This window comes from Channa argus, chromosome 13 (genome assembly GCF_033026475.1).
Source record: "Channa argus isolate prfri chromosome 13, Channa argus male v1.0, whole genome shotgun sequence".
Taxonomy (NCBI): domain Eukaryota; kingdom Metazoa; phylum Chordata; class Actinopteri; order Anabantiformes; family Channidae; genus Channa; species Channa argus.
Genome location: NC_090209.1, coordinates 4,193,771 through 4,265,859, shown reverse-complemented (window position 1 = coordinate 4,265,859; position 72,089 = coordinate 4,193,771). Strand labels below are relative to the sequence as shown.

Genomic DNA, 72,089 nt, shown 5'->3' with positions numbered 1-72,089 from the left:
CATCCTATCACTTGGACTGCAGAGGCAAGAAACACAAACTGCTTTTACGCAATATTTAAACAGCATATGTCATTATATGTATGCAAATCAAGTTTTGGATCAGACAAAAATCTCCTCTTTGTGGTTTTGTAATCTGTTCTGTGGTGATTTCATGTTTCAAAATGCATTCACACAGGATCGATCGTTTTCCCAAAATACTTAAGCCCATCAGAGAAGGTAAATCACACCAGCAGAGGTCCAGCTGAGACACTGTCTGAAGCTGGAGATGTCGCCTGTGAAAGTGCTGGCCGTCTTACAATTTTCACATGTCATACAGCCATGCAATTTTCCCCCTGCACAGTTGTGACAGGGACAGAAGTCAGTCATTCCATCTAATTTTCTCTGGGTTGAAATAGAATAGAATTCTTGATCCAAAATTGTTATTGCCTGGGGGAAAAAAAAAAAAGCTGTAGAGGCGGCAGATGATCCTGGCTCTGGTGGCTCGAAGTTTGATTTGCAAGTGTAAGAGGGAAGTTTTTGGAAGAGAGACTTCCTGGGATGACACAAACATTAAGTTACCCACTGTCTTTCTGACCCAGGAGGGGGACGGGTAAGGAGGTACGAGGAGGGGGGGGGGGTGGAGATGTAATAAAGTGATCTTCTCTGCATCTTCTCTGTGTCTTAATCACGGACGTTGGAACCTAAGGACACGAGGAGCAAATCTAACAGTGCACAAGCTTTACGAACTACGTTAATAAAGACGACATTTGTTTGTGTGTGTGTTACTAGGCGACGTATCCCAAAATCGAATGGCATTTATTTGCCGCAAAGACGTTTCTTGTGACACCATACTCACACTTAAATAAATAAATTAATTAAACTGAATTGTATAAAAGAATAAAAAACACCAAATGTCCTCTGTGTTGCCGCCCTCAGGCCAAACTTTGGTTTGTATCGACATCTTTCTGTTATTATTCAGTGGAATTTAAAATACTCCCGACTGTAGCAACGTAATGGAGTTTCTTATCTGTCTGAAATCCTGTTATTTTCAGTATGAAAATTACCTGGGATTCTCACTTTGAGGTGAGACAATCACCTTTGTCTGCATACAGTGGGTGAAGTGTTTTAGCAGTAACAAAGAAGGAGGCATGACTTGGATTGTGATAAATAAGATTATCATAAGACAAGATTTAAAAGACGACAGCCTGCCGCTGCTCTCGCTGTTGCTGGGACTTAAGACTTTCATTATTGATTATTATAGCTCTTAGTATTTAAAACAGTGTTACGAGACAACTAAAGCCCAAAGTGCACCCAGGGTTCTTAGTACTTTGTATTCTGTTATTAAAAAATGAAAAAAAAATAAAAATAAAAATCTAAACAGATAACGTGTAAACGTCCAAATGCTCTGTTCACTTTGTTTGTGCAAAAACCTAAACATATGATGTTCACATAACAACCACACCGATTAGAAAGCAGAGGTGCAAATGTTTTTGCACGAAAGAAAATGGGCTATAATATAATACTTTGTCTGCAGGGAGTTGGGTGGAGTGAATGGGAGCTTTTTATGCACGTTTGGCACAAAGAGATGAGCCATGACCTGACCTCCCTCATTTTACAGTCATCCAGAACCATGTAACTTGAATATTTCGTTTTATTATGGTCTATTTTTTGTCCTTGTCCCAACCATTTTTTTTAAATTTTTTGCAGGAAACAATCATATGTTTGAATGGCTGAGGCACAAACACTACACATCTTTGTGGAGTTTGCAGTTTTGTCCCACAGTCCAAAGACATGCAGGTCAGGTTAACTGGTGATTAATCTGCCCGTAGGTGTGAATGGTTGTCTGTGTGTATGTCTCTGTGTTGGACATAAGACAGCTGGGACAATCCTGAACAGGATAAGCTGTTTGATGGATTTCCAGGCTTCAGTGAGTGCTGCCGGCTGAAGGAGAACAGCAGACAGCTATTCCAGGAGCAAACGGTCAGAACCTTTGAAGTGTGCACCAGGCTACTGAAGACGTTCTCTCAGTGTGTAGCAGTGAGCCTGCTGTCCTTTGTGGTTGTGTCCCTGGGAGGTGGCATCGAGGCAAACAGTCTGAACTAACTGACTGCGAAGCCCAAATCTGATATTGGACTGAAACTGGACAGTCTGGAGGCTGTGGCAGAGGTGAGGATGGTGGACAAGATCACAGCCTTTGTGGACAATCTGTCTCATCCACCCTGTGATGAACTGTAGCAGATGGGAAACTCAAGCAGCCACAGATTAATTTCACCAAATAAGTAAGATGAAGTACTTCAGGTGGTATTTTGTTCCCATGGCCATAAGACTGTACAACAAGATCTGTGGACCATATATACTACTACTGTATACTGTATATATTGTAATGTTATATTTGCATTTCTGTATCTTTATCAATCTAATTGTGGATTTTTGTTTAACTGTTGTTTCTTTTAGGGTTTGTGACACAGTCAGCCATCGTAAGGCTGCTTGGGAGCATCTAGTCCACCTAGTCTTGGCAATACAGTGTGTTGTGCTTGTTAGACTCCTGTTTGCAGCTTTTTAGCTGATTCAACACAGTGAATCCCAGTGTTGGTTGGCCTATCAGTAAGCGAAGCCACTGTTATTGGGTGTCTGGATTAGCCAAAGACCCTGTTATTAATAAAGCCAGAGCAACTTTTCCAGTTGTTGTAACTTGGAAGTACTTATAAATGGTCTGTGGTGAGCAAAGGTGTTGTGAAAACGGTAAGCTAACGCTGCTTTGTATACACTTTATACATACGCGGTCCCAGGTCTTTAAAGACTAAAGATTAAAAACTACTTTATTAATTCCTAAGGGAAATTGCTTTGCCTTATTATAGCTGCACTCTGCTGTGAAGAGAGAAAACAAAAGAAAATGAAAGAACACCTGAAAGGGAACCGAAGAGAACAATGGCTTTAATTTTGAAGGAGTATCTTCTCCATGTTGTATTATTCCTTAATATACAGTAGAATTTAAACTTCTTGGGGCCTTTATGTCTTAAATACACCAAATATTTTCACTGTGTAAAAGGTCTGGACTGCTGACAGGCCAGTTTAGCACTCGGAGTCATTACGACTGCTCTTATAACATTTGAATAATGTGGTTCGGCTTGGTGTTGCTGAAATAACCAAGGCCCTCACTGAAAAAGTCATCATCTTGATGGCAAACTATGTCGCTCCACAACGTGTGCAATTGCTTACATTGACGCTACGTGCAAGTTTTGGTGTATGACGAGATTTTTAATGCAAGTCATTTATAACCATAAATGTGCACACAGGTAAGACAGTGATAAGGCACCTTATGTATAAATGTATGTGTAGACTAGACTAGGTGGGGAGCAGCTGAACTGATGGAGTTATACAAATGTGGCTCTGCAGCAAATGCAGTATCTGAACAAATATCAGGCACAGCAGAGAAAAAGTCACGCAGTAAAATAAAAACATGCAAAGAAACTATTTAGACAAACTACTAAAAAACTGGATCATTGGGTATGTTACAATTTCAATTAGACCAAATTGTCCCATTGATCAGAATATCATTGTCTGTTACAAAGAGAGTAGATTTGTGGGTGTTGTGCGTCTTTTTGCAGTGTGTTTACTTGTTTCTCTGTGGCAATATGTTGGCTCTGCCAATTACTGCCAGTTTGCCACTATGAAACAGCTCTGCACAGTCACATGTGGATCCTGAGGTAACGTTCTTATTTTTAGCCATCAGAGCTGTATTGGTTTCAAACCTGACCCACAACAAGAATAATTATTTTAGAATTCCTTCAAGGTAAGAAGAAAAATGAGGAAAAAAAAAAAGAAGGTATTTCCCAATTCCCAAGTGTATAGATGGTTTAACAGCTCACAGTAGCTCAGAGTGAAAGCTTTGAATGTATAAAGCCCCCTTTTTCAATCCCTGCTCTCTAGGCCAACTTTAAATGACTGTTACTTGGTGTGAAAAAACACAGCCTGTCTTGGTCTTGAGAATGAGGATGTGTCATTAGGCAGGTTTTGAAAAAACGTTTTCGAAAAAAAGGTTTGCATCTGGTTTAACTCTCGTGGTTGTGTAATGTGAGATCCTCCCCCCTAACACGTAATCAAATTCCCAGAAAATGCAGTAGAGTTTAATTTGTTGCTGTAAGGTATCTGTTTGCCTTGGGTGGTCTCCAGTGCACTGTGGTAATAATGACATCTTAAAATTATAATCTTCAGTACCATGAAAAGCACACACTCTGATTACGTTGACACGGTGATGGGACCTGCTACCAAAAGATTTCATTTGAGGTGATGTCAATCCGAACTATAACCGCTTGGCTGCAAAAGTGTGGACAGGTGGTAAAGATTCTCATGGCTACATTCTTGTGCATGTATGGTGGCTATTTTTTTTAAAAATAATAATAACTATAATTAATATCTAGTTATTAATAATAACTAGATCTGTCCTATATAGATCAGCTTTTGTAGCAGCTCAGCCCATAAAAATCTCCGATAATTATACAGATCTAAAGATATTCTTGGTGCTTTCACACAACATTAACAGACTGACCTCATTTGAGGATATGGGTTAGAGCACTTCCTGCCTACCGAAGCTTTATAAAGGATTGGAAATGATCTTGGGAATCACACTCTTTTTCATGGTGACATATGTCTTCATGTCTCAGCTGTGTCTATTGGACTTGTGCATCTCCTTGAACAAACAGTGCGGCTAATATCTCCACGGGGCAGATTGGACACTGCATGAAAAGAATTACACATACTGAATATTTTAATAAGTATTTACATGCTTGGAGGAAAATGAAACATTTTTTTCTTGGAACTAGAAACTTTGATGTTCAAACATCAGTCATCCATCACTGTGAAGTTGTAAAGTCTGCGATAAATGTTCATTACATTTGTACACAAATGTTGAAACAAGTCTCAGCTACTGTATCTGCTCATGTTATATCACAGGACAGCGGCGACATCCTGCACACACTTATGTCTGACGAGATAATATTTTTGGTGCATGAAAACCATTTCTTCTTTGTCAGTTTCCAGTGCTAGACTGAGGAACGGCTGGTAGCCTCATTTACTTTCAGCGTGTCCGTCTCTATTATTATACATCACATTAAGTGTGATGTTTTTCAGAGCCTTTGAAGAAAGACAACCTAGATTTGTTTTTCGATGCAATCTCTGAGAAAGTAGATTTCAACGGGTCCTTCTGAGAACCAGCCACACATTAACAGCACAAACATATTTGAAAAGACTAAACAGGTTGTTCTAGTTTATTGGCCTCGTTATTTCTGTCTACATTTTGTTCACTTGGTGGATTTTACTAAATAAATGGGGGTGATTTATTTGTGAAAGTATGTGCCTACTGACACACCATTGCTTGTATCATTAGCATTTCTCTGCTGTCCCATGATGGAGTGTTTCTGTTGCAGTATCATGCTGAATATGAGTTTGCGAATGTATTAATGAGGGGTATTCATACACACTGACAACTTTAAAACTCTCTGGTGGATGTAGTACTGTGGTGGACAGGGGGACGGCATGGGCACTTTGACACACAGCAGGCTATATCGCACTGTATGCGCTGACAGCAATCAATCATTGCCAGCACTGTTACCCCTGATGACCCTCGTCCACTGGCGTGTTTATACCACCAAGTGGTTTTTACCGTTTTGGCTTATGGTTGCGTGAGCAATCGATGTCTGAGACACATCAGAGTTTTGGCAAAATGCACTGATACCTAAACAATTATCAACAGTAGCAACCTTCCCACTACTTGCATCAGATGTGTTCAGTCAATAAAAAGCTAGAAGATACCATCTTAGATGATGAGTAGATGAGTAGGGGTGGGACACACTCACAATCACACACAGAAGGGGGAGCTGCTATGCAGCACGCCAACACTCACTGGGAGCAACTAAGTTGGGATTCAGTGTCTTGCTCAAGGACACTTCCACATGTGACTGGAGGAGGTGGGAATTGAACCAACACCTGTGGGATTGGTGGACAACCGCTCTACCTTCCTGCACCACAGTCGCATCAGTTGTTCAAATAAAAGGTTTGGATCCACTTTGGATTTTAAACTGATGAAACAAAGGAGGTCGCTAAAAACTATGTAGACAGCAAGAACTGTCCTGGCAAACTAAAGAACAATGGCAGCACGACCAACATGCATGTCCACCTTTCACCCCATCACCTTAATTTGTTTGAGAAAACAGCCAACAATAATTGTGCAACCGTTACACTGTTACACAGTTATAAATCTTCCTTCTTCATCAACAAGGGCGATAGAGTTGGTCTCACAGCGTAGTGGAAAATTAAATGCTACAAACACTGTGGAACTAAGGTATAAAATCCATTCAAGTTTAAGGCAGTTGAAACTCATTTATGTCAGTAATTGGGTATCTTGCAGCTTCTGATTGGCACTTGATCCACATATGTAGCATGGGGTAGGGTAAGGATAGTTGGAAAATAAGTCGGGCAGGGGTCCTTGAGGACTAAGAGTAAAAACCACTGGTCTAAACATTAGTTTGTGGCATTATGTTCACTACAACTGCTGGACATCTGTTGGTCAGTTTTGGTGCTGGTACAAACAACTTACTGTACCTAGTTGTACTCTGGAGAGTTGCATTTGGTTATATGATTAAGAGTTGACAAAGTCAACTTAAATCTTACCAAAAGTGTTTCTAGTGCCAAAACTAAACCAATTGTGTAGCTCAGTTGGTGAGGAATCGTCCATGGACCACAGGGTCAGTGATTCGATCCCCGGTCCCGGCTATATGTCGAAGTGTCCCTGGGCAAGAACCCCTGAACCCCTAACAGCCCATCCCCCTCCCCAGCTGTGCAGTGCCGGTCCAAGCCCGGTAGAAATTGGGGAGGGTTGCGTCAGGAAGGGGATCCGGTGTAAAAAAAAAAAAAAAAAAAACTGTGCCAAATCAACATGCGGACAATGATCCGCTGTGACCCTGAACTTACGGGATAAGCCGAAAGGACAAAAAAAAAAAAAACCTAGTGAGTCTGGTAGCATGTGAAGCAGGTCCCTACAAGCCCATATCTGTGGTTTTGAAAAGAACAGATAATGATCATTAAATTACATTATTACATCTGAAAGTGGTCGATGCTGCATAATATGAACTTTATGACTTTTACTCACACAACACAATTTAGGTTGTTTCTTGTAAAACAGGTAGCAACTTTAATTTAAGGCCCAATTGTAGTTTAAATTCTCTACGTGACACCAACAATTATATGACGCCAATGATCTACACTATGTGACATTACTAGAACCTCCCCTAGTAAACAGTGATGATTAGTATTATTCTAAGGAAAATACTAGAAATTGATAGAGCAGAAGGCTTTTTTATTCATCCTTTCACTCGGAGACTTCTGCCCGCATTCTCAAACAGTTCTCTCACCTTGTCAAAAGACAAAAGACTCATGCTTTTATGCATAGCGCATTATGGGCTCTGCAATTGTAATATGTTACATCAGATAAAATCATTTGATGCATAGAAACATTGAGCACTCGAGTCCCGTTTTGCCATACGGTTGGGTCGAGTCCATTTAAAAACCGCTCTCGGTCAAACAGGAGGCTGTTTACGTGAAAATGAATTCAACCAGGTAATGGGAAAATAAATAACGGAAAGAGCTAATAGAGACTCCGCTCCTCTGTTGGCGCGACGGTGTAGAATTAAGACCGACATTAAAATGGGCATTTCAACAGATTGTCCGTGCATTAACACTGGAAATGGAAAAGAAATGAAAATGACAATATTTAACTTTACGGGTAGAAACAACACATGAATAATTATTACATTGAAATGTGCGAATGCCTGCAATGCTCACAGAAGAACATCGTGCAGAATCCTAGGATATGTAAAAAAAATAGCTGTGACAGCTATAAGTTCGGTGATAAACTTGCTGTAACTCATCTGCATATGAGAAAGTCTTGTTTATTCCTGCATGCAGAAGTGTCCCTGTGCTCATTTTACATCACAATGCAACTGAGTGAATGAAACATTGGTTTTCTCTTCACCTGCTTATTGTTGTGTTCATTTTGTCCGCAGCTCTATCAGGGTTTCCTTCACATGCCGCCGTTCAAAATGGCTCTTTTTACTGAGACGAATCAGTTGTTTAATGTTGCCCTGAGCCATACGGAGACTTGTATTCTTTTGAGTCATGTCCCCCCAGTCAGTAATTAACCTCACAACAATAACAGGATCTTCTAATGAAAAACAAGTCGGTGGTTATTCACTGCTTTATCTTGCAGCAAAATCCCCTCTGTAGCACCCCCCGACATCTCCTGGCATATTTGTGGCTAGGTGGAGGTGGGCAGCTTTTTAAGTGTGATAGATGGAGTTTAGTTTCAGGCTGCTGCTGTTGCAGCTTCTTTCTGTGACCCAGCCGTCCCCAGAGAGCCCCGGGATGAGCCTGAGCCACAATATAGTTCTGCTGAAAAGCCCTTTGTTGTTGTTCAATCTGTATTCAAGGTAAGAGCAAACAGACCACCTTAACTCTAGTATTTTTTTTTTTTTTTACTTGTCGGATTTGTGGCATTTACACATTTGTATTATCTGGATTACCATTAGATTTCATTAGCCAAACTTTTTTAAGAGGCATAGCTGTTCATAGATACTTATTTATTTAATGTAAGCGCCATAATAATGTACAGGTGGCGGTGATTTTCCAAGGCTCTGGAACTTGACTGGAGGGATCGAGCCATTCCTCCAAAAATGTATTGCCTCATTTGGTGTTTGGATGATGGTGGTGGAGGCAACTTTCTAATGGTTCACAGTCACTTTAAAGTTGTTAAACTGGATTAAACGTGATGATTGCAAGGCCATAAAATATCATTCAGTGACTCTTTATGTCCTGTATGGCTGCATCTAAAGTGACTTTCCGCTAATGTATCAACCATCTTTTTTCGTCTTTGCTGCACAGTACAATTATACAAATGCACCGAAGACAATGGATTTCTTGAATTATGAGGTTGATTTTGTTGCTGATGCAAACTTCCCTTCTCTCAGATCAGACTAATACTCTTGTAAATAAACACGTAGAGACGTCATAATAGGCAAAGCTACAGCTTTGTTACATTTGGGTGCAAACACTACGAGGTTAGGATTCGGCGGCGAAATGATAAAGTTATGCTTTGGGAAAGGTCGTGGTTTGCTTTAAAATAAAATAGCAACATTGTCTAAGGTAACAATATTGACTGTAGGTTTGAAACACTCAATGAACTGCTGTCTCTCATTTCCAAGTCCTGTTTACTACAGCTTCTAGAAGTTGCCAGTCCACCACACTGATGTATCACTGATAACAAACCTGCTGGCCTACTTGTCAGTGACCTACTGATTTATAAGTGTGCGTATGGTAATGACTGGTTTGGGATTTCTAAACATACTAGAGTGGTGGCTGTGGCTCAGGAGGTAGAGTTGTCATCCACCAATTGTGAGATTGAGGGTTTGATACCCTACTCAGTGTCCTTGGGCAAGACACTGAACCCCAATTGCTTCTGGTGGGACAGGCAAGTTCCTTTCATGGCAGCTCTGTCACCATTAGTGTGTGTGAATCGCAAGCAACTTTGTAAAGTGCTTTGGGTACAGAGAAAAGCACAATGTAAGTGCTAATTAGTTACACTGGATGCCCCCTAACCTGTGTGCTGCTTGTCCAGTTATGTTGTTCTTTTAAAATGATCCAATTAATGATAGAGCTAATTGGCTTTAATGTTACCACGCAATGCAACGCAAATACAGTCTTCTACATGGATAAACTGACTCTCACTTTGAAAGGAATAATAAAAACAGTTACTATTAGCTAATGCGCACTAACTTCATCTGTAACAATCTGCCAGTGATAGTCCATGTCCCAAATGACAAAATCCCTGGTCCTCAGCTTAAATTGCAGTTTAACCAGGTGTGGTTGACTTGTTATGTGTAAAAGGAAAGCAGCATTTTTTTTTCAGAAATTACCCTGCATTACTACAATATCCATAAATTTAGCATCATTACTCTTGTGGACATTACATCTGATATCAAAATCAACGGCATATTGGAAACTCAAAGACTATTACTGATCAAACCGGCATAATACAGTACAGTGTGTACTAAAAACACAACCTATAATATCGAAATATGTAGAGAAATACAACCCTCCCTAAGCGCATTAATGAAATGATACACCAGTAGTTTTAGGTGGTTTGTATGAGGTGAGCTGCTTCACATTCCTATAAATGTTAATAAGATATAAGCTACATAACAGATTTATCTTTAGATGCATCATTAATCTCACTAAACTTCATTTAAATCCAAACCGTCAGTGCTGTTATTCTTCTTTCTGGTCTGACCTCTTTCCAAAATTCTTTAAAAGTTTTACTTCGCACTGCTTACCTGGCAAGCAAATCAGCCCTCACCGTCTTCTCATTCAATTTAATGAAGTTGAGATCATATTTAAATTTTGCACTGGTTCATATTTGAAGTCCCCCCCCCCCCCAAAAAAAGGATCCTTGGTTAACTTTCCTCAACCCACAGCATAAAGACCTCTCATGTTCATTTATTTCAGACTTTAATATTACATACTTTGGTTTTACATTTATAAATGAGCTCATCTGCCGGGTAATTCACAATAGTGTCATCCACATAGTGCTTGTTATGCATTTTTCCACCACTCTCTCTCCAAGGGGTCATTGAAAGGCAGATCAGTTTTCCTGCAATGCTTAAAATTTTTACCGTTAGCTGATAATTCAGCTACAACATTGAACACGAAACATTTCATTTTCACGCAATACTATTTGACTACATTTGTGGGGTAAAAACTGAGGTATAACCTGTATCCTACTTTTAAAAACTAATTGTATTCATAAACCCCAAATTTAGGGGCTCAGAAGTATTTGAACAAATGAACTTGATTATGAATTAAATGATCAGTTTTATTACTTGATTGCGCATCTTTTGCAGTCAATGATTGGCTGAAGTGTGAAACCCAAGCTCAAAAGAAGCTGGGTTTCTTCTCCGGTGATGCTTTTTACTGCAGCTGTCTTTAGTTCCTGCTTGTACCAGGAGTGATTTGCCAGTTTTGTGATTTGGAAGTCAAATACATGCTCAATTGGATTCGGGTCAGGCTGATCCATACCTTATTCATCCATGGCAACTCTTGAAGGCTTTTACATGTTTTTATTTTTTAATTTTTTGTTGTGGGCAGCACCGCAGTGGAGCCAGTGATTTACATGTTGGTGCAAACCCTGTAGTTACTCGCTTTTCTTAATAGTGGACTTTCACACAGAAACACCCACCTGCTGGGGGGGAGGGGTGTTTTTGATGGTATTCATTTTTGTGAAGGGGTTTTCTTTTTTCTTTTCCATCACAATTGTTATTCATGACCGTCCAGGTCATTTGATGTTCCTGAGCTCATCAGTGCCTTCATTCACACATTGAAGTGGAAAGATCTGCAGTGGACACTCAATCACCCGACCTGAATTACTTTCAACATCCATTTTACTTGCTAAAGGTAAAATAAGCAGGAACAAAAGACGTGGCCCGGGGCTAAATCGGAAAGAAATCTGGCATCTAATGACGCTGTGGCTTCCAGACCTCAGGCAGCGATAGTTGCAAATATTTTGCAGTCAAAGTATAAAAACGGACAGGTATTAAGGTGGGATTATAATAGCGTGTTACTATGTGTAAAAAAATGAATCCATTATTTTCAACCAAAGCCTAAAAGAGGACAGTCAACACATATTGATTGTTTAATTATAAATCTATTGTGGTGCTGGCACAGAGCCAAGATTATTAAATGTGTGTCACTGTCTAAATGTATATGGATCTATCTGCAGCTATAAAGGGAAACAAATTAGCACTTAAAGAAGTTTCTCACACCATTTTGTGTCTGTTCCTGCCGTTTTACCCTTTTTTCAACTTCACTGCTTCTAAATTTATTGCACTTGGTTTTTGTAGGGCCCAAAATCATAAATCATAAAAATATAGGCTAAACTCATAGTGTTCCCACCTCTAATATAGTACATGTTTTAGTAGGATGGTTTTCAATTAATACATGGACACCTGCCAATTAAAGGTCCTAAAAAATACTTCTTTTTTTTTTTTCAGAGTCAGCTTCATAATGTGAGGAGGGAACACAGAGTTTTCTCACATTATTTTTGGGTTTTTACCATCTTTGCTGTTTTGTTTGAGCTCTTCTCACCGTGAGTCGTCATGTGGGCGGGAATCTGTAGGAAAAGGGTGATGTCATGTTCCTCCCTGCATCAAACAATATAAGCAAAAATGAATTCACACGTCTTTCTGAGTTAGTGATTAATAACGCTAATATACGTTTCATGCTGGTAATCATGATGCCTGACTCCCTTAATGCTGATTTACTTAAAGACTTAACACAGTATTATTTGCTCCTGCTTTTCTAACCATGTTGCAAACACACACCGACATCTTCAGCTACAAGTGCCCTACATGCAGGACTTGTGTGTGGTTAGATGCCCACAATCCAGATTTTCTTCTTCAGTCATAGAGCTCTATCTAATTGAACCACCTACAATCAGGCTAAACTTAATTGTGCTGCAATATTATGCATCCCGCTGCATATCTTTTTGATGGTATTCTCCTCTGAGCTGGTCGAGTGGCCTAATTGAAAGTATTCAATGGACGATTTGTTGGCAGGATAACATTAGCTTACTGGCACACATCAAAGTTATACTTGCCAGTTGGAGCTGAGTGAAGAGTTGAAACTAAAAACTGAAGTGAAAACACAGTGCAGCACCTACTGAGGTGTTAATAAAAGAAATTCGGCAGCAGGGCCAAGGTGAACTACACCCACAGAGAGCTCACTGTTGGTTTATTTTACTGGAATTTGTGAACACGTGAACTCCTGAATGAGGATTTGCAGTGGAATTCAGTAACAAAGATGAACAGATTGCTGTGATTTAATAACCATTTTACTGCTCAGCCACAAGTCAAATGCTCACATTGTCAGTTGCTTAAACTTGGAATGAATTTTAACCAACTGACTTCCATCCTGTCTTGTTTTACCTCCTATTTTAACCATTTATTTATCTGTGTATTTGTACGGAGTCCTGGTGGCTCAATGGGTAAAGCATCGGTTTGGGATTCAGATGGCTCGGGGGGATCGAGCCCCTCTCCACCAGGTGTTGCCCCACCCTGCCACCAAGGGCCACCTTGGTGCTGGTCCCGAGCCCAGACAAAAGGGGGGGGGTTGCAGCAGGAGGGGCATCCGGCATAAAAACTCAACCGTGCGGAACCGTTGCTCTTATTAATCTTTGTGTTTGTGCATTTAATGGGAGAACTCGGATACTAGAGTGGTTAGAGAAATCGCAGGAAAGACAGAATTTGTTAAGAGCGAAGGCAACGTGAAGGGAGCCTCAACAGTTTTTTTTAATGCATTTCTTTTAAATTTAATTACTTAATTATTCTTCACATTTACTTTTAGATTTAAAAACCATTTTGTATCTCTATAAAACGGAAAACTCTTACAATTATATGTAACAAATGCAAACAAATGTGCTTACATGCTTGAAATAAACCTCTAACAAAGTGCTTAGACCACAAACCTTCTGCTCACTGCCGCATTATATGAATGACTGAAAGTAAACAGTGATTGCACAGGGTTGGTCATTGAATGACTTAAGAGACACAGTTACGTGGAGCTCTATAAATAAGAAGTAGTAAAAGTAATTGAAAGAATGTAGACACCGCATGTGAGGGATATCTCCTGATTACATGCAACATTACTATGAATCTAAACCTACACAATACAGCATTCGTACCCCTTGACTTTTTTTATCTTTTGTCACACTACAACCACAAATGTAAACGTATTTTATTGCAATTTTATGTCACAGACCAACACAAGTGGCTCATAATTGTGAAGTGAAAGGTAAATGATACATGGTCGTCAAAGGTTTTTACAAATAAATATCTGAAAGGTGTGGCCCCCTTGAGCCCCCTTTAGTCTGAGTCCACTAACTGAAATCCAGTGGAACCAATTTTCTTCAGAAGTCACCTAATTAGTAACTAGAGTCCACCTGTGTGTGCTTTAACCTCAGTATAAATGCAGCTGTTCTGTGAAGCCTTCAGAGGTTTGTTAGAGAACATTAGTGAACAAACAGCAACATGAAGTCCAAGGAACACAGCAGACAGGTCAGGGATAAGGTTGTGGAGAAGTTTAAAGCCGGGTTAGGTTATGAAAAAATATCCCAGGCTTTGAACATGGTCACTGATCAGCACTGTACAAGCCATCATCCAAAAATGGAAATGCACAACTGCGAACCAAGACATCGACGTCCACCTAAACTCACAGGCCGAGCAAGGAGAGCATCAATTAGAGAAGCAGCCAAGAGGCCCATGGTTACTCTGGAGGAGCTGCAGAGATCCACAGCTCAGGTTGGAGAATCTGTCCACAGGACAACTATTAGTCGTGCACTTCACAAATCTGGCCTTTATGGAAGATGTGGGAAGAAGAAAGCCATTGTTGAAAGAAAGACAAAAGAAGTCCCCACAAGCAAACACGTGGAAGAAGGGGCTCCGGTCAGATGAGACTAAAATGTAACTTTTTGGCCTAAATGCAAAATCTTATGTGAATATAAATGCATGTCACACTTTTCAGATATTTATCTGTGAAAGTTTTTGAAAACATTTATCATTTTCCTTTCACTTCACAATTATTCACCACTTTGTGTTGGTCTATCACATAAAATCCTGATTAAGTCCATTTACATTTGTTGTCTGCAAGGCACTGTATATGTACAAATATACAAATTATACTGAGAGTAAAAAAATTATTTTTTATTAAAATCTATAATCTTAATTGTTAAGCAACAAAAATATTAAATTTAAGGTAAAGTGAGGGGATGAACTAATTCTTTGGACCATGAATGTTTGTACAAACCTCTGTGCCAAACATGAGGTAGTTGAGATATTTGATTAGAAGTGTGCAAACAAAGAATCACCGCATCCTGGTGATGCTGAATGAAAGGTCACTGAGTCACAATAGAAAATGTGAGTCATCCTCGGGGCACCATGATTACGTGGACCAAGTGTCGAATCATCCAATAGTTACTGAGACATTTCAGTTAGTAGAAAAAAGCTCCAAAACGTATCCTGATGCGACGAAGTGGTGTCAAAGGCTTTTGTGACCTAAACTATTTGAAAATCGCAGCAGTACAGAGATGTTCCCTTTTGGAAGGTTAATGAACGAGGCTAAGCGTGTTATTCTACATTTAACTTCTTCTACAAATAAAGACAAATTGACATTTGAGCACTGTAGAGCTGCAGCATTGATGTTAATTTGCAGATTATTTTTTGATGAGTGTATTAATTGCTGGTTCATAAATATGGAAGATGTGTTGTTTGGTGCAATTAACCGTCAAAAAAATCCATAAATATTCACTGTGTGAATATGAAAATGAAGAATGACCACTTCCTGGTGGCGCTAGATGAAAGGTCATGGAGTCACCAAGGGAAACATGACTCATCCTCAGGGAAGCATAATTCTGTGAACAAATTGTCTTGGCAAACATTCCAATATTTGATGAGACAGGCCGTGGTAGATTTTAAGGAAAGATCGGGGGTCCGTGATACCGCCACCATTTAGAGCTCTAACATTAGCAAGGCTAAAATAGTTAAATGGTTCCATTAAATCCATCCATTATTAATCAGTGCAAATATTTGGTGAGATTTAATGTGTCTGTCCTGTTCTTAAGACTAGATCATTGTGCAATTCAAACTGTCTTCCAACAGCTTGGATGTGTCAATTTTGTCAAGGTCTTGGGAATATAAGTGACATAAATTTAGTCTTTGGTAATGATATTCATTGAAATATTTGGAGGCCTTCCACTGTCTTTCATATGGTAAGTTATTTGGTCCATTGTTCCATAGTGGATATGGAAATAGCATTTCTGAAGTAATATTCTCTGCATATTAGGGGGGCTCTGATTAAAGTAGGTAACTGATGGAAACTTACAAGCCTAGACTCCCACACATTTTAGGCAGTGGAGACAGAGACTTGGTGATACACGAGTTAAAGTTTTAATTTCCAATTCAGCAATTCATAAATGAAAGATAAACAAATCTTTAAATAAACCAGTGGATGTTGGCTCTGGGACACCAATTTGTTTTTAAAGCACTTATAAGTCCTGATTGCTGCACTGACGCCACGCATACAGTACACACACACACACACACACACGCACGCAAGCTCACAGAGGAATCAGTGCACACAAAGACTTGTTTTCATCATTCAGATGATTCATACGCTGCCACAGTGGAATTGTGCCTTTATTGTCTTGGCTGATCAACTTGACAGACAGTAATGAAATGAATGACAGAAGATATCCCAGCTTATTGTTCAGCCTCCACGCATAGAGCCATCCAGTCCCTGTCCAGGGTATGTGAAGGAAATAAATTAATACAGCAACAGCTTAATTTATCTTAAGTCTCAAACTCAACTTATCAGACCTTCAATGCATCTGTACTTTGAGCTGCATTTTCGCTTTTCGCCGCTCCTAAATACTCTGTGCACTTCTTCGTGTCTCACCATTATACCTCTCACAACCCCTGACACGTGGCCCCTTCACTGTACTCAATCTTGTTTTGTGCTTTTTAGGCTTCTCGTCTTAATCCCCATGACATAGCTTACTTGACATTCCCTCATAATGCATTGCACTACAGCTGTCAAAACTAAGGACCCTAATATCCCGTTCCATCACTCACAAACTCAGCTGGGCTTTCAAATCTAGTTGAGTGGGGCATCCAGCGTGACCCTGTGGTCTACTGCTACAGTAGGCCCACGTCTAATAAGGTATTCACGGCCAATTAATCTACTAAGAAATGTTTTCATTAATCAATTTGCTCAGCCTGTAAAATGTGGTTGTGGGGGAACATAATAATAAAAGTAGAATTACTGCCTGCATCGACCATTGTAGCTGCATTTTACACCAACCAGGCATAATATTATAACCACCTGTTACTTTGGGTTTATTATTGAGGTCAAAGTGGGTATGGGGTCGTGCTGGGGTGCATTACAGGAAGGGGTGGTTCCAATGTTTTCACCACCCTATTTAAAATGAATAAGACAGCCAAAACATTAGAACCATTTCTTCTTATAATGCACAATTGCACAGACAGTTTAAATCTAAAAACGGAGAAATTCTAACCTTGTAAAAGCGGCAGTGGCTCAGTAGGTGTAGTGGCCGCCTACCGGCGATAGGTTCGGAGGCTCGCGACCCGCTCTTCCTGACCACATGTCTAAGTGTCCCTGGGCAAGACGCTGAACCCCCAACAGCCCATCGCCAGCCGTGCAGTGCCGTTACCGAACCCGGTTGAAATTGGAGGAGGGTCGTGTCAGGAAGGGCAACCGGCATAAAATCTGTGCCAAATCAAAATGCGGACCCTGAACTCACAGGAGAGAGACTGCATTAAATTCCATAGGTGCTCATAATGTTATGCCTGAGCAGTGTACATGTGTGTCTATTCAGGTTCCTAATCAATTCATATATGAGTCTAAGTGGATGTTTGTGCCAGGCAAAAGGAAATCCCCTCAATGCGTTGCAGTGATGTTGCATTCAAAAGCACACGACACGGGTTGTGAGGTCACAGTGACCTTAACCTTTGACCAGTCGCCAACAAAATCAAATCAGTCCATCCTTGAATTCAAGGAGGGTTACAAACTATAAAACAAGGGACCCATTTATTCCTATGACAGTTGCTCAGCGGCGCATGAGCCAAATAAAGTTTTTTTTTTCGTCTCGCTTCTGCTTTTTTTGGGACCAGTTGCAGTTGCACCTCTAAGCTGCCCATATGTCTGGGGATATTATTAAATAATCCGAAAGCTTCTCCAGAATTTCCAAATGATAGTGGACCAAGTTAGATCAAATTGGGATAATAAAATGAAGCAATTTGCAGCATTTGTGACAATCAATAAAACGTTGACTTGCTTTATGAGCAGTGTTTGAAAGTGCATGAAGAATGAAGAAAGACATTGCTGAGATGTAACTTCTAGAAGAATCGGATGGACGTGAAATCAAAGTAATTTGATCACATTTAAAGAATTTCAACGAGGACATAGCTGACGTGTATTGTTCACAAGGTTGGGACAGGTGCAAGTTCACAGTGATAAGACAATAAGAATATCCATGAGACCAAGCATCTTTTCCAAAGTGTGAAGAAAAGCCCTTATGGACGTCCTGGGAAATCACATTAACATGAACAGGGCAACTCCGAAACATAGTGTTCCAGCTATAGCTGTTCCCAGCACAGAAGCATAACAAGTTTTCTAAAGCTTGAAGGTCAGTCTTGAAACGTCTTCTGTCCAACCAACTGTCCAAAATGCAAAGATATTACATTTTTACAATTTGAAACAGAGAAAAGCTGCAAATATTTATACTGGAGAATCTACAACCTGATAATTGAACAATTAATCTTCTAATTGATTATTCATTCAGCTTTAAGACACACGGGACATAATTCATTGTTCAAATCTGACCAGTCTTTGCTGCTTGACGTGTGTCCCCTTTCAAATTGTGTCTGGTCATTCCTCAATGTGGCCTATCGAGTAAAGACAGACAACAGCAGCAAAAATAATTCCAATTTCCCAAAAAAGGCCAAAATGTGGGCAAAACCGCTAGATCACTTTAGTTTTTGTTGCTCTCTCCTAATGAATAAAAGCTGGATCAGACAGAGCAGCTGTGAATTATGAAGAATGGCTGTAGCTGCTGTGGATCTTTCAAGCTGTCTAGGTTGACTCTCCTGACATTTAGACTAACATACAGAGACAGAGAGCAAACACAATCTTTCACTGTAGCACTAGTGCATAAAGTGGGCACAAACTATTTGTAGAAGGCATCTACCACCCACAAAACCCTGCACCCTGTACACTTGAAGGTACTTTATTAAGGGAGCAGAGGGTGTTAAGATCAGAACGTGGTTGTGAAATCACACATATTAAAACAAATGGCCAAATCATGTGATTGAAGTGTGACTGTATTCACAAAGCGTCTTTTAAACTGTTACTTTCCAACTGTGTGGTTATCGCTCTACATCTCATTAGTGGGTTTTCTTCGCATCTGTGACGTGACCACATTTGACGTATTTGTCCGGTGTATACGTGCAGCCGCGTCCAATAAACTCAAGGATGTTATTGATACAAGTTAAGTCGTTTCATTTTGCTGTAAAATTGCTGGGGAGACAGAGACACCCTATGGTCTCTTTCTGCTGTTGCTGCAGCTTGAAAAGAATCAGTGAATATCACATATTCCGTACACATTCTGTACACTTGCCATCCTTCTAATTACCATATTTTGACATTTTAATGCAGGACACTCACTGTCAGATTCAAAGCTTCCACTGAAGTTCTCAGTGGAAAATTTTTTTTTAGAATTTCACAGACTTATTAACAGGTACACTGCTGTAATTGTAAGGAAATGCTTTAGGTTTTGGCAGAATGCATCCCACAATATTGGACAACTGCGTGATACATTCAGTTTAATGCAGGTATAAAAGCTGTCAGAGTGCTCCAAAAAATTTCCAACATCTGTGTTTATTAGAGAGGGAACAGGGGAGTGAGGGGAAAGATAGGACGAACTGAAATGAACAGATAAGGACAGTGAGAAAGAAAGAGAGAAAAGACAGAGATGGAGAGTAAACAAGGTCATCGGGGAAATAAGTCCAGTCATTTCCATGCGCGTTCCTCTGAGCCAGGGTTTAACAAGCTGTGCATAAAGACAAGCCTTGTGTGGGTGGAGTTCCTCTTAATCATAGCTATGAATGTTCAGCAGGAAACCTGCCGGGACGAGAAACTTGTTAATTGAGATCTTGATCCTCCAGAGGTGACTGCTATAACTTCAAGCTTTCCGTTTCCTTTTTTTAGCCCCCCCCCACCCCACCCCACCCCAAACATTTTAGTAGCTCATGCAGGCCACAGTTGAGGGCACAATTTAATGAGGTTTGCGCATTGTTGATATTTTTAGGAGCCACCAAGCATCCAGTGTATGCAGAGGATCATCTGGAAACACAGATCGCCAGACATCACGTACAAAGATTTCACGTGAATTCAGGGATTTACTTTACGAACCACTGCAACATCAAAGTCCATTTAAATAAACAGAATTCCGCGTTCAGCTTGATTAGGTCATGAACAAACTTATTGGCACTGTTTGCAATTTCTTGGTTTCCTGCATAAATTGGTCATGAAATATTACTAAGCTGTCGTCTAATCAATGAGTAAAATCGGGAGTTGTTCATTTGCATATAGTTGGGAAAGGTTACAGAGTAATCTAAAAAAAACTTAATTAGTCTATAATTAAACATATTGTCAATAAAGAAAGACAATTTGGTGCTGTGGCTACTCCCCATAGAAGTGGGCACTAAGTCAAGATCTCTCCGCAGGCACAAGACAGAATGTACGATGAAGTAAAAAGAAACCAAAGAGTAAAGCTTTGGTTCTTCAAGGACTCACTTATAGGATTCATTGTAGTTGGTTAAGATCTCTGTTCATGACTTAACCATCCGCCGCTAAATATGGGACAGGCATGGTCGTCGCTGCAGGACAAAAACAACACTGCAGCATGGCCGAAGACTTCCTGAATTTAGCAAAGGATCCTGTTTAATAACGTCAGGGTGGCTGTCTGCAAGCTGACATTCAGAGGAAGCTATGCTATGTGGTGCAGCAGGACAATGAGTCTAAACACTGGAGTAAATCTACTAAAGCAGGGCTTCAGAGACACAAAACCCACAATTTGGACCGGTCAGAGACCAGACCTAAACCCAATAGAGATGCTGAGGAATGAGGAAGACAGCTGTCCACACCAGACTGAAGCCGTTCGGTAAGGACATTTCCTGTTTAATGGGTGTGTTCAATAAACCTGAAAGGTCGCGGCTTATTGAATTTTCTCAAATTTTAAATATTGTGTGTATAGACTTGAAGATCAATATATGCAGAAACCTGGGAATTTGCTAACATCAATATAATTGTGTTACACACAATAAGGGTATTATTTCATATTTCACTTGTACAAATAAAGACTGTAGGGCTGAAGCTAACAGTTATGTTGATTAATCTGCAAATTGTTTTCTCGATGAATCTATGAATTGTTGGTCAATTAAAATGGGAGATGTTAACTGTCCAAAATCCATTAATAAAATAGGCCTGTCATCATTGACCAAATAAGCAAATATTAACATCTGACAGGGAGGAATCAATTAATGACACTTTAATTAATAATGATTATTAAACAATCACCTTTTGGTTTTTCCACTAATTTGGCTCATTTTTGCCACTGTAATGTGTAGTGTACATTAAATGTTTTCCTATCAAAGGAGACTCTAATCTGCCAGCCGCTTCACTCATCACAGGACTTGATCTTGTCAAGTAGGTGAATAATGAGCCACAATCAACATCCTGTGAATTAACCGTCAGTTAAACTGCTGTAGTTTTTTTTTTTTTTAGTTTAACAGAAGCCTTTTGTAGCCGTAGGGCAACACTTACAGGTAATCTTATTGTTTTTAGCCTGTAAAATCAGATACATGTTGATAGTAATACTAAATATTTTAGGCTGCAAAGTAACACTATTATTCTCCACTGCCTTTGAAAGCAACTTCCTGATTTCAAAATGGCACCGCACACTGACATGTCAATAATCTATAGATGTATATAATACTATGCCAGGTTAGGGACATTTTACCTGTAGATCTTTCTGTATTTATACTTTTCATACTTTAGGCACATTAGGATGGTTTTGTACTTTTGTAAGCAGGATTTGCTTTGTGTGTATAACAATACACTGACTGGAAAGTCTGTATGTTCTGTGAAATTTCTGCTGAGTCACTTTAAATTCTTTTGTTGTTTTCCCATCATGTGAAACTCTTTGGATTCGGTCTCTCTGGGTTTGCAGGAGATGCTTGCAACCACTGGGGTACGTGCATCTGAAAAGAAGCCTGTTGACGGCTTTTTTCAATTAAACTTAACTTACTGACTTCTCATGGAAAGAGTTTTCTCCTGAACAGAGTCTGCAAACCTCTACAACTGTAAACATTTTACGAAGAGTCTGTGGACTTTTGTTTGCTTCACTTTCCCTATTGATGACACCTTCAATTTAGCTTAGACAGGTCTGTGATTGAAGCGTCTCCTCCTGGATTTGCTAAATCCTGTCTGATCAAACACCGTAATCAGATCAAGATGGGACAATGTTCAAAGACATCTCCATGCACTGTTTGTTAGCTCAATTCATGACTGCATTTCTGTGTTGTATCAGATCAAGACATTTTAACCTCTCATGTTTCTTTAAGAAAAATGAAGACGTTAATAGTTCAGTGATAAAGGGTCTTAATTTAATCAAATTTGACTTGATTTGACATCAAAGCTCACAAACATTTGACAACAGCACAAATATCTTTCATTTTAAAGTAACAAATTCACTGACCCTGTTAATTTTGTCAGACCTTTACCATAGTCAAATATACTTCAAGTTGGAAAATGAAATGTGCAGAATCCGTTAGAAATTAAATGCACGAGCGTTAAATGAGGATCCAACTAACATTAAGATTCGAAATCATGTGCATAACTTTATTGAGCAAATGTTTATTGTTGCTCTCCTTGCGAATTTGTTTGCCAACACTAAAGACATACATGATCCGGGTACACAGAAGCTGCAACCTAAGCTCTTCACTCAAACGCTTTATTTGGCAAAAGTCCGGTGGATGTGAAACGAGAGCTGCATGAAAAAGTCTGTGTCGAAGCAGCTGTCAGTGTCTATTTCACTGCTCAGCTTTCATCTGCCTCCAGGTTAATGTTGTTACCAAACTTGGCATAGAGCTGGACCTTCAGATCACCCAAAACTTGCTGTATTGCTGACACTTGTTCCTCAAGGCCTCTGACCTCCTGCTCCAGTCCTTCCTGATCACAGAACATGGAAATCCACATTACAAGGCAGTCATGACAATTCCCCCATGGGTCATAAGCAAATACAGGCTTCATTTCCATAAAGCAGTAATAAGTTACTTCCCTGTTGACTCTGAATGTATAACAAGCCAAACTAATTGGGATATATGAACTTAAAATGTACATAAATGTGTACTTGATTATAATAAACAGATATGAGTGAGATATTTCCAACGCATTATCATTCAGGGTGTCAGGCACCGTATACCACATTAATTAGTACAGGCCTGTGAGGTGGGCTTTGTTGTGTGATGAAGAAGCAGCAGACACAAGGACAAACAGAAAAATCCTCAAGTGACAGAAGGGATGACATGGTCTAATCTTAAACCCCGACTCGCCTGCCCTCTCCAGCATCTATGGAGCAACAACACTGCCAAGCTCTTCTCTCAAAGGTGCATCAAGGAGGATCTCAAGCCACCTTTATGGAAACTGCCATCTGGCTAAATAGCGTGTTCTGACCCAGAGGCCTGAGCCAGCTTCGGAAAGAGCTGCCTTATTCTGATCAACTGCTTTGGAGTTTAATGCACTGTTCCCATTCTGTGGACCAACTAAACACTTAAAAAAATGTTTAAATATGATAATTTGTTCTCGTGCAGGAGGGTCAAATTGTTGTTTGGATTGTGCTGTTGTTACTGTGAGGCAGCCAGAAAGCAAATAAGCACATTTCATTTAAGAAAATGTCACAATGTAAAAACTATTTCCCTAAAGATACATATGTGAAAAATTCCACAAGGCACCGTAGGGAATGTGGCCTTAAAATGAAGTCAGCAATGGCAATCTGGAAATTTTGGAATAATAAAATAATAAATTGTGATTTTGGGCCCTCATAAAAAATAAAAATAAAAAAAATAAATAAAAAAAGACACCTATAGCTCACAAGCGAAAAAATCTGTTTTCCAATAGCGGGTAAACAGATCGATTTTCGAACTGCAAACAAGCAATTTAAACTGCGATGAATAAATGCTTTGAAATGATTGGGATTGTGAACTATTAGAGAGGTATCCCAGCTGGCTTTATGGAAAACATACAACACACAAGTTTCACTTTGGTGTTCTGTGTTTTTATGCAGCGCAGCTACGACAACTGGCTACAATGAGGGGATATTATATCTGCAGTGGAAAACAAAGTGCCTGGTACCAAAACCAAGTAGAGTTGAGCTGGTAACACGTAGTGTAAAACAATTAGGAAACTGGTCAAAAGTGCATTGGTCATCTGAATCTAATTTGGCTTTAGGTTGTATTCACACTAGGCGTGGTTGCCTTGTACCATGCCTCAGCTAACTCGTTACACACTGAAACATGCCTAAATACATAATGGAGCAAACAAATTAGAGTTTTGGAGTAAAGAGTCCGGGGACCGTGCGCATTGCCTAGTGCGAGTACACCTGAGATCAGAGGTTCAGCCATTGTTCTGAATGTGCCAGACATTACCAAGAAGGAAATGACACTGACAATATGAATAATTTCATTAACAAAGAGTGAACTATGGAAACAAACATCCAGAGTGTTGGCCTGGCTGTGTGCCAGCCTGAAGGCATCGCTGACTGAAGTGTGCAAGAGCAGCACTCCATACAAACTGAATTCAAATGAAGAGTTTATTTAATCACGTTAATTCTCAAAGCTTGCTGAGTGTTCTGGATCATATAGTTTTTGGATTCAGCTGGGATGTAATGACTGTTTACATCTTGCTATTGGCTCGTCGTTTACACACCAACTAACTTTGTTTATATGCAGAATGACGAAGGGGCTGAGGATGGAGATGGTGAACAATGAATAGAATTGACAAGGAAAGAAAAAAAAGAAAGAAAATCACAAGAACAATTATTAACAGCTTGTCTTGGCAATGTTAACTACACAGTTTGTGTGTGTGTGTGTGTGTGTGTGTCGCATTCAAGCCCCCCCACCCCTGACCTTTTAATGCAATGACTTGTTTCAGATAACACACAAACTGTGACTTGTTCAGTTCTTCAGATTAAAAAAAGAAATAAGTGTATGTAACAGGCACAAATTCTTTCATTTTGAAAAGAATTTACACCACTACATGAATACTTCCTAATAACACATCACTCACACGTAAATAGGAGTAAGGACTGTGCTTGCTGTTTGACAAACTAGACCCTAATGTGTTTGCAATTAGAAGCCATTCATTGATGTAAAGCAAAGGTCAAATATTAAAGACGACTGAGGTCAAGCATACAACATACAAAGTAACACATCAACTTCTATTGGCAGGACGAGGAAAAATACCGTCTGTGATCTAGAATGTAATTTGATTGCATGTGATTACTGAGTGAACCGATCTTTGCTATTACGGGTACAGTTCTATTTAAGTCAAATCACCTTAACAGTCCCCAGTAGTGCTTAAGGGTTTTTTTTTTACTGATGTATGACAACTTCTTATTAAACATACCTTAGCGGCCTCCAGCATCTCTTGTGTTTCATCCTGGGTGTGACTGATGAAGACGTCACCAATTTGATAAGGAATTAAAAGGGCATCGTCGCCTAACATCATTAGCTCATCACTGGCATCCTGTAGGTTTTGCAACGACTTCTGCATGGAGACATCAGCAGACCATTACAGTTTGAATGAAGGATATTAAAAGGACTAATGTGGGTTTTTTTTTTTAAGCCAAGCCCAATAAGATAACTGATTATAGGAATTTATACATCTGACATTCTTATTCGCTAAGCGGTTTCCTACTTTCCAGTGTGTCTGAATGTTTTTAGGTAGAACACAAGTATGCTGTAAGTAATGGGGGCCCCTTCAAAAATGCACTTCATACTCCAGCCGAGACTTATATGGAACTTCAACAGAAATTTCACGCTAAATAGAGTTGTCATTCACAGACACCAGAAAGCAAGAACTGCTTTAGCAAGTAAGACTTTTTGTCAGATGTATTCAAGATTGTAGAAGGAACAACTTGAAAAATCCAAACTAATCCTTTAACTATTTAGTAACAGTAAACAGTAACCAACTGCTCTGCTGTTCACACCTAACTGTGACTGGTTAAACAGACAATGATTCAACATCATGAGTCACTTGGGAGACTGTAATTTGTGGTGATGTTGGATTATAGTTCTATATCAGGAAATGTACTCCCGATTTCAGTAAACAGTGGAAACACCTTTCAGTGTAATGCAATACAATTAAACTGTACCACAGCCTACAGCCTCCAAAGTGACCATAAAGGTGAATCAATGCTTTTCTAAAATTGTTTGAAGAAAAACTGAACATTGCAACCTTCATGAAAAAACTAAGCTGGGTATAACTACCAAATAAACTGGAAAACTGCGTCTAAATTAATGATCTAATATCAAAAGTCACATGACTGGCTGGACAGGCTAAAGTACCATGTTATCATTTCCAAACCCCAATCTGATTAGCAGAATTAGACTTATGAAACATAACACTCTCACAACTGCTTACTTTTTTTGCCTCTATTTCACTTTTGAGTTCTGTCATCCGACTCGTGTTCCTGGCGAATTTATTGATCTTCTGCTGGTCCTCAAAAGTGACATTCACATCTTCAACTGCCTGCCAACAAGAGGAAATTAGCAAACAGATACTTAATTTAGGTAAATGTAAAAAAACAGCCTATTCCAAAAACCCTGAATTCAAGATTCTAATTTTATTTGGCCATTATTATTTGTTCAAATACGATTTAAACTAAATCAATTTTGTGGTTCTTGGGGGGGTGTTTTGATTGAATGAAGCCAACAAAATTGTTTTAAAACTTTTCTTCGACAGTCTACACCCTAGTTGAGTTGTGGTAAAAAGAAGTTTTAAAATGACATCCGAAGTTGTCAGGTGTTTGATTCACTCAGATGACAGATACAGAATTGTTCATACTGTATTAAATTATGTCATCATTAATTAAATGTCTCAAATGCTGGTAAAATCTGAATCATAGAAATGTAGAAATACATTTAAACTATAAGTGATCGCAGGTGTATTTGCATCCCGTCCTCAGACTACGTGTGACAGATGAATAAAATCCAAACGTCAACGTCAAAGTAAACAAAAACATGTAGCAATAACAGCATTTGATCTCAGGGAAGAATCAGTCATTTGCAGCACGAAGCCGAGGCAGCGCTAAATACAGTATGTGCCCCGTTGTGACCCCATGACGTAACAAAACTGTTTTACTTAGGAGAAGGATGCAGAGCTTATGTTTACTAATCGCGAGCTACAAAAACACTACTTTCACAGCACGTGCATGCGCAGGGCAGAAGCGGCTCATACAACAACGGTCGTGCGACCCAGTCACGCTGAACTGAGCCCAGCAAGCCAGAGATGCTAAATAATGAATGGACGACGTAGCTAATGTTAGCAAGCGAGCTTGTCGGCTGCTTGACTGGCGTCGTGTCACTGCCGTCGACTATCACCGCCTTCGTTTAGGCAGTTATTACCATCACCATCAATAATATTAGATGACGGAGGTTTTAAGATTAAAAACCACGTAAAGTGATCACACGCCACATTCTAGCTAGCTAGCTAGCTAACGCATAGCGCCAGCTAACTGTTAGCAGGAACTACACGAGGGTGTGACCACAATGTTACATTCTGCTGCCAGCGGTAACTGTGGCTGCTTTTCAACATACAGCTTGACGCGTCTCTCTTTGCATCCGCAGACTGAGTGCTGCTAATGAAAACAGAAGGGTCTATTTCTTTTACTTTGAACTTACTACAGGTCCTTTCGCAGTGGTCGCCATCTTGACTTCCTCGACTGCACTCGAACAGTGGGTCTCAACACACACACACAGCTATAGCGCCACTTAGCGGACCGGGGGGCTGCAGGAAAATTAGCCATAAAACCTGGGCGTTATGCGGCTTAATTTTGGTAGTTTCTCCTGATAATAGAGTGTTCAGTTAATTACTTGATCGTGCATCTGGTGTCATGTACACAAAGAAATAATGTGGCAACAAATTTGACCCTTAAATGAAAGAACAACAGCCACTGATGAGGCTGGATTAGTGATGAGCCTGATTCAGCCAGTTTGGTTGAATGAATTTGCCATTAATTACCTCTAAAAATGCACAACATTGCTTGCAGTATGTCAGACCAGTTTATTATATCAACCGGAACTGCTGCTCTGTAAATAGTTCTACAGCAAACAGTACTGCACCCAAGTTCAAATATTTACTGAATACATCTGCAAAGCCAGAGTGCTATTAATCCAATTTAGATGAGCTGCAGGAGTCATCAGCGAACTGAATGAAGTGCAGACAGGTAAGTGCTGTTCCACATTATCTCTAGCTTTTGTGTTTGGACCTGAGTTAAAAAAAAAAACTCTTATTATTAGACTCCCTTCTCTAAAAAGAAATCAATAGCCTCCTTGTAAGAGTTGTGCCTTCCACTATTAAAACTGGTAGGCCGTCATGCGTTGGTTCGTCGTGAAGAGTTTGCTTCAAGTCACTCAGCTGCAGGCCTTGAATGAATTCAGAAGTGCGCAATCCAAACAGGGGAATCCAACTCCCACACCCCAATGTGCAGGCTATAGGCTACAATCGGGACTTTGTGCTCATGAATTCCAGGCTTTGTCATCATAAATGTAATACATACTGCATAGTAAAACAGATAGGATGCTTTGTAGTGTGGTTGGTTTACGCAAAAAAGAAAAGCCTTGGATGTTTTATGAAATAAAACAAAATGACTGCTAAGGAGCTTTTGTTAACATCATCATGGGACGTTCGCTCACAAAGGCAGGAAACAAGACACAAAGATGAGAATAATAAAGGAAGAAGAAATCAAATGATCAACTTTTGTCGGCTTGTCTTCAATCTCTAAACAGCTCTCCGGGACCTCTGTGTGCGCTGATGCATTGACAGGCTCCTCCAGACTCTGTGGAGGTCTTTGAAGACAGATGATTACATTAAAGAGTTGTTTGTCTGTCTTGATTAACTGTGATTAAAAAGCAGTCACTTGCTCCTTATAATAATAATTTAAAAAAAAAAACTAAATCATATCAAAGCATCAAATACTGAAGATATTTTAAAGCACATGTTGATGAGATGAATTTTTTTGATCCTGTCAACAAACTCTCCATATCTTGCCAAAAAACAACATTAATGATGAAATGCTTAACATTTTCTCTCCAAAAATCAAAATAACTCGGCTAACGCATCAGGGCTGTTAAGGGCAAACATGTTTTTTTTTTTTTTTTTTTTGTTGTGGCAGTGTGGAAACATGCCAGACCAATATCCTTAATTCACATCCTGGTATTCGCCAGCTCCATTGCTCAACCAAGCGGTGCTGTATCATAGTGCGCTTGATGAGAGTGTAACCTCATTATGATCTTGTCTGAAGATTTTATTAAGATTATGGGATTAGAAGCTAATCTGCTTTTCTTTTTTTTTTTTTTTTCTTTTTTTTAACAAAGAACACCAACACTCGTTTCTGTGGAGTAAATCTAATCGATTGCCCAAAAACAGTCCCACCCATTTTAAAGCACACATAAAAAAGCCTGTTAACAACAGCCTACATACACAGCTGGGCAGGAGCGAGTGCATCGTACTGACGGCAAACCCGTACTGTCTTGAGGAGAACATCCCTCGCTTGACTTGTGGAGATAGAACACGGTAAGATATTTGACCCACACTGGAGTTGAGAAATGTTCAGAAACATGCAGAGGTTTTTAAATCCCATTATCTAATCTAATCTTAGTTAGTCGCTATTAGTGTTATATATATATGCTTGTCACTGCACCATAGTAAAACTATATTTCTGCATTTTCTGTTCAATTTGTTTCAGCTGAATCTGAGCTGAAAGGTGCAGGTCTCAACTGGGAGAAACATGGGAAACGAGAATTCCATAAGCAATGAACCAACTGAGGTAAAATGACACGAAAAATGAAACAAACCCACTATTCAATCCCTGTAGCAGCTACAAATTTGTTGTTAGGGTGTAAAAAGTGATAAGCTGTTTCACGCACATGTAAAAGTTTACAATCAGTGCCAACGCTTCTTTGGAATTTAAAGATCAGTGTTTATATTTGCAAAGGACAAAGATAAAGTTTCTGTCACCACAGAATGGGATCATTCCCGAAAAGCATGAAAATGGATCAGCGAATGGCATCTCTGCAAACATCACATCTGATGGACTGGGGATCGATGGTCAGTGAAAGTGTCATGAATTACATATACAAATTGAGAAATGAGTTATTCAACAGTATCATCGTCAAACTCTTTCTTCAAATCTGGAAAATTGTTTTACTGTTAATTAGTCTAAGTAGCTTTAGGGGAAAATGCTAGATGCCAGCTCATGTTTCCATTCAGTGCTGGATTAGTCCTTTGGACTCTTAGAACACTATGTCAACATAGTGACTCCCAGCTGGACTGTATCATGAGTCTCCCAATGTAAACTATAGGCGTAGTCTCAGACATTCACAGGGAGCAGCTATTTAACCTGTCATGATGTGGGTTCTCTGCAGTGACAATAATGTTTTAGGATTCGCACCGGTACTTGAGTTTGTCTAAGAACTAATGTTGGTGTTGGGGATAAAGTGATTTTCTTGATTGACTTGCCCACATTTACTTTATCAAGCATTGGACAAGTAGATATGACATGAGTTTAATGTTGCGTCACAAGATTTAAAGCTACATGAACATAACATAACAGCTGTGAGCAACTAGAGCACCAGTCGAACAAGTTTTTAACCTATAGAGTTTTTCAATTCAAATGATGTCACTTGGTTGCTCATACTTTGGAGGTTGTAGTCTCCTCAAGATGACCTTATCTGAACTGTAAAATTCCTCCATGTGATGTCACCTGGAGGAGTTTTCAGCTAGAAAGTATAGGGAAGTTTAATACTTATTCATACATATGTGCTCCCCAAACTACAACAATTTGGAAGCGTCTTCAAAATGTATCAATCAGTCCCAGTAGTTAAGAGAATAAACAGACAATTTAAAGTAAATTAAAATAATTGTTAATTTGTTGATAGCAGGTCCAGTGCTTTATTGTGAAATTTGGTGCATAAACCAAAAATGTTTCTCGTGTTTTAATCACGGATTTTATTTATTCATTCTTTGCAGTTAAAAGTGAGACCATGGTCCAACACAATTGTGAGCCCCTGTCTTTAAGCCTTGCCACAGAATCATCTGAGCCTGATTCCAATGTAGTCAAATCAGACAGTGAACCTGCTGAGGCCCAGGTTATTTCGGAAGCCCCTGAACCTACCACCCAGAAGGAAGACACCAAGAAAAAAAGAGAAAGAGTGAAGCTTTTTGGCAAAGTGTTCAAAAAGAAACCAGCCGGTGTTACGAGCGATCAAGGAAAAGAGACATCAAATGAAGATCAAACTACTGCCACTGGCACAAAGCCGGTAAGTGACCTTTTTCATGTTAATTTAAAAAGGGCACGTCTGGTGACATTGTCCTTTTTTATTGTCAACAAGTCCCATTTAAAGACCAAATTGATGCTATAGTTGATACTAGCTTGGATCAAATGTGTTATTCCACAACTAAAAATGTATTAATGCAGTTTCCTAAGTTTTCCCCCGAATTATTTATCCTGTTTGATTAAAAAAAGATTTGATTTTGGAGTATTTTAACAACATTTTGCCCACTTAAAATGTTAATTTTTTTTTAAATTACAGTGCACGTTTCAAAAGTTTTCTAAAATTGTGAGAAGGTAAAAAAAAAAAAGAAATAGTTTCAAATTGTTTTGTATAATTTATTAGAAATCAAAAGCAACTTGTTCCAGTGAGAATACACCTCGCAGTTCGCAGTGTTCACGCACACATCATTTGTCATGCAAACAGGCGGCAACGCCTCTATCAATTTGTGATTTATACAACACCAACGTTACCACTAACCATTTAAATAAACTCACCTTTTATCACTTGCATATTAATAGAGGGATTTTTCTGCCTGCATATAACCTCACTTTAGTATTTTCTTTAAAAACATGTGTCCTCTTCTTTTCATAAGTTGACCTTTACTTTTAAAAAGTAACATTGTTTAGCATTAGCACACTATCATCAACATCTCGATCAATTGATGTACACTTGAGGGGGACAGTACAGAGTGTAGCTCAAATTTGCATAAGACTTTTGTGATTGCATCCCCAACTCTAACCAGTAGCTACTGTGTATTAACTGTTTATTAGAAACACAACAACACAACTGGTTATTAACAACGCAACATTTTCAGCAGCAATAATTTGACTTGGGGTTCTATTTTGATCAGAGAGTGCAACCAGACAGACCACAGCAAATGGATATTTTTGGTATTTTCATGGGATTTGTTAAAGAATAGGAATAGGCCAGTATGAAAAACTCATTGTCTTATCGCTTTCTAAAACAAATGACTTGCTAAATGTCCTTAGTTTTGTATTGGACTTCACACTGAAATCTTTGAGAGGTATTTTAAACAGAAACAGCACAAACTTATTGGAACTGATCAAACGCGTCCAATATAAATATGCAATACTGTTCAACGTTTCTGTTTTTCTGGTGTGTGGTCGAGCACATGGTTCTCACACGTGTTCCATAAATAAAAAAATAACTTTTATTTCGAATTTCCTCAATAAACAATTTTTTTTTTAGATTTTTGTAATAGAGGAGTCCAGCTCAAGCGGAGAAAAAGTTGACATCACAGTTATCATTGAGCACCTGGAGTTTGAACATTTACGTCAAAGCAGAGGAGCTGGAGACACGTCACCTGATGTAGTGCTGGTCGAAATTGCTAAACCTGGGTCCAATGCTGTCGCTCCTGACGCAGAGGAAGCGGGTCGAGTTCCCTCCCTAGATGAAGAGCCTGCCACTTTGGAAGTTGAGACAGTCTCTGACTTTGGACATGTGAAATCAGATGTTACACCTGCTCACCAAGTGATACCCATAGAAGACCTTCCTGCTTATGAAAAATTCGTCAATGATGCTCCTACAGTTGAGAACGTTGCAGAACAAAGAAACGAGAAGTCTGCTAGCTTCCCAGAGGATAACTTTATCATCGTGGAGGTTGCTCCCAGTGGGCTCACCACCATTAAGGAACTTTGTGAAGATTATCCCGTAGAAGTTATGACTACAGATGAGAACATAGAAATTGGTGAAGATGTGGTATCTCAACTGGAAGCGGAACAAGAACGTAACCTTGTGACAGCAGAGATCATCATGGATGAAGAGGCTGACAAGAGGGCAGAGTGTGGATCAAGTGGGGCCGTAAAGAATTCAGCACAGGACTCACAAAGTGTAGACATGGAAGCTTTACTTGTTGGGTTGCAGTCAGCTTGCGCATTGGTTATTGAAATCTCAGGATACAAGCTTGCTGGTGTAGAGCTGGCCTCAATGGGACACAGTATAACCGCTGCCATTCATGTAGCTCCAAAGACGGAGCAGCAGTAAAATGTTGAGGGAATTATCCAAGTGTTTTTTGGTTGTGATAAGTATCCATCTACCTCATCAGTCATGTGTTTTATGCTGTATTATGTGATAATTGCAGCAGGACTGTAAAATGATTTGTATTGTATGCAAACTGCCTCTGTTTCTCTATCAACAACACACAATCATGTTGTCAAGTAATGAAATATTTTGCAATAAAATCGGTATTATTTTTCTTCTTCTATATTCATGGTTTTGCTTACAAGTTATTCAAGTTATTCAATATCTATCAAACCAACACAATAAATGAATATCAATACACATAAGTTAAATCAGACAACCTCAAACCAGGGTTGATCAGTGTATCAGTGTACATTTTGCTCACCATCAGGCTATAGCAAGGTATGTGAGTTTCCTGACATTTCTCGGGGCATAACTCTCACACATTGTTGCATATAAATGAGTGAGGGGTGGGACACACGCATTAATAAAAGGGTGATTGTTGACAATGCCCCGAGTAGGCAGAGGCATGGCTGGAATTGCGCTCTCATCTCAATGCTGCGATTAAGACACTCACTGCTTGCACATTAGCTCTGCTGCTCTAACATACTCAAAGGCTAATTTTTTGTGATGGTGTATAGGAGACAGCTGATCTACAGCAAACCTCAGAATCCTTAACGGAGCCAGAGAGCGTGACTCTAGACCTGAGTCCAGAGGGAGAGAAAGCTCCTGAAAGTGACAACGGAAACGATCAACCTGTGGAAAACCGAGAGGAGTGTGAGCCAGAAGAGAATCCAGTTATGAACTTCTTCAAAACACTAGTAAGTGACACGATTTGACCATTTAAGTGTGGTTTGTACGCTTTTTACAATTCTTCCTGCGCTTACTGGGAAGTTGGACAGCTTTGGAATAAAGAAATTGCGGAATCGCCGTGATCAAGAGTGATAAAAATGTTCAAACCTTGTTATCTCTGATTTGTACTGAGAGCAAACAGCTGCTTAGACAAATACGAAACAACCCCGAGTTGCTTAAACCATAACTGAGGCCAAACTGTTGCTTAATTCGGATGATAAACTGCCAATGATTGATGATCACTTCGACCAATATTTATTCGTCTCTCTTATTCATGGTGAGGCATGTGTAAGGGGGGGGGGGGGGGTTTAAAGGTATCCACGATGACTGCGCCTGATGGAAGTCTACAACAAGCAGCAATTGTGTTTCCTCTTCATCGTACTGTCTTTTGGATACATGCCGTTTTAAAGAGTTACCATTGCCCTAGCCTCATGCTAATCAAGTCTTTGAACATGCGGGAATGTGGTGGCCTATTGTTTAGCCCATAGTGTGAGCTCACAAGGGAGGCCTGTGAGGCTGGACGTTGAGATTCGTGAAGATAGAGCGAGGGCAGGCCTACGCCATCTCCAGAGCACAATAGGCGTCACAATGACAGCGCATGTACTGTACGTGCTCTGTCAGGGCCCTCAGTGTGCACTCTGTGCGCCTTAGTTCGGCTTATTATAAAGGCCTGTATGTCTGTATTCCTGAAAGGCTTCTGATTCATCTAAAAAAAAAAAAAAAAAATGTTCTAGCATAACATTTCACAGTTTTTTCACATCAGTTCAATGTCTTCAAGTTTCTTCTTTCTTTTCTTTATGTGACATGCAAAGAATCATTGAAGCCAGTTCCATTTTCCTTTCCTTGTTGCACAGGTGGCTCCTACTAAAACATCCAAAAAGGAAACAGCTACACCTGATGCAACGAAAGAGCAGGTGAATAAATGCCCACAAAGCATCAAATTACATAAAATGCAGTTTTTATTTATTTTTTCGTTGTTATTATCATGGCATATTTATCTATTTCTAAACATTTATCAACAAGTAAAATAATGTCAGTAGTGATGACTAAACAGATGCTGCTACTGTTTTATTTGTGAGTTTACATTTACAGGACATGTACACAGGGTGTTTTTTTTTCTTTTTGCATCTTTTTTTTGCTTTGGTTTTACTTTATTTCTCTAACTGCTTCATTTTTCTGTTGCCAAATAGTCCCAGAAGGAGACCCAACCAGCAGCAACAACTACTGTGAGCACATAACCCCTATAGCCTTTTGATTTTTACTACACATTTTGCGTTTGATCAGAAAGATATTCAGGCTGGTGACAAATTAAGTGAAAAACTCAAAGCCTCCGAGTCACAAGCGTGCGGTGGCATCAGAGAGTTGTAGAATCAATGAAAAGGTACCTTGTGGCTATTCTGGTGGCTCGGAGTGGCCCAACACTTTACAAAGGCAATTTCTGTTGGTTTTTCAGTTAATTTGCCACTTTTCTGTACATTTTATATGTGGTGGGTTCCATTCACTTCTATACTAGTTACCGCATTTGCTAACTCTATTTTTAATACACCAGTTCAGTTTTGACAGTTGAACTTAACATCCAACTATTTTAACGTCAGCTCTCCTTCTTGATTAGGTTGCACAGTTGTCTGAACCCCCTGCAGCACCCAAAGGAATGCCGGCCCCACCACCGCCTCCTCCAGAGCCAACAAAAGTGGAAATCAGAGGTGAACCAGCTGCCAAGCCTGCAAAACCTGTGCCAAAAGAAGAGCCAAAGGCTACTGCAAAAGAACCCGAGTCCTCAAAAGCGAAATCGGCCAAAGATTCTCTGAGCAAACTCTTTCGTTCAAAGGTAAATAAACAGATTTACCCACAGATTGGGGGCCGCAATGGCTCAGTCTGTAGTTAAATATGGCTACACATAGGGTAGGTTTGTGCCCCGACCACATGTTGGAAGTGTGAAGAAAATTGTGCCAAGTCAACATGCGGACTAATGATCCTTTGTGGGGACCCTGAACTTAAGGGATAATGCAGATTACAAAGTGCTTATCATTTTAAGGGGCTTGCTTCATAGTGTATGTGTCATCATCAGGTTATAATGTGGAGTGAAACATACATAAGTGAATTTGAGGTACTGCTAAAGGTCAAGGCATCACAAGGCAAAGATGCTTTAGTAAGTACAGGCTGTGATCATAGCCCATCCTGTAACTAACCGACCCACAGCTGATTCATCTGGAGGCTAAAAAACTTTGTGACACATTTTGCTGTTTTTAAACTCATCGTTTCTACATCCAGGTTTGTTTGGGGTTTTTTTTTTGCTCTAAAATATGAATCTTCAGTTAGACAAGGAATGTTCTAAAGGCGTTTTAAATAAATCCTCAAACTAGCACTACTTTTTTTAACCACACTCTAAAGGTTAATTCCATGAAATAAAAAAGAAAAATCACATTTACTCCTTAGTTGCATCACCCTAATAATTGATTCAGAAAACATTTTACATTTTGGGAAATACATTTTTCTGCTTACTCGATGATTACAAAGTCAGGCGAAAGGCCATAATGTGGGTTTGTCTGAAATTCAGAAACATATCTACTAACTTTACACATCCATACCGATTGTAATATTTTCTCAAGGAATCACTGGGCGTGGGCGCTAAGAGCTCCCCACGAATCCACCACTTAATTTTACATTTTTCTTTGTGCATATGTCAAACAATATACGTAGATAAAAGAAATCTACCAGCTTTAGAAGTTCTAGGTGTATTTGCAGATAGCCAGGCTGTTTCCCCGTTTCCACTTTCTATGCTAAGCTAAGCTGACTGCACCCCAACTTGAGATGTGGTATCAGTCTTCTTTTAAAGTCGAAGGTCTTTCCTGAAACATTTAAATCTTCCTTTTAACCAGTTTATGTTTAGTCAGCATTCATAGTCATGCTAACATGTTGCACATTTCCATGGGTTTTTGAGGTGTTGAGAACACTTCCTTGTCTGTCTTATTGGACTTTACTAACAAAAAGAATCCCTTTACTGTCCTGCAGACAATTAAGGACGGATTGCAATCTGCAGTAGAGGTACAGCAAGATATAGACGCACAGGTAAACATGTCTTTATTCAGGTTAAATTAATATTCTGATCTGAGTGTGAATCTATTTGCACAGGATTTTAAACATCTCAATAGCACAATAGGTTTTCTTGGAATTGAATTCTCCTTTGATTAATGAAGAATCATACTATCTTTGTTACATAACAAACTTCCTATAGTACATCACAGCCTTTTACATGCTCTTGTTAATTTACATCTGTGAAGCGGTTTTACTCAACAGGATGCGGCAGAGGAGGATTTAGGAAATGGAATAATCTTCTGATTATAAAACACCACCGTGTTCTAAACTGCTGTTTTTCACATGTTCTGATTCCTTTGCATCTGCTCAGTGTGAAAAGAAGGTCGAACCTCAGGAGATAGCAAAGGAGCTGGCACAGGCAATTGTAGAAACACAGGTAAATCAGCAGGAAGACCCCGGAAATATTAATTCTCAATTTTCTTCACTATACAGGCACATGATGTCTTTACAGAAGTGCTTTGTTACACCAAATATGATGTTTCATTCATTTAAGTAAAATCATTAAATGTGACACATGCACTTTAAACAATGTAATAGTCTGAGTCACTAATTAATTCATACATTATAATATTTTTATCACGTTGCTTTGGTGTACGTTCCCACAGTCACAGCTCGCTTATAAGTCACCCCAGGATTTACTGCATTTCACACAGTATTTGAAGTGACGGGAAAAAACATTATTTTTCTTCCCGGCAGGTGGTGGATGGGTTACCACAGCCAGTGGTGGAAGCTGAGGTAAATTAAAGGAGTTTGACATATTGGGAAATACACTGTACTTTCTTCCTTCGCAGAGAATTACGTGAGAATATTGGTTGCACTCTCATATTAGTCCACTGAATATGAAGCCATGCTGCTTATTGTCTTTTCTGCTACACTAGGCTGATTGTGGTAGTTTCATGACCAAGAAAGTGAATACATTTGAAAGGCATTTCCCCAACATGCTAATTATTTCTTTAAAGAGGACAATCCCCGAGCCTTCGGTGGTGATTCAAAAGCTCCTTGAACTCTTTTCTTTTACAGAAAACACTCTTTTATTTTGTGCATGGTGGTGTGGGGCTCTTTCAGGGTTTGTTTCATTTCTTTGCTGTGACTCTCGGTGCCTCTTCTTTCACGTACAGGTGGCAGATCCTGCTCTCGCTCAGTCAGCTGCAACGATGGCCATGCCCTTAATCTGTAAATAGCTCATGATATGTTATTTTTTCCTTTCTGCTGTTTTGATAGAAGAAGGTGGATCCCTCGAAGACTCGCACACTGGAGGCCGCTGCAAAGCCAGAACTGCCACCGCCTGTTCAGGAAGAAAAGCAACCTACTTCAAAAACGCCATTCCTTTCTTTCTTCAAGCCTAAAGTAAGCATCTATCAAGCATTTAAAATATAACTACATTTTGATGGGAGAAGCAAACAGAATGTAACGTGCTGATGTAAATTTGAGGTATTGTTAGATCACATGACAGCAAAACTCCAGGCAACCTCCACAAGTGGAGTTCGGCTCCTCAGGAGAACTACGGGAGTGGTAAATACAGTAAATCGGTGTCCGGAGAAAAGCTGCATTATTAACCAGAGTCATTTCATCAATTACAAAACATCTGGAATTTTTTTTAATTTTATGCATTAATTGTTTCAAAATCATAACACACAACACTTTTTGTGTGATCATTCTTCATAATGTAGCAACCGCTATGTCATCTCAATATCCATTTGTGCTTAATGTTTTGAGCGTGTAAGACATTTTTTTTTTTTAAACCTCTGTTCCTCTAGCACTGGAATAATTGAATTTATCATCATGTGACTTTCAGGCTCCCGAACCCAAAAAGGCGACCTCTGCCCCGGCTGCAGCAGCAGAGGCAGCTCAGGCGGGTAAACCCAAGGAGGAGCCCAAAACAGCAGCCAAGTCATCAGAGGCAGTTGTAGATAGCAAACAAACTACAGTGGCTTCACAAGCTGGAGATAATGGAGCCAGTGTGTCCAGGAAACTGGAGAAAAGGAACTCCATCCACTTGTTCTTTAAAAATCTGGTAAGGAAAACATCACTTCAGCCCAGATATCACTCAGCAGAGCTCTGAACGTAGTGATACTCGATTTAAACAAATGTGCATATTATTTGTGTTTTGAACAACTTCATGTTGCAATAAGTTGTCTCCTCTAGATGGCAGCAGAAACTCAACTAAAGGTTTGGTGCCCTAATGACCCATTGTTCTCATCTTACATATCCTGTTTGCATGTGTTGCAAGTGGTGAACTTTAGTGGAATGATAAAATAAGTTAACTAAAAATAGTTTCAAAGTGTTCTGTTACCACGCCCACAAATAGGAGTAAAATATGTCAACAAAAAACATTTTTTAACATACATTATTATCTTCCTTTGAATTTCAGGGCCAGAAACGTCCCTCTATAGATGCTGGGGTCCAGACTGAGCCAGTTGCTGTTGCTCCAGCAGCTGAAAAGACCAAATGAAACCAAAAGCAACACTGAAGTTTCACTGTACAGAATCTCTCTCTATCTCTCTCTTTGAAGCTCTCACTCTGACTTCATCACCCCTTCAATCTCCCAAATTACTTTAACTATATATTTTTACATTTTTGTTATTTTTCAAAAGTGGCAAAAACGATAGAATAAAAGCAAGTGTGAGAAAGAGTAGTGAGCAGGTAGTAGAACTGGTGGAGACTGGAAATGGTGAAAAACCTTAACTGATGGTAGTTGTTGAGATACACACACACACATATAAATATATATATATATGTGTGTGTGTGTGTTTTGTTTAGTTATTTTTGGTCATATAAATGTCAAGTAAAATATTGTGTGAAAACTTTCCTGGAGACATTTATGGTGGTTTTTCTAACATGTTGGGCTAATGCAAAATGCTTTGCAACTCATTTATCTGGAAAAAAAAAAAAAAGAGAGAGAGAAAAAACCCACACACTTTGTAATGTAGCTTCTATTTTTACATTTCATATGAAAAAAAATATTGGCAGTTAAAATCAACAGCTCCTAATAGATAAGAGGAGCATGCACATATAACAAACAGCACTTACTGGTGTTTTTTTTTTTTTTTAACTCTTTGTGAGCATATGTAGACTTAAGCACATAACAGTCATATGGGGATATCACAATCTTTACTGTTCTGTGGGGAAGTGACTGTAATTATTCATATTAACAAATTTGGTAGTGTTGTCATTGTGATACATTTTACAGTAATACATTTCACAGTGATTTATTTTGATTAGCATCACTTACTGTCATGTCTTGTGAATCATTGAAGTCTTATGGTGTTTGTCATTTGTGTTTGGCATATGTGCAATTAATAACATGCTTCTGTTTGCCTGTATGCGTGTACGTATAACTTCAGTTATCTTGAAGACAATAAATATGTTTACAATTTATCTAGTTTTCATCAGTGTACAAGTACAATGGAACTGGGAAAAAATAATTACTAATGTCTGAGTGTTGTAGCTATAAAACATATGTAGGAAAGCCAGTTTGGCTAAGGACGTTTTTATTTATGAAAATGAATAAGGAATTAATTTACCACCAACATCGTCAACGTAATCACACGGTCTAAACTTGTGAGTCACAGGTGAGTCACAGGTTGGTGTGGTGGGTGTGAGCTTTGCCCTGCTATGTATTTATTTGTATCACTGAGAGACAGGTGACAGGTATCTGACAGCAGTGGTCACAAACAAGAAAAGTGACTGCAGCTCCATCATTTGTAGCCATGACAGACTGAAAGATGACTACTGGACATCACTGCTGAGATTAAGATTTTTTCGGAGTTCATAAGACTTTAGACTTTAGAGATTAAAAGTGTAAAAGAAAATCCAAGGAATGTTATATTTTACATAAGGGAAATCCCCAAACGTTCCTATACCTTTTTATGACACCTCGTCCACGATTCGCACTTTTTGGGAGGATGTGTTTGTAGATACCAAATTGCCGACACTCCATTCACCAACTGTTAAGTGATGAGTCGTTGCCCCTGAAGCCATAACTCACACTGCTCCTTTGTTATCAATGAGACACACTCTTCTTGGATTACCCTCTGTAATAGGTGTGATCATTTTAAATTGCGCATAAAAGTAACTGCCCCGGCACCGAAGGAGAAGAAGTGAGCTATGGCTACTGATAAGACATGTGGTCCATTGTCTGTCCTTTTCCCTGAGGATTGTTTCTGATTCGGATGAAGTGTGACAGGTCTGCCACAGGTATGGCTGGTATGTGTGAAGACTTTCATGCCTATTGCTGAACATAAAGCACATCACCGATGAAACTGTACAATACAAATCTTGAATGAGTTCTAACGAGACAGGGGGTTTTAAGACAATGACGGAAAGGTCTCTACTTGTCGAATTAGTGGACATACTAACACATAATTTCATCAAACTAAACGCTGGGGCAAACGTTATGTAGAGATCTTTATCTTCATAAATCCGTACGAAACCCTTAGACATTTGCACTAATACCAATTCCTGATGTCATCAGTTTTCTTGTAGTGTGAGCTTTTATGCACCAGGGTGTAGGTGCAGACGAAGAAAACACCTACGTGTCCCCACATGCAGTTGGCCAGATTGTTAGCTTTCAAACTGAAGGCCCCTCTGTACAGTAATGACAGCCATCATATTTCATGAGGGTTGAGTCCTTCCTGCGCCATCACATACAAGAACAAAACCGAGAGGCTTATTAATGAGCTAACAGTATGGCTTCAACATTTTTCAAAGACTGTGCACACTTGCACAACACCATTTTGCTGCAGTTCACGCCGGGACAATGTATGTGACTGTGTGAATGCACTGAGCTCAGAGAGGGGGGTGGAACAAGGGAACAGTGGGCAGGGAGGCCTGACAGGAGGCCTGCTGTCAGCATTAATGTGGATCATGGCACTGCTCGCTAGTAACAGGTCTGTTCCGCTGGTGAAACACTGTCAGGGACCAGTGAGAAGACACAGCCACAGATGTGATAATACATTAATGTAGTGGTCTGTCCTCTGAAGGACATATGGACTATTGACCGAGGGTGAATCAGCATGTCCCGCAGGCACAATATATATGTGTACGTGTTTGCAAGTCATTTGAATGCAGATGCTCTCTGGTGATCTTTAGGGCCGGTTTTGCAGGGGAATGTTACATCCTGCTGGGGGAACAAAAGGCCTCTGTAACTTGATACTGGAAGAAAAAGAAAAATCATTGGCAAATTTCAAATGGGAAGATTTTTGAGACAAGTATTTCAATTCAAAATATCGATATGCAAAAGAAACTTTTTTCTCATTCCATAACACGCACAGACAAAGTAATTTATTTTATCTGAAAAAAGAAAAGTGCAGTGCAAAATAGTATGAATACATCCAAACACACTGTATTTGCACCAATCAAGTACCTCAGACTTAATAAAGCACATGGATCTTTGGGATTAGCATAATAGGGTATAGGATAACTCTGTCCTCTGTTAAATTCTACTATCATGTTTGACACGTTTTAGACTTTATACAAACATAATTCTGTACAATATGTTTATGTATTGGTATATTTCTCAGGTGCATCTCTTGTTTTCTATGTATATCTGTATACATTTCAAAAGAAATGTTTTTGGTAGAAACTAAATGCTTCTGATGATCAACAACCCAACAGCACTGGTTGGACTGAGAAAGGAGATTATATATTATCAGTGTCCTTCAGGAGTGACACCAGGATTATGAAAATAATTTTTAAAAAAAAGCCAGGCTGTGAATCTGGTGGAGAACAATGCAGTCAGCTGCTCCTGACAGATCAACACAAAAACAAGTCGTCACCACAGCCTTTTCCATATTCGCTGATTCGCTCCTCATCACCTTGTCTGTCTACAGAATACACAGTTATTCATTCGAGCTTTCATTCACTTCTCTTTCTCCAGAAATTTTGCTTTATCTTTAATTAGAATTTACTGCTTTTGGTTTAGTGCTGAATATATATGTATGTTATGCATTGTGAAGATCTGAGACAATGAGCCCGCAGGATTTTAGGAGCGAGATTACATTAGCATAAAGTCAAACAATAGGACAAAGTTAATTAAATCAGTTAAAAGTAAACAATGTTTGCCGCTTGTTGCTGTCATGACCACTGCAGATGATGAATGCTAATTAAATAACTTCATTACAATCTAGGATGTTAAAGAAATATTTCTTTCTGCTTACACTCAAACTACCAACCAGCTCCAGATGGAGATATTTTTATGATCAGCTATAACATCTCTTGGCAATATCATCATCCTGAACCATCATAGTGCTGCTCCAGATTGATAGCTTTTCACGGAGCCTTTGTGGCCATGGAACAATAGGAAATGAGCGGGAGGCCTCGATGTGTCACATGTGGTGCCTTTGATTAACATACTAGACTTGTTTGTGTAACAGGATCTCGGGGTGAGGCAAGAATACCAAAACCTGAATCAGAGTATTGCAGGGGGTGGAAAAATGTTTTAATTCAGTGCAGCATTTGTAAGTCACAGAGTTTGACTAATAAAAAGTACATCAAGGATGTTTCATTTTGCACAGTAGGTCGTCAGAGAACAAATCCCCTCGATTTGTATAAGCCACACTTTGACACAATTAACATAAATACATGTGTTTAGTATGATGCACAATGTTCGCTCTCTGTGTCTGTCAGATCAGATGGGTGTGTGTGTGTGTGTGTGGCATGGACTGAATTATCACATTCATTGCTGAAACAAAGCATTTTTATGTGCGTCAAACCTGCAGATCTACTTGTGTCTTCGTTATATATAGTGAACAACACATTTGCCAGACCGGTTTGGCAACGACAAGAATTTGAAAAGCCACTTTTAATATCTGGGCAAAACAGTTCAATGGGCTGGAAAAAGAGAGAGGGTTGAAGCAACAGCGCAGCTTAATGTGAGAGATGATTTTGGCAAACTAGAGTATTCCAGTCTTTGTTCACTGTTGCTGAGCTGGGAGTGGTTACTGATAAAGTTTGTCTTTTCTTTCAGGCATTTGAGGGGGAGGGGGAGGGGAGGGGGGGGGGGGGGTCATAATGAGAGTCCTCCTGAGTCAACTGAGTATCTCCATTGATTGTATGATGTATGGCTTTTAGCTACCATCAGTGCCTGATGTGTCTTCGGAAGGGTGGATGAGTGGAGGAGGGGCTGTTATTTAACCACACATTACCCAGCGGGTGTCACTGTAGGTGATGGTATCTCAAAGAAATCTGCATATTCTTTCTTACAGGGCCTATACACAAACCAGTAGTGACTGTATATTCCCTCCCTGTATATTGAACAATTATAATATGAAAAGTAAAATACACTAAGGGTTTTTCCTTCCAATAATTGGCCTCCCACTGTCCCTAACGTCAAACACATACATTAAATATAAGGATTCATTAAAAAAAAAAAAAAAAAAGTGTGTCCAGTTGAGAGCATATCCGTTGGGATATGAATGGGCCGGCTTTTAATTTTGCGTGTTCAAAGCAGTGGAATAAGGAAGAACCAGAAGTTTATCATGACTTAACCAACCTGCTTCTGCAAAAAACCCTCATGTAACTGTGAAAAGTTCGAGGCACCCCTCCCCCAACTCCACATGGTAGCTGGTGCATGACGGGAGAAGGAGCTCTATACTTTGAAAGTCAAGCATGTTCAGCATTTACATATCACACGTGTGTTTACCAAAATAACATTAAAGTGACCTAAGATGTATTGCCAGCAAGCTAGTCTGCAAACGAAACGTAAAAGGAAAAAAGAAAACAAAAATGGACAACTCTCATTCTCATAATATGCAAATTGCGTGGTAACCTAGGTTATTTAAAATACAAATCGAGACCTCATGACAGTTAGTAAGTTTGTTATCAATCAGTTATCACATTTGTTCGAGCACCTGTGAAATAGAAAATTGGGATTTAGCAGGATTTCACGAAAATATGTAACAGGCAAAACTAGCACATTCCTCGCTTTCTATGCGTGTAGCGTTTAAGATTATGTGTACTAATCATTTTGTTATTCGCGATCACGTGACGGCCCTATAGGCTTTTTTTTTTTTGAAGGGGGGGGACTGTGTGCACGCGCTCCATCTCCACCCCCCCCCCCCCCCCCCCCCCCCCCCCCCTTGAGAGTCGTTGGGAGCGCGCTTCAGAGTTTAACAGCTGCAACAGTGAGGACGGGCGAAGTAGAACAAATATGATTCACATTCAAACAATTGAGTAGGTGAGCTGTCCACCAGCAACGCGCTGGGAAATGAAGAAGCTACTCACAAAAGCTGCCCGGCGCACTCACTTCAGTCGCTCGTAGTATCACTATCAATATTAAGCCGGAAATCCACAGTTGGTAGGTATTGTTCGGTGAGTTTCTACAGCTTGGTCGAAAGTCGAGACAACCGAAAAGTGTCGTTTGCTAACTAGTTAGTCTCGGTCGAACGCGAGCGACCCGAGCAGGAGTTCACGGCTTTTCCATAAGTTAGCGTGTTGTTAACTCAACGTTTTCTCAGTTGTGGGCTGAGTTTTGAAAACCGCCGTTAAACAATAAGCGACATCGTAAGTACACAAGACGCGGTTCATGTGGATTTGTACCAGTTTTGATGTCATAAAAAAAAGTGACGTCGTTATTGTTGTTGCAACGTGTTTGTTTTTTTTTGGTTTGTTTGTTTTTTTCCGTTAGAGGTAAATGGTAGCGAAAGGGAGCTATTTTTTTTTTCCCCAATCAGAGTTAACGCCAAAACGGCAACGCGAACGTGATTGATACGGATCAGTAGCGTTGAAAAACGGCTCAGTGCCTTGTGCTCTGTTTATTAGACGCACATAGTAATGTAATAGCTTCTCCGTTAAACATAACGCTACATTTGACATCGTTAAACGACGTTCCAAACTATTAATTGTTTAATTTGCGCGTCAATCACGATGCCTTAGATGATTTAGGTGGCTAATGTTAATGCTGCCTCCCACAAACTGTGCGTTGTTTTGGGAAGGTCGGAAATCAACTGTTGCCTTTGTTCACCTGGATCCTGTCAAAAAAATACACACGGGCAAGTACGTTTTATGTGTCTAAACACAGATGCATAGGTTCGCCCAGTTAATACACTCTTCAACCACCCAGACTTATTTTAATTTCGTTTAAATGTCGTTTTTTTATTCTCTGTATATATTGAAGTAGTCCATAGTACAAATCCATAGTGCTGAATGACCTAGTCCTTCAGGGGTCACAAATCAAAAGGAAAACCTAAATCTTACACACTTTAAACATATAAGATATCTTCAAACATGTGGATCAACAAAGCGGCCAACCATTGCACAGTGGTGTAACAGCTGTTACTGACTGTTGTTTAATGCTGTTAAATGCCAATCAAACCCAAGTCCATAGATGATATACGAGTCTTACGTTTGGATGTGGCCATAGATCCAACAGATAACTGTAAAACAAGAGTTTGAATGTTGTGTGTGTGTGTGAGAAGTAAATGCTATATATTGCAATAATGAAACACTGGCAGTATGAACATAAACAAATAAAATAAACCCTGATAAATGTATCTATCAAAGGAAGCCTGTAGTTGATGGTTCACAAACTCTTGTGATACTAAGAGTTAAGGAAATGAATGTCTTTGAGCAGGGAAAAGACATTGCTTTTATGTTTTTTATCAGTGGATTTGACATAGAGGAAATGAGTTGTCTTAGCAGTCGATGGCTAAAAAAAATACATTTCCTGTTTCAGTATGAGAAAAGGCTATTTTCTCACTGTGGTGTATTTTAAACTCCTTTGATCTTATGTAGGTAGTAGCGACCTGATCATATCCTGATATTGAGTAAAGCCTGAAGAGACTTTTCCTATTGTTTCCAGATTCCTAATCTGAAGAGTGTACATCATTGTTGCTCAGCATTTAGAGGACAATGCCGACACAATCGTTGCCATTTGTGGAGAGTCCAGATGGACTTGCCCAAGACATTCTGATAAGTAACACTGCAAGCATCCCAGGACCTGAGTCCAGCATGACACCACACACAAACTACTCAGAAAAGACTATGTCGCAATCTGGAGGCGGCGTACCACTATGTTGTATGTTCTGTGATCACACTTTAACTCATCAGGATGAGTTAGGACCCCACGTGTTAACACAGCATCCCACCACTTTCTACGAACCGGCTGTGCTTCAAGTTGAAGCGGAATTCAGAATCCCAGGCGAAAGACCCCGACCCAAACCGAGCACCCTGTCTATTAAAAAAGAGGAGATTCACAGTTGTATTGTATGCGGCCAGGTATCTCAAGATGCCAGTGAGCTGGAGTCCCACATGAGGAAGCACAAGGACTACTTTACTTACTGTTGCAATGTGTGTGGGCGTCGGTTCAGAGAGCCATGGTTCCTCAAGAACCACATGAAAATGCATGTAAAACCAGGAGCAAAAAGCAAGGCCCAGCAAGAACAGGAGGCCCCAGTCACAATCAATGGAATTGTCCAAGAACCTGCTTCAGATCCTGTAGTTACTATTTACAAAATGTGCATGGTTTGTGGCTTTTTCTTCCCTGACCATGAAAGTTTGGCAAAGCATAGTAAAGTACACAATCGAGAGGCAGAGCCAGGCAAACCTAAAGACAAAGAGATCATGGAGGCCACTAGTGAATCCCTTGCCCAACAGGAAACATTTCTTCACAGTCTAAATCTTATGCCTCACTCTCCAGGAAATAGTTTGCAACATAGGAGGTCGTCAAAATGGATTCCCCAGTTGGATCCCTTCAACACGTATCAGGCCTGGCAGCTTGCTACGAAGGGCAAGATAGCAGTTGGTCCCAATACTACTAAAGATATTGGCCAGGAAGCCAGCACAGACAATGAAGACAGCAACTCTGATAAGGAGGAGCTGCATAACATTTGCTCTGAGGGCCAAGGAGACAAAGCTAGGAAAGAGCTCCGGTCTCAGCCACAGACTGTAGTGGAAAACCCAGAACCACAGCGGAGGTCTCTAATGCAAAAAGATAAGGACAAAGAAAGGCCAACTACTTGTGAGGAATGTCACAGAACCTTCAGGACGTACCACCAGCTAGTTCTCCACTCCCGGGTGCACAAGCGAGAGAGAGGTGGTGAAGAGAGCCCAACTTCTTCTGTGGAAGGAAAGTTGTCGAGAGTAGGGACACTGGAGCATGCAGAGGAAGGCACTGATGAGGGTTTTGAGGAAGCAGCATTGGCAGAAAACCTGGTTTCAGGTAAATTTAGGGCTGATTACAAGATCATACTTGACTCCTGTCCTAAATGTGATTTAAGAAGTGTTACCAATTGCTCCCTCTGCTGATGGGAGAGAGGATAACACGTCTGGTGATTGTATAATTTTTTTGTGTGTTCATTTATTTTTTTATGTCATTTTGAAAGGTGAAGATGGCTTTGATCGATCAAAAGGCAGATCAAAAGAATGCAGCTACTGTGGCAAATCATTCCGATCCAGCTATTACCTCACAGTTCATCTCAGGACTCATACAGGTATATCTGACATATTAGCTCTTTAAAAAAACAAAAAAACGACACCTTATTATTATTATTAGTAGTAGTAGTAGTATAGATTCTGTGATCATTGTTTATAACTGTGTTTATTTCTTCTTTTTTTTTTCCAGGTGAAAAACCCTACAAGTGTGCTTACTGCGATTACGCTGCAGCCCAGAAGACATCACTCAAATATCATCTGGATCGTCGTCACAAGGACAAACCTTACGTCGAGATCCCCAGCAGACCTGTGTCTTCAATGCCCTCGCCTAATGACGGAAAACATGGAAATGACAATGATAATCCTGCCCCAAATACATCCCCGCTCAGGGTTCCTGGAGCCAGTTCATGCACCAGTGAAAGACCAGAGGACAAATTTGATGGTGTAGATGGCAAGCTTTGTAAACCACTCATTCAGATGAATGCTGAGTATGATAAATTAATTGCTAAGGCTGCTTGCTCTCTGCCTGATGATGTGCTCGCAAAGTGCCCTGTACCTGTTAACCTGAAGACGGAGAGGAACGACATAAAAGATGAAACCTCCGAGGCCCCATTAAATCTGTCCTTAAAAGTGTCTCTCTCCATCTCTGCCAGTGCAGAACCCAGAAATACATTAATTCCAATTGCCTGTTCATTTTGTGCATATAAAACTATGTACCCAGAGGTTCTGATAATGCACAAAAAGCTGTCTCATAAAGAAAAGTCAGACAATACAAAAAAGACAGGTTTTGCAGGAAGTTTGAAACAGAAGCGCTACACAGGCTGCCCCCCTGCACTTGATGGAAAAGATGTCACCCCTCTTCCGATGATTGACAGACGACACCCTCGTCGAACCAAATCTCCACCGCCTCAACCTGCAAAACCGCAAGAGAAGACCTTGCCTATTAACCCACCTCAGGGTCCCAAGCATTCACCTGCCCACGGCCCTTCACATGACCAGGAGACCCAGTGTCACAGACCGAACATTGATTCACAGTCCAAGCAGGAATCCTCCAGATACACAGAGCTCATTAAGAAATCCAACACAGGTAGCAGGTATGTAATGGACCGACCAGGTCCCCCAGACAGAGTGGGCATTGGCGAGAGGAGTTACCCAGTGAGAAGAGGGGTCATTTGGCACTCAGATGCTGCCAGGCTGTGCTTGTCAAGCCGATTTGGGAGCCTCCCCCAGATGGATTTCGTTGAACCTTCCAGTAAGAAATTGAAGTACTCAGTACCCACAGGCCACGAAGCTGATACCACTGAGAAATGCGGATTTAGAGGACCAGCAGGAGATGGATCCAACAGGCTGATGCTCTCAGGGAGAACTGTGAAAGCCACTTCGCAAGGCTCGGGTCAATCCACGGTTCCTGAGACCTTGGGTACCGTAAAGAATACAGCAGCAGCTATTGGGGGAGGTTTGGACAGCGAGTGGAGCATGATGAACCTTCTGCGCTCCTACACACCCAGTGACCTGGCATCTTTCTATCACAGTACACCAGCTAACCCGAGTCATGGAGGGCTGGCCAACCCAAGAGCAGGTATGTAGTCAGTTAGCTGGTTTAGGGAATTTACATCCAGAAGAGTATTGTGAAATTTAAACTAGGTTACTTCATATCTGCTTATTACTAGCAGCTTGTAGAGTTAACATTAAAGATTTCTTTCTCAGGGGGCAGAGCTCTGCTGTACCAACCTTTACCCACTCTGCCCAACATGCAGAGGAGAGACCCCTCAGCCTTCTCTAATCAACGCTATAGGGCCACTGACAAAAGTACCTAAAGTGGCACCAAGGTAAAAGTTGAAATATTTTCGAGAGCCAGAACCTTGGACGTTTTATTTTACCCAGGTACTTGAGTGAATTGCATCAAGTCGTATTTGAGAAGATGGGGTATTATTTCCTCTCTCTAGATCAAACTGTGCTGCTACCTTATTTTGGGGAAATTCTTGGAAAGTGTATTGAATGTATGGATTTGAAATGAGATCCTTTGTGTCTAGGCTCTTTTGTTTTGGTTTGTTTTTCAATAGAATACATATGTTGTATAGAAATGGCAGGGTGCATGCTTACAGTACGTTATTTTTCATTTTTGAAATGCAAAAAAGTACAGATCGTCTCTCCTTGGAGTTAGTATTTACTGGTGTGCAATGTGATGTTTGTTCCCCTCAGAACTAACCCTTCTTTGACCCACACTACCAATCACATGCCTGTAAATGTCTATGGCATAATAGCAAAATGTGTTTTGGGGTGAACTAAGTATATAAGATTGCAATAGATGAAAACTGTCTTAATTACAAACCTTAGAAAGAAATGTGTGGAAAAATAGCTGCTGTTAAATTACTGTTGATGGGCAGCCAGTAATTAAGTATTATATATATATATATTTTTCTTGTATTCCAAAGCACTGGAGGGGTGGGGATTTTCTGTCCAATAACTTGATTGCTTCGGCCCAGTGGTTTCCAAACAGGTCACAGTAAGAAGTCCTGTGTTTGTTGCAGGGGGTCTACCTCATATTGTGGTCTACGTAGACATTATATTTGTAAAGCTGCTGTAGCTATCATGTCAGCTGAGCCTTTAAACTTAGTTGGCTATAAAAGCTGGATGTTTTGTGTAAGCAGTTGAATGTCTGGCATCACAGACACACACGCTCCTCTGACGCAGAGCAACTACTACTGAGGCCATTTTGACCAGTCGCACCCGATTAACTGTGACACAGTTTGAGTTGGAGATTTCTTTGGTTGGCTTGCTATTTACAAGCCCAGTTTAAAACGCAACCGATTTCCTGGATATTACTGGTCCTTTTGAAATGGAAAATCCTCTGCATTGGTACAGAATCAAATCCATAAGCTGTACGATGTTCCAGATTTCATAGTTCTTTTTGTGTGTTAAATGGTTGTGCTGAATAATTTGGACTACACATTTAGTCACTAATCAGGAATTTGCTTTTACTGTGCAGATTCTTGACAGTGCGTTTTTTTTTTTTTTCACATGGCAGCAGAAAGTCCAAGTCTGTCATCAAGTGGCCTTTTTGCATGTCGTATGGCTGCTGTTTTAAAAAATACAAAGGCAGCTTAATGATGATACACTGAACAAAAAAAGTCTCAGGTTTACTCATTTACAAGAGATTCAGTCTTGTTTGATTTAGTGTTTGGTTTTGTTTTCAGTTCTAAAATTTTGTTTAAGTTATTTCTTTTTTGTATTCTCAATACATGTTTGCTTATGTAAAAATGAGTATTGTTTGAGATTTGTATAACACATTTCAATAATAAAGTGAGAGGTGAAGAGCTCTTTGGAATCATTTTTCTCTTTGATTTCATTTTTATAATATCTCCTCCTGATTGTCAAGGTAATAAATAAACTACAGTCTGAGCCTTCTTAGATTAAAAATGTATTATTGTTAGACATGCAAGTTCAGAAACAACTGATAAATTCAGAGTAATACTCCTAGTGTCTTCAGTCTCCTAACAAGTAACCTCCATTGCACCTCCATTATAACACTGCATGACAGAGAGTAAACACAATTTTATGGTAAATCTGTGTTGGGTTTTACCTCAGACTGAAGACCTTCCTTATCATTTCCTCAGAATGAACACTAGAGGGCATTATTCACAAAGCCAAGATTATACACTCTTCAGAATTTGGTTTTACAGTCTTGTACACAGTGGACTAACACTCCTAACACACTATAGCCAGGTTAAAACTAGAGGTAAAGAACTTGAGTGCGACATTTAGAGTAATGTTTATTGGGTTTGGTGCTGAATTAATACACATTTGTTTTTAACTGCTGAGCTTATTTATGTATTAGTAATAAGTGTGGCGCACATGTGGTCACACCCTAATTGGTGATGTCACGCAGGTGTTGCATGTCAGCTGTCACCGTCCTCATTGTGGCTGAAGGTTTCTAGCAGACCAGTGCAGCGGCAGGTTTCCCCTTTGTGATTCAGGAAGAATTTGCACTTACCAAAAAAACAAAAACTGAAGTCTCCTCTGAGAACTTTGGTAATAGCTTCTTCATCTGCAAGACAAGAGCAGACTATTGTTGACTTTCCTCATATCTATAAAAGGAGAAGAGTGACATAACCCATCACGGCTGTGCATTCTGTAAACAACAAATTGCAAGGGACAATCTTCAGCACATTGAACACTTTAAACTTTGATTTTTTTTTTTTTCTTCCTTTCCCTCCTCCCCTTTTGAGGAGACCACATCTGTTTGCTGTCTCTTCCCCTGGGCCAGCACTGTGTAATCTATTGCATTAGCTCACATTAGTGCATATCGCCCATGGGCCTCGGTAATCACAAACGCAAAATGAGCATTTCACTTAGCATCACCCTCACATCCCCCCCCCCCCCCCCCCCCACACACACACTGTGGCAAACTTAGTGCAAACGCGTGGCAGAGAACGCAAGTCGACAACAGCTTATGACATGCGTCCCATTACTCTCTATCCCCGTGTCCACAATGCTGCAAGGGTTTTCATGTCAAAAGCCCTTAAAAAGATCCAGTTGGAAATTCTCTTTCTGTTTACTCTTCTGCTTGTTTATCACAAAAAAGTGTGCGTTTCTGCATTTTGGCAGTAACTTTATCTACATTTGATCTCATTTTTGGCCATTTCTATATTCAGGTGCGGAGTTATTGGGCCCCCCCCGATGTTCTGGAACTCTAAAATAATTTTGGATAGAATAGTCTAATGCTCTTAAATCAAAAGGTAAAGATACATTAGAAGTTTATTTCGAACCAACTCTAACACAGTTAATGCTTAATTGCTAAATATGCACAGTGTTCTATGACCCAAGAAATGGTTCATGCTAATACGCTTGGGATTGTTTTTTTTTCTCAAAATGCTATAAACCAAAACACCTGAGGTCTTCACAGCTCCTTATCATGTTTCTTTCATCACATTAGATTGTGTGTGTTAATAGGGCTTCACACGGAGCCATTTTACTGCACAATTCAATACAGAAATGACATTTGCATTTCTGCTTGTTTTGCCTTCCATTCATCTGTCCACTGTGTTTGGTTTTTAGAAGAGACTATGTTTAAAACTTGTGGATACATTAATCTGTGGCCGAGGATGTGTTTAGCAATTCCACCCTCTTTCTCTCTGGCCGTATGACTATTAAATCTCCCACCTCCCTCCCTTCCCATAAAGTAAACTTCATGTTTTTCTCTCTCCCCTTAAGTGCTCTCTCCTCTTATTTTCAGTCTTTTCATCATTCATAATTGTTGCCTCCAGATTGTCAACTTGCATGAATTAGCAATTGGGCCAACAAAGCAGATACGGTCAATTGTTGAATATCCTGTCAGAATTTGAGGCAGAACGTCTGCTGTGGCTGTGATTGCTCATCATTGTCACCCCATTCCTCTGAGGAAGAGGAGCAATGTAATGGTTCCCACAAAAACAGCCCCTGGCCTGAGGAAAGGGATTTGGGTGTCTGGAGACAACAGGGGCCATATGGAGCAGGCTGAGACAGCAAGGCACATGTACAGAATAATGGATGACGTGTCATGTTTTATGTTGCCGAGAAGTCATCAAGAGACTCGGTTTGGGGAAATCACAGGGCTCACGTACAGCAAAAGCGACTGTTGCACCATTTAGCAATTTTGGTTTATTTTTGTGTTGGGAGCCTGGTGAACATATAGCCTTGAAGGATGTGCTGCTCTGTTTCCTTTGTTCTGATGAGGTTATTTGTAAGTAAACACTGTGATGTGGTGGATACTTCACTAACCGAGCGAACCAACCACCTGTTTACTCAAACGAAGACATTTGAGATCTAAATCTGCAAATGCTGTGTGCATTTAAGCAGTAGTGAAGAAAGTACTCAGATTATATATATACTACAGTGTAGAAATACACGGTAGGACTTAGAAGGGAAACTCCTGCGTTCAAAATTGAAGTAACAAAAGAAGTACTCATGTATTAGGTCAAAAAATAATTGACAACCAAAAAATGTCCTCCTTATGCACAATGTCTTATTTCACATCGGTTAAAATGATTTAATTGAATTAATTATTAATGCAGTAATGTGTTCATCACTTTGATGTTGCAGCTGGTAACAACACAGCTTATTATAATGACCTTTTCACCATTTAGATGATCATATGTTTAAATTGTAATAATTAGAATTTCAGATACTTTACATAACTACTGAGTGGGTTTTAAATTACACACTGGGTATTAATAAAGTCTTATCACAATACCGTCGTTTGTTTTATTAATCTGCTATAATTATCTAAATTATATAAGGAAGTATAATTACTTTATGTGACTTTAAAATGTATTGTACTTAAAGTACGAAGTAGCACAAAATGGAAATACTAAAAGTAGAAACACCTTAAAAGAGTATGGACACCGAATGATGTCCTCTGTTTTGCTGCTCTAGTGTATTTTGCTTTTTCGCCACCAGCAGGTCCAAATGCTCTGAATTTTAACAATGGGTCCAAATCCAATCCAATCCAATCAATTTTGGAAAAAGGAAAGAAACCTCATGGAGTCACAGAAAAGACATCCCTCCTCCTGGACTGACGGACATGCAATACATGTTGTGTAAAGTGTAAAGAAAACAGCAGACACACAGTTATGGCCAATCAGACTGACACCTTCCTGGATAATAAACATAAATCAGGTAACATGTTGCGCAACTTCCAGGTGATGTAGCTAAGTTAAGTTAACCAGTGCGTTTCCATCCCCATCAGCTGTACTTTGTGTCTATAGTCCAAATAATCAAATGTCAACACGCAAAACACAGTAAAGACAGTGGACTGCTTACTGCTAATTGTCGACACGCTGCCATTGCTGTGTACTAGTGCGGTTTTTCTTTCAATACAGTAAAGCAACTTGAAGGTACTTTTTCCTCGTATTTATTTGGCTTCAAAACACACCTTAATAAGCAGATGTGCTGTCAATATCTTCTGTGACCCCGTCCCATTCAGCAGTCTGGCAGCAGTGCTAAGATACTGGCTTGTGAACGTGGCTGTGAGAGGCTCACCTTTCAAACCAATCAGGGCTCAATTATTTTTGGCCCGTCAGGGAAATTTTCTACCTTCTTAATTATTGGTATATTGGGCTCTGAACAAAGACATTCATGGACAACAAGGACGGAGGCAGGAGACAGAAAAAGCTCCTCTGTCCGGGGACTCTCGTTCCAGGGCGGCACAGTATACTTAGCCGCCTCCTCCTATCTGCTTCACCTGCGTGTGGAATAAGCTGAGCAGCTCACCTCTGTTTTTCTCCCAGTGTCAGAACTACACTTAAGTGCTGTTTCCGATACCCATGAGTAAGCCCCATAAAAGCTGCCCCATCGCCGCAGCGTTATTGTTTCTTGCGGATGATTGATTGATGGATGAGGGCTGACACTTCAATGAAGCCATTTCCACTGGCATCTCTATCCAATGATGTGCAGCGTATATTTTCCATCCATGGCTCATTGCTCGCCTGTGTCATTCCTGGAACTTCATTTACACCATGTTCCCTGAAGGACCTTTTTTAGCCCCATCTCCCTTTTTTCTCTCCCTGGCTCCTCTTTTTATCTCCTCTTTTTTCCATGCCATAAAATAATGCTATTTCTTGTCGACTCTGGAGGGGCCAGGAATCATTTGCAGGGAATGATAAAACCAAAGGCATAGAGGGGTTATTTACAGGAAGTGTAACACTGACAGGGTCCCACTGTTCTGTTTTTTCACTGTCAGATCCCAGGTCCGTGCTGCGACAGGGCAGCGCTATGATATACATTTGAAATGCACTCGACCTGCACCACACGCGCACACATCATATTAACCGAAGCACCGGCTCCAGCATTGCAGATTTCACCAAGATGCTGTCTTCAGGTACCCAGAAAACATGTTCAAGTATATTAGTTCAATGACACTGTGATTGAGGTGCCTTCTCTGAGACAATTGCCTGTTTTTGCTCATATGGGGAGCAGATGGTAAGCAGGCATCAGTGCGGCAGGCTTTCTGGGATGACAGCCATGAGATTCCCCCTCAGGTGCCATTGGAGCCCCTTTAGAAGGGGAGAGTGATTGGTAGGACATGGCACCTCCTAAGCAACTGTTCTTTCCCTGTGTTTCCACATCTTACAGTTCTCATCAACAAGCTGCAGTGCAGTAAATGTGCCGACAGTTTTTTTGAGCACATATGTATCACCACAATTATCCATGAGGTAAGAATGAAGGTTTTCATATAATAATGGAAATAGTGGAAATGAATTTACCTCTATCTCAATCTAACAACAGATCATGTTTGTAACTCCCCCACCTTATTTAGCTTTTATAAAAAAAATATTTCACACAGCCAGTTTTGTTGTTCTAGGTAGATACACGGATATTTAGATATGTCACAGACATAATTCCTATGAAACATCCATAACTGCTATTTACCAGTCATGGATTAGGGATTCTAAACAATAATTAACGCTGAAGTGTAACATAGTAGTAATTATATGTCATAATTAAATATTTAATAATTCATACTCAATTGGTTTACCACTTTCCATCAAATTTGGACATATTAATCATTTTAAAATCTGTATCCCATGCTGATAACAGAATAACTCCACGCTTATATGTTTATGAATCGTGATTTCCCAAACGCGTTCACAAATCAATTGCACTAAAAAAGTTAGAAACCGTGTGCCTCCGAAGGAAGCTACACACTGAACCTGTCACTTCTACCTCCCCACTAGTCCGATCGTTCTATCAGCTCTAATGGCTGAACTTTAAATCCCTAGTAGCTGTAGCTTGTAGCTCCTATAGCTGTGTTCTTTTAACAAGGCTTTTATAATCATTGTCTCCACGACAACTGGGTAAACACACTTAAAAGGCAAACTTCAAAGGACAACATAAAAGGCAAACTTCAAAGGCAATTGTGTGACGTCGTGCGTGACGTCATCATCGCACATACGTAAGCTTCTTAATCTAACTAACCTCCAGATTCCCCACATAAACAAAAACAGAGAAGCCCTGGTTGGCTCATACACCGTGTGAACACAGGCAAATAAGAAGTGTTTTAAAATGCGGACGTGGATTTGGAATTGGAATCGGAACCTGAAACACATAACAAGAAACCGTTTTCCGGAGGTATCTAGATAATCGGATATGAAAACATTTTTTAGTAGAATCAGACAAATGTCCTGGATAAATCCAAACCCTGTCTATGCACTATTAATGCATACAATAATGTTTTATTGTTATTCTTTTTACATAGAGATAAATGCTTAGATCTATAAATGTCAGTCTTAGACAAAACTCTCATACAGTGTCTATAAAAAATATCTGGCCTGATGCTCAAACAGCTCAATTTTGGTCTCATCAGACCATAAGAACCTTATTTCTTTTGAAACCCTACATGTTTTCTGACTAACTCTAGAGCTTTTTCATTATCACCATTCTCCCATAAAGTTTCGCTTTAGTGAAGAACTCAGCCAACAGTTGGTCCCATCTCAGCTGCTGAAGCGTATTGTGTCTTAGTGGCCTCCCTCACTACTGTCCTTCTGGCACAGTCCCCCAGTATCTGAGGACGACCTCCTTCTTTCATTTCTTAATGATGGCTTTAACCGTACTCCAAGAGATTTTCAGTGACTTGTCTTCTATCAATCCACTGCTGACCAGGAAACTGAATCTCCAGTACTTAGTATACTGCATACAGTATTCATTTTGTTAGTATTCTGTACTCACCTAACTACAACAAGGTTTTTATTTTGTTGAATAAAAAAATGTGGTGCTCTCAAGAGGAAGATAAAACTACAACAAATCTCAAGTTAGTTCATGAATAAACATAAAATATTTGAATAATAATTTGTCGTAATATATTCACTAGCTGTTAATAAATGTAGACGGACACACAGGTAAGTTTAAAACTGTTGATACATGCATTTAAAACTAATAAAATAAGATCAATATATGCAATAATTCAGAATTTCTCTATTGAGTTTGGTTAGATTTACCTAAACACAGAATTACATAATATGCTGAGCACTGTTTTCTCTTTTTGCTCTATTATATCATTGTCGTATGTTTCATATTGTGACTAAAATCTGTTGCCCTGTTGTCTGTCTGCTTTTTGCACTAATAAAATGACATATTACAAAGCAGTTATGAATGCCTATAATGACTTATAGTTGCTTTTAGGATAATTAAGAACTTAATGTGATATAGTATCTGGCCACCACATTTATGTGAAACACGGCCGAAGCATTTGTCTTTTAACACAAAGAGCCAGATGAGAGACACAGTGCACAGCTGAGAACATGATGCATTTAATGTAGCTGTGTATGTATGTGTGTGTGTGTGTGTGTGTGTGTGTGAGATGGTGGGGGGGGGTGGGGGGGGGGCTGGTGTACTTGACCTTGGCTGCTATAGGACATTTTGGTTCATCAGGAAAGATGATTGTTTCCTTTAAAAGATATTAGGAGGACTGTGTCTAAAGGAAAGTGACATGGCTCCCTGCATCCCTGATGGTTTCCACTCCGTTTCTTTTATAGTCTCTCAGTAGGTGAGGGAATAGTGTCCCACTACAGTATTTATACATTAGGTAGGGTCTCTCTCTCTCTCTCTCTTTCCAGAAACAAACTCAGAGCAATGATAAGCCCTGAAGTATAATTTCTCCTTTGTCTACATTGGCGTGTCATCCTTTATCAATAATCACCTTGGAGAGGCTGCCGCTCTTATTGGAGGGAGATTGACCTCTGTGGTGATGAGGGCACATAGATGGTGGCCATCGCTTACCACAAGCTACACGCAAGCCTGGGCGATATCTGCAAATGGGGAAGGTGGGAGGTCTGGGAGCGGGCCCGTTATTGTCCATGCTGGGATCAGAGAAGGACCACCTACCTAGGTGTGGTGCTGGCCCCATCAACCTGTCTAGTAAATTCAGTCGTCAAGCGGTGAGGAAGAAGACAAACAACTGTCAGCATCAAAAAAGACAAATGAAAAAAACGTAAGACACCGGGTGGATGCTCAGGCCTATGTTTGTCTTTTAAATGTTTTCCTTAGAGCCATTATCTGATTGCACTACATTTACATTTGGTCATTTAGTTTTTCTATGTGGTGCTGTAATGCAAAAAAAAAAAAACCCCAGCTAGATCTGGGTAAGGAGGACCGTCAAAGTTTCACATCCATTCCACAAAGCAATAGCCCTCCTCTTCTAATGCAATGTGACACTGAATACTACACACAGAGAAACAAGTAACCTCAAATTGGGTTATTCCTCCTACCTGCCAGTAATCCAGTTGATAAGCACTATACATGTAGATTTCTGGGGAGCAGAGAAATCAGATTACCCTGAGCTGAACTGGGATTTTCAGTCTAAATTGGCTGTTGTTCCTCGGGTCTCTCATTCTATCAGGATGAATGAGGGGAAATAAATGATTTGACTTTGCACCGGATAAATTGTTTGCACAGGAGGAACACAGTAGTTTAGAAAAAAACAATGTTGAAGTTATTGAGCACACAGAAATGCATCACATATATATTTTAATATAAAGTAGAAAAAAAATATCAGCTCAAAAATCTACGAAATTGTTGATTGGATGGTTTGTGGGAAAGTTCTTTCCATTACGTACAGGGAGAGAAACTAATCTAGTGACAACGATTCTGCAGTGTTTGTTCATTCGTCACGTCACACAAGTCGGGGCTTCCCAACTTGTTAGTGTTTGTTTTTGCCCAGTGGTAGAAGCCGCACACCAACAGAAAAAATATTAAAAAAAACCTCTTAACTGTTACTGAGAACAGTGTTGGACAGCAAAGGCTAATCTGGCGGCGTGGATGACCGGAGGGGGTGTGATTCATCAAGGTGGCTCCTAAATGTAAGGGCCTTCGGTCTTGAATGAGCCCTGACAACCCAAATCAGGATTAATCTGTTTCATAAAGGCGCCACAGAGCTCATGAGATCAGGTTAATTCAAGCCAGGTTCACCAAAGATTTGTCCCTGTGGGTTCAGGTGTTGACAATTAACGCAACCGTTTCTGGGTGTTCGCATCTTTATTTGTTCAAAGGCCCCTTAAAGTATTTCCGACCACTAGTAGCACTGAGGAGCACAGTTGTTAACCGTGCGTTGTTAGTGTCGCCTGCGTGCAGATGCAAACGGACTCTGTGTTCACAAGGCGAGAGTCGAGGATCTGTTTGGTTAAGCCTACAGTAAAACCAGGACCAGGGTAGTTATAGATATGTTCAACCAGCTTTAGAATTGGTTGAAAACATGTATTTTGGGACGTAAGCCCGGCTGCACCGAAACATCCTCCAAACAATGGTGTCTGCCGTCCGACGTGTTTGTTTTAAAGACTGCCGCAAAAACCAAAAGGGATTTCTTTCATCGTACAAGGATTGCACTCCGTCTTTGGCACGACTATTTAGAGGGGGGGGAGGCACTGAACACTGGCCAGCGTAAATGAAAAAAGATTAACCTCTAACCTTTATGTGTTTGTTTTTATTAGCGAGGGTGCGTTCGGGAGGCCACGGGCACAGATTTTAGCAGAAGAATTGGAATTCAAGCAGTTTATGTGGCTCTCGCACACGTGCGTGTGTGACTTGCATGCGTGCAACATCTCCGCATGATTTATGTCCCCCAAACAGCGTTTTCTTGCATTGCAAATAGCCGCCGTCTCAGCCCCTCCTCTGCTGCTTTTTGAATTTTCTAACATGACACATGAATCCCCGGTGGCCTTGGAAATCAGACAACCCAGGTGCAACACTAATATCCTCCCAGTATCCAAACATTTCCTTTAAAAGTAACTGGCACATTGGGGCCCATAAATTAGAGCTGAACGCTGCTCAAGATGTCTGGCAGTCCAATAAGACCGTACCCAGAGCAATAAACTTTGACATTGCAGCTTGAGAAATGCCTGCCCTTTTTCATTGTCAAGTGTTACAAATTGATGAAATGAGTTCATCGATGTTCCCTGGTCATTATCTCTCCAGTGGCACTTTGTTTTACAGACAGTGGGAGAAGGGACAGTGCAGATTAGAGGCCCCGGCACAGTTTATCAAACAAAATCTAATATCATCCATAAGAGAGGAATCTGGAAATCAATACTTCATTACTAAATTGTTAGTGGGGATGAAGAGTAATTGTGTGAGTTCAGAGATGTGTCTCGGCGGCCGGGGCATAGGAAGTTCAATGTCACCCGGGAAGTGATAAGTAAAGGCACTGATGGGAAGAAACATTTCTGTAATGGGGGGGGGGGGTGCTAGAGGAGGGCACTGGCCTGAGCACAGAACAGACAATAGACACGGGTTTGCCATTGATTGGCTCAGCGATAAAGATGGAATGGTTTAAAGAGCCGGACAGAAAAAGAGACACAATGTGAGACGAAGAGAGGAGTTAGAGGAAGCAACACCTTGTGGATTTAGCCACGTCTCGCCCCCCAGCTTCGGCGCATCGCATAAAGTCTTCCCCGGCGGGTCCCTGCGGCCAATCGGCGGGTGCGTTTGCATTGCGTTTGCAGATAAGTGCAATGATAAAAAACAGAAGTCTCCTTGATGACACTGCCATTACCGCTGTCCAAAGGTTTGTCTTTGAAATGTTAATGAAGCCATTAACATTGACATTGTTAAAAAAAAAAAAAAAAAAAAAAAGTTATTAATAAATAACTTTGATGATTAATCACAGCCACCCGTGCATGTGCCGCGGTGTTTACAGTGCAGTACATCGGGCTATCTGTTAGGTGTGTGATCTCGGCCGAGCCCTCCGGCCCCTTTTTCTGTCCGCGCGGTGCGTGAGGTCACACCAGTGCAATGAGCACTTCACCTCCGTGCAGCTCAGCACAGCCTCATCCCTCTAAAAGCTTGTGTCTGGCGTCCCTCTGACCTGTTCCCCTGCCTCACCATGTTCAGCCATGCAAATCAGAGTGCCTTCAATTTGAACATTCATAAGCCGAACCTGCAGCTTGTGTTTGGAGCCAGTGGGAGCTCTGGGGGTGGTTGGGGGTGGGGGGGCAGTGCTGCTCCATGCTACAAAAGGCCACTTTACTATTTTGGCGAAAGGACAAAAAAGTGGAGCATGACATGTACTGAACCAAATGTTGATTTAGTTCTTCTTTATGTGTTTTTCTTCCTTCCATCCACACGAAAATATCTCCATAGCTGCCATTTGTGTGGATTGATCACCATGTGAAACTTTGCACAGATTTCCACAGATTCCATTACGAACCATAATCTGTTAGCACCACCATGATGTTGACATCTGTGTTTTGTGTGGACGGGATTGTGGTAAACATTCCCTGGAGGATTTGTGTCTAATGACTTTGGTCGTCCCCTGATGTTTCCCGAAGCAAAATCATTAGGTGAAAATTTTAATTTTTCCCACAATTTATTGCCAAAGTCCTGCAAAGCTAATAATGTTCCAAACCCCCTCTGGTCTGCTTTGTGTTATTGTGAGTCTGGAAATGTTAGCGTGCTATGATTATTATTGCGTTAAACGTCTAATATATAACATAGAAAAGTGCCGTTGAAGCCTTCTGTGACCCAGAGTCACTGAACAGCACCCGCAACAGTGATATTCACTAAAAATTCATACGTGAATCATTTTTGCTCTATGTTTAAGGTTTGGCCAAACCCCCACGTATATACACAACAGGGTAACTTACACAAACCTACGTGACTTCATACATCAAACTTCAACATCTTATCGTTTAGTAAAATTAGTAGTTAATAGTTTTTTTGGTTTCATTAAGTTACCTGACTTATTGTTTTGCCTCTATAGCAATATAGTCATATTTATATCTAAGTTGATGTGACAAATATTTTAACAGTAACCTATTTACACATGCAGCAAACGTGAACATCTGATATTTCTGTCTCTACCAAGTCTTTTTAGCTGCTATAGTCACTTGTTCAGAGCTTCAGAGCTTTTGCTAAAAGCAGTGGCCTGTTGTGTATAGAAACAGTGCTAATTAGAGTGAACCAAAAGATGTTAAAACTTTACGTAAAGCTAAAAAAAAAAAAAAAAAAAACCCTGGATACTTGGGTGATAATGATTCGTAGGTTTGTTGGTATGAGCGTCTTCTTTGTCATGAAATCCACTGTTATTATAAAAAATATTGACGACAGCAGCTTTAGGTCCAGCAGAGCGCTGATTGGACTGGAAGTGCGTGTTAAGTACTGAAACCAAACACCAGGAAGAGAATCGCACAGTGTATCCTCACAGCTTTCATTTAAAGATTTGTAAATGTCCACCACTGCGGCTTCTACAGTGTTTCCCTAATTAACAAAAACACCATCTCGCTTACGCATCAAAAACTAGCGGCGGGACTGATATAACAAGCTGCTCCAGTCCACACACTCTCATTTCATAACATGTTTGAATGTTCAGCAACTATACTGCTCCATTTAAAAAGAGCCTCTGCCTGTTGTTGACAGAGATAAACATTTTTTTTTTTTTTTTTTTTATCGCAGTGCTTTGACGCCGGTGAAGTGAAGTTGACAGTCCAGTAACAGGGGCCGTTTGCTAATGATTTTTGAGCAGCCCCCAACTGAGTCCTAAATGTCTGCAATATCCATAAACAACTCTATACTGTCCAATTAGGCAGACAGAGATGTACTGGGCTGTCAGACAGATTTGCATGGCTAAGCACCTGAGATCCAAAGGATGATGAGGGGGATGGTTCACCGGCCAGGGAGAGAACGTGCACAATGGATGACTTTCATTACAGCATTACCGCTTTACATACACACTCATCCAATTACCGCCTGGATTAATTGATCATCGTACCTTTTCTTTTCCCAGCAGCAGAGCTGGTGCTGCTGTGTCTCCTCTCACATCTGTACCAACTACACAACCTGCTGCTTTTCATGCTTCTGCGTTATAGCTCCTGTCCCGGGTTTACAGCCACAGCTCTTCATAATAAAAAAGTCTGGGGGGACAATCTGAGAAGGGAGGGGAGGGGAGGTTTGTTAGAGAAAGCCGTCACAGGCCACCACTGTGAGGACGGCCATTTGCAGCCTCGCATACATTGGGAATAATTAGAATTTATGTGCGCTCGTCAATCCCGCCTCATCCTCTTTTCTGCTGTAGACCCATCAGTGGTCAGAAGGGTTCACTGGAGCATGACTCATCCCTGAGTGCGTTTGATCAGAATGAATTATGTCTTTTAGATTCATTATGGCACTTTATTTCTCCTCTCTGTCCTCCTCCCTTGTCCGTTCAGCCCCGGAAATGAAACGTACAAGACAGGGTACATATTTTATTGTATGCATGCTGTCATACACACACAGTTAGGGATAAGAGGTAGACAGTGGTGGTTTAAACCTGGCTCGCCAATATATTACACTTCACTAAGCGCTTTTTATAGGCGAGAGAGCAAAGTGGGTTAGAGAAAACTGTCGAAAAAGTATTTTTTTAAATTTGGAAAGATTTGATGGAAATAAAAAAAGCTTTAACGGTGACATCATGAAACCGGGATAAGTTAAAAGTCGAATTGAGCCCATGCTGTTTAGTGTACAGGACTATGACATGTGCTAATGGGATCATTTAAGATCATTTAAAATACAAACAAGTCTTCGCTTTCTGTTCATTAATTACTGCTAATGAGACGAAGAGCCAGCCTTGGCGGGGCGCAGTGCACGTGGCTGTCTCTGAGTTGTGAACATCAGGACTGGACGAGAGGACGTCCCAGTTCCCTCCCGTAGAATGGGTGGCGAGGGGAAGATGACTAAACTTCGCTGTGCTACAAACAACGGTTTGTGTTTTTACCTGACTATTTTTACCTTGTGTCTTTACAAAGCAATTTGTTTGAAAACCTGACATATGAATAAACTATATTATTATTCATTCTGTGAAACGCACCAAATGAGTATGAATAAGCTAGAAATATGTTTCCAGCAGCTTACAGTGAGTTATTTTGAAGTAGAACATCCTTCCTTCCCTTCTCACAGGTAGCTGCCATTCATCACAGTCCACTTTCTAAATATATTTCTTACTGTGAGATTTTATGAAAATAAACCCACAACATCATTTCGAGTGAGCAGATTGCATCAGCTCATTTCTGCATTTTTAATTGTTTTCTTCTTCTTCTTCTTCTTCTTCTCCTTCTTCTTCTGTGCCCTCATTCTCCTCCAGGGAAAGAGCCCAGTCTAACAGAAAGGTTAGTAATCTCTGATGCAAGCAAGCTGCTGGATTTCAGATCATGTCAAGCTCTTCTGCGTTAGCGTTTTCAGCCTGCTTAATAATGTAGTTACCTTTCCATCTCCATTTATGCAAGCTAACATTACCTATGTGGATCTTTTTAGAAAGAAGGTGATATGTGAAATAATTGCCATTACCGAGTGGTCAGTCTTTTTTTACCAGTTGTTTTCAGCCTCTGTTCGGAGCTTCATCAGTAATCAAGGGTTAATTTCACACCTCAGTGGATTTGCCTGCCTTAATCTCTATTCACTGTAATTAAATCTGTCCAATAAAGTGAGCTCTTTTCCTCTTTGTTCTCTCCCATCTCCTACTCTCTCTCTCTCTCTCTTTTTTTATTGTTTTACAACCATCACATCTCATAGTCTGAACTACGGGCCATCCAGCCTCGCTTGACAGGCAGAATCTATCCCTAAAATTAAAACATTCCTGACCGAGATTGTAAGAGGGAAATCGAGGGAGGGAGTGGGAGAGAATGGGGAGGTGGGGGTGGGGGTGGGGGGGGGGGCCTGCAAAGCATGAGGGAGGAAAAGGAAAGGGAAGCTGACACAACCAGTGTCTATTTTCTTTTTTTTCTTTTTTTTTTCCCCTCATTTCAGCAAAATGGAATGTGAAGATTTGACCCTGTCAATCAGGCCTCGTGACAAGTTTAATCACAGTGTGCCCTCCGCAAAATCATGGCTAAATAAGAATGCAAATAATAGAGTGCTGGGGCCTCTTATAAATGGTAATCAAGAGGACTAATCAACTGACAGGTCCACAGATCTGGCTTGTTCAAGGAGTCATTCAAACTTTGTCTCTTTTTTAATATTTTAAAACCTCAAACACTTTTTTGTGTAGAGACAAATGAATGTCTCTACACACTTAACTGTATATTTTACTTAGGAATGTTTCCTGTTCCCGACTATGTATTTTTCAACATTTTTCCTCCATAAAGTAGGAGGCAAAGGTTACGTTTAAGCCTCGTAAAGGATGTCTTTTCTTTTCAAGATAGACCAGCGGCAGATTTTCTGAACAATGTAAATGAGTCTTGCCAATCCACTCCTCTGTGATCTGCCACAAAAGTCAAGGGCTCCATGAAGACTTTGAAATGTTGATTCGGTTGAGTGTGGTGACTTCCCTTTGCACCTTTAAAAATACAACTGATCTAAGTTTTATGTGCGCTTGAAAGTTGTGAAGGTTGCCTCTCTCTCTCGCTCCCCAATTGTCAAGATGTCAAAGCTAAATATGAAATTCCGTCTTGCCATGACTGCATCACAAGTCAGGGCATTTTTTTTTTTTTTTAAAGTCCATAAGATCAGAAAGACACAAATCCCACTACTTTGCCATGAGCCTCTTGGGCTGAATCCATCATAAAAAAAAAAAGCTCACAAGTAAATCAATTAATCACTGAAATATTTATCCTACATTTGCATGCTGAATTGGGATTCAAATCCAAGACATGTTCTATGGGAAACACTGCAGTTGCTTTATGTTTCCAAATCTATAATTCATTTATGGAGAAAACCTTACATTCAGAAGGGTAAATTGGATTTTCCTCGCCATAATTATACATGATTTTAGATGGTTTGGTTTGTCACTGGGAATAAAAAGGGTTATATGGCACGTCAGCTGGATCTAACATTTTAAAGACTTACACTTCTCCGCTCGCTAATGATGGTTTACAGGCCAATTCTCTGGGGGCAGTCTGAGTGCTTCCAAGATATCACATCTTCACAGGCAATCCACATAACTTAGTCTGGCAATGCCAAAGGGAGGTTTAAAGACAAGCCAAAAGTGTGAGTAAGAGATGTGTCAGAAAACAGCGCCATATATAAATCTGTGCAAACAAAAACATTACAAAATCAAATCCTCTTTCACCTTCTTGCTCCTGCTCGGGCTTGTTTCTATAAATTGCAAAGATTAAACACTAATGGGAATTTTTGAGGCTTCGCTGCGAATTAAATGCCTTTGATTTCCTTCTGCGTTAATGCTCATCCACCGGGGCACTAACGTATAACATGGAGACGATAATCTAATCACCGGCATTCACCGTGTGTTGGATTACAGTCCGGTAACAGCCAACCGTCTACCTCACCTGCAGAGGAAGATCAACATCCAAACAATGGAGCAGCCAAGACCAGACATCATTAGGCTTCTTAACACCTCACAAGACACAGACAGACTGACATCCAGCCAATTTGGCCATGAGCTGAGATAGCTACTAGTAGTCTGCAAGCCCACTATGGACTAATGATGGTCTAAGCCTGTCTTGGCCCTTCACAAGTCTGTTTGATCAGGTACAGTAGAAACCCAGTGTGACATGAAGTTCACTATACATTCAGCAGTATTTACCTGCTTGAATCCCATCGTGCGTTTGGCAGACGATCAACATATGTGTTATTCAAATGGGTGTAAATCAGCTTTACGATGCTGCACCTGTCAGCTGTCACTCTGACTACTGCATGCTGGACTGAAATTGAGAGAGCGAGAGAGGGTCGGGCCGAGCAATAATTACACCTCGAAGCAAAGATACTTGTGTTGAACTGTCCGCAAAAGACATTTAAAAGACATAAATATGCCGTCAATAAGCCGTGGACTTGGGTATATTGTCCATTTTGATCAAAACCCCTAGCAGAGCTCATTTGACACTGAGCAGACCATCTACTCAGGGCTGCAGACAGTTGGATGGATGGTATGAAGGCAAATATAAGGAGGAATGATGCACGGTATTTATAGCATCCAGATAACACTAGGTTGGAAATTGACAGGCCCACCTAATGATGCTCCTCAAAGTGGCATGGATGCAGACGAGTGGACCTCTTCAAATGGGAGGCCAATCCCTGCTGACACAGGGGATAATAGCCCAGCATTGAGCCCATTGTCTGGGCACCCCACACCATTGCATTTGCAACTGAGTGGCCCCTGTTCCTGCGGACAAATGATCCACACTCTGCCAGAGGATGTCAGCCATCATGTCTCTCAGTCAGCCCGTTCGCATGAGAGATGATGGCACAGGCCTCTTTCTCTTAACCTTATTAGTTTATGAATAATTATCCCTCCAGCAACCAATAGCATAGCTATTGTTAATGGTATCATGTCACTTTATCCATTTTATCTATCTATCTATCTATCTATCTAAATGAGTCAAATAATAAAAGTGTTTGTAAAAGCAATTAAAATTTGGATGAAACAAGGTTTTTACTGACATAATGTGAACATGTTCACCCAAACTAAGTAGCTAAATGCTTTCTGACCACCATTTTCCATCAGGTTTTCTTGTAACATCCACTTTTGCAATATCGGATTCGCTCATAGCAACTAAAGTAGTGTTTTTTTACATGACATCATTTGTCAGGCACTTGTATCCAAAGCGACTTACAAGTGAGGAATACACATCAGTCCTCCCCAAGCACACTTTGACATGTGGACCAGAGGAGCCAGAAATTCTACCGCTTGGCCATAATCACAGTTCATGTGTTTAAAAAAAAAAAAACAGGGCACTTGTTGAGTACTCACCTTCCTCTAGCTGTCTGTCTAGTGTGTATTCTGAAAAACATTGTGGTGTTTTTTAGCAATTCTGCCTCTGTGAATGAAAAATGAACCAAGTGGCTATAGGACCCACACTGGCTAATGCTCCCTTGCTCGTGCGCAGCAGAGGGTGGATGTATGTGTAGGTATCTAGCGTGGTAGAGTCACAACAATACTGTGCAGCCGCCAAGATGCAGAGATGGTGGAGAAGATGCTTATTCAGACGCTCTTGGAGAACTATGCATCCATACAAACAATGGGGAGATGGTCAAAAGAACAGGGGAAAATGGAGGAACACTGGGGCATGAAAAGCAAAGACTGCATTCAAACACTGGACTTTATTCAAGTGCACACATTGGATAGACAGCTTACTTAAAGGGATGTGCTGTATTTCTTCCATTTTTTAAAAAAAACAAACCTTTATTTATTTAGGGAAAGCCAGGAGGCCACCTCTCAGAGTCTGACCTGCGGCTCCACTGGAGAAGTTGGGGTTAAGGACCTTGAATGAGTGACAAGTGCAGCTTTTTTCACTTGTCCACCCAGATTTAATCCTGCTGGTTTGGAAACCAACCCGAAGATCACTTCTCTATCTTTACAGCTACCACTGTTTCTGCTGAACGGATGCGTAATTTGTTCCCTAACTTAATGGTTTGCAAAGAGCTGTTGTTGTTGTGAGGTTGGATACAGAGGAGCGGACTTGCATTTCATTGTTCTTAAGCTAATGCAGACACATTTTGTTGGTTCAGCTCTTGACTAAGAAGGTTGCTGCACAATGTTTGGGATGAGTAGTTACTGAAGGGAGGGTTGTATTTTTATCAGGGATTTTGTTACCTAATTCGAAGTAGAGATATGTTTTAAAAAATGAAAGAATTGACTCTTTGTCATTTTGCATGCACTTTTAAGATGGTCCCTAAGTTCAGTGAGCCGTTTTTAAACTGTGGGTGACTATCGAAGCATGAGAGCCGTGACATCGGTCTGGTGAAAACTGATGAAAATGCAGCCTTGAACTTAAACCTATCCACACTCCTGAGTTTTAGGCCTGTGAGTTTTAGCCACTAGCACTTCCCATTCACATGATACACAAAACGCACCTGAATTATTTTGATGTTGAAGTAAAAGTCGGAATCTGGTGCCAAGTTGGAAGGATTTTATTTTTGGTATTTTTTGAAAATCGTGCTACTAATGTAAACAGTGGGTTCTGCTTGACATTTTGTGGAGGTTAAAGTGGAGACAATGGCATAATGTAAATAATCTTAACACTTATAAAAATCTAAAAATAAAAACAAAAAATATTTATGGACTCTTCTATCTATCTATCTATCTATCTATCTATCTATCTGTCTGTCTGTCTCACGCTCCATGTGTGGTATAATTGCAAGTAAACAAAAGAAACACTCTACAGTCATTATAAACCCACCCACAGCTGCCACTGGGACCTCCATTAAGCCCAGTGTTCCTGAGATGCTCTGGTCTTATCTGATTCATCAACAAGACGTTGGCTGGCATGATTTATCTATGCCACTTACTTGTTTTCATTTTGCCCGGGGGCTGCTGCCAGCATCAGGGGCTTCTTTTTACAATGTGACAGCTCCATCTCAAGAGAAAAGACTCCCCATGCAAAAACAGTGCATCAAAACAAATAAGGCCCGAGCCACTTAAGAGAAGTGGCTGTGTTCAGGACCCATTTTCACTGCGTGTCAACCAAATGATGCAACGGCACGCACGAATCTGCATTACTTCTGTGCTTGTGCCTTTTATCTGAAAATTCCATGTATGAGCCTAAAAATAGGATGTGAGCACAAACATGTTCCAAGATGCATTTGTTGTTGCTTTTTTTTTTTTTTAGAGTTTATTTGACCCCAAATATTGCATTGTGTTTTTCCTTTTATTGATTATCCATATTTTTGTTCTCTGCGGGATGCCATTTATTCACAGCTTTGGGAAAATTCTCCACCTCCTAGTTTGCATCTCCCTTCCCCTCCTCTGCTCCTTAAAATCTACAGGCAACGGGACGCTCTTGTACATTAAATAAGAACTGTCACCCTGGGCAACTTGCAGCAACGAAGCATTTATTCTGCCTCACATTTGCTGGCACTTAGAATTATTTCCTTCATGCCTGATAACCAAATTACAATATGGCAGGTCTCCCCGGAGCCACAGGATTGTTAGTGCCAGCTCACAACATACTTTCAACTGATGTGGCATTTCATGTACAGCTGCCAATCAAAGGCAGCAGAAGGGAGAGATGTAAATGAGGGCGGGCCCGACGGTGTTCAATTACCGCTCTGAGCTCTGCATAATCCCCCTTCCTACTGACTGACTGACTGACAGCTCCACATTCCTCCTCATCCCCAGCTTTCTCCCCTAATTTCTCAACCTAGGCTTTGCCTCATACTGGGACATCGAATCAGACGTTGGAGGAATTCTTCTGTCATTTCGGTTTCCTTTTACAACGGTGCAAACTATCCGGCCTTTGAGAGTTTATAAAGTAACAGCGTGCGTATCGTGAAAGTAAATGAATGCTTATGACAAATTTCCCGCAAGTTGTGACCCGATGCTTAAAGCGAAACAACGTCTCCTGTGGCCGTGTCTTTCCCTCTGTTGAATATCATTTTCTCTCTCCTATGATAAACAAATAGGAATTTCAACAGCTGAGTGGGCCGAGATACTCTTAGCTTCCTACTCAGCATCAACCTTTGGTAAATACTCAGATTAAGAAGATCCATGAATAGTCCTGATATCTCTTGCTCTTTCTGTCAAAAATACGCCTGTAGATTCCTCTTAATCCCCATGTTAAAGGTACGCCAGCCGAATGGCTTAAGCAATGTTCTGCTTGTGACTGAGAAATGATGCCATTAGACCTGCAG

General features: G+C 40.3%; 3 protein-coding genes across 14 annotated transcripts; 2 read left to right on the top strand and 1 right to left on the bottom strand.

Moving 5' to 3' along the window:
* Positions 1-22,297: 22,297 nt before the first annotated feature.
* pfdn4 (prefoldin subunit 4) lies at positions 22,298-27,688 on the bottom strand. Its single transcript, XM_067527363.1, has 4 exons — positions 27,615-27,688; positions 26,356-26,463; positions 25,339-25,479; positions 22,298-22,884 (listed from the first exon to the last, which is right to left on the bottom strand). Exons 1-4 carry the CDS (start codon positions 27,639-27,641, stop codon positions 22,753-22,755), a joined length of 408 nt encoding a protein of 135 aa, XP_067383464.1. The 5' UTR covers positions 27,642-27,688; the 3' UTR covers positions 22,298-22,752.
* Positions 27,689-28,030: 342 nt separating this feature from the next.
* Positions 28,031-40,574, top strand: bcas1 (brain enriched myelin associated protein 1). Of its 11 annotated transcripts, none has more exons than XM_067527353.1 (16): positions 28,031-28,159; positions 29,310-29,508; positions 29,681-29,761; positions 29,958-30,042; positions 30,964-31,253; positions 33,890-34,069; positions 34,955-35,014; positions 35,291-35,326; positions 35,713-35,928; positions 37,113-37,169; positions 37,507-37,572; positions 37,893-37,931; positions 38,421-38,543; positions 38,628-38,708; positions 38,992-39,210; positions 39,568-40,574. In XM_067527353.1, the coding sequence occupies exons 3-16, from the start codon at positions 29,723-29,725 to the stop codon at positions 39,646-39,648; spliced, it is 1,572 nt and encodes a 523-aa protein (XP_067383454.1). In that variant the 5' UTR covers positions 28,031-28,159; positions 29,310-29,508; positions 29,681-29,722; the 3' UTR covers positions 39,649-40,574. The 11 variants fall into 11 exon arrangements, with proteins under 11 accessions (XP_067383454.1, XP_067383453.1, XP_067383457.1 ...); XM_067527352.1 differs by having other exon boundaries at positions 38,418-38,543; XM_067527356.1 differs by lacking the exon at positions 37,113-37,169.
* Positions 40,575-45,289: 4,715 nt separating this feature from the next.
* znf217 (zinc finger protein 217) lies at positions 45,290-51,894 on the top strand. Of its 2 annotated transcripts, none has more exons than XM_067528204.1 (5): positions 45,290-45,492; positions 46,996-48,354; positions 48,518-48,625; positions 48,757-50,145; positions 50,274-51,894. In XM_067528204.1, the coding sequence occupies exons 2-5, from the start codon at positions 47,046-47,048 to the stop codon at positions 50,381-50,383; spliced, it is 2,916 nt and encodes a 971-aa protein (XP_067384305.1). In that variant the 5' UTR covers positions 45,290-45,492; positions 46,996-47,045; the 3' UTR covers positions 50,384-51,894. The 2 variants fall into 2 exon arrangements, with proteins under 2 accessions (XP_067384305.1, XP_067384306.1); XM_067528205.1 differs by having other exon boundaries at positions 45,290-45,506.
* The last annotated feature ends 20,195 nt before the right edge of the window (positions 51,895-72,089 follow it).

Bases quoted from the DNA above. Each gene is read 5' to 3' on its own strand.
- pfdn4 (XM_067527363.1), bottom strand. From the start codon at position 27,641: ATGGCGACCACTGCGAAAGGACCTGTA. The intron at 26,464-27,614 runs GTAAGTTCAAAG...TCTTGTTGGCAG, and splicing joins CCACTGCGAAAGGACCTGTA to GCAGTTGAAGATGTGAATGT. The intron at 25,480-26,355 runs GTAAGCAGTTGT...GTCTCCATGCAG, and splicing joins GTGAAATAGAGGCAAAAAAA to AAGTCGTTGCAAAACCTACA.
- bcas1 (XM_067527352.1), top strand. From the start codon at position 29,723: ATGGGAAACGAGAATTCCATAAGCAATGAACCAACTGAG. The intron at 30,043-30,963 runs GTCAGTGAAAGT...CATTCTTTGCAG, and splicing joins TGATGGACTGGGGATCGATG to TTAAAAGTGAGACCATGGTC. The intron at 37,573-37,892 runs GTAAATCAGCAG...TCTTCCCGGCAG, and splicing joins AGGCAATTGTAGAAACACAG to GTGGTGGATGGGTTACCACA.
- znf217 (XM_067528204.1), top strand. From the start codon at position 47,046: ATGCCGACACAATCGTTGCCATTTGTGGAGAGTCCAGATGGACTTGCC. The intron at 48,626-48,756 runs GTATATCTGACA...TTTTTTTTCCAG, and splicing joins TCATCTCAGGACTCATACAG to GTGAAAAACCCTACAAGTGT. The intron at 50,146-50,273 runs GTATGTAGTCAG...TTTCTTTCTCAG, and splicing joins GCTGGCCAACCCAAGAGCAG to GGGGCAGAGCTCTGCTGTAC.